At 41.8% G+C, this 58,481-nt stretch overlaps 1 protein-coding gene across 1 annotated transcript; it reads right to left on the bottom strand.

Annotated features, from left to right (window-relative positions):
- Positions 1-3,151: 3,151 nt before the first annotated feature.
- Positions 3,152-41,551, bottom strand: TGM6 (transglutaminase 6). Its single transcript, XM_067708498.1, is given in 12 exon segments — positions 3,152-3,410; positions 4,594-4,715; positions 4,994-5,150; positions 19,569-19,893; positions 32,061-32,309; positions 32,388-32,491; positions 36,354-36,507; positions 37,044-37,221; positions 38,695-38,826; positions 40,332-40,403; positions 40,405-40,452; positions 41,243-41,551. Coding segments are annotated over 12 exon segments (2,109 nt in total).
- Between the last annotated feature and the right edge of the window lie 16,930 nt (positions 41,552-58,481).

A 58,481-nucleotide genomic window follows, 5' to 3' on the forward strand; every position in this document is an offset into this window, starting at 1 on the left:
AGTGCAGACTCTCACAGCATGACACAGATGTGAGGATCCAGTGGCTCACCATGCTTCTCAAATATTTCTGCCCAAGTACCTCAAAGGGAAAGGAAGGTGAGTTCAGATCCCTGGTGCAAGAAGACAGGTCATGTTTGCCCAGTGACATCAAATATCCTGGAGGGGTGTGTGGGCCCCCATTTGAGAAACTCAGATCTGCATGAGAAATCCAAGGCATAGAGCTCAATCTGGCTGGGGTCTGATTGAGATCAGGACTTGGAATGAGACTGGATCAGGGCTCAGGGTGGGGTCAGAGCTCAGTCCGGTACCAGAGTTCTGTTTGGGACCAGGGTTCAACCTGGGTTCAGGGCTCAATCAGATATCAGGATTGAAGCTCAGTCTGGGGCCAGGAATGTCTGGGGCTGGGTCAGGGCTTGATCTAGGGCCAGTCAAGTCATGGGTTAGCTGTGGTAGGAGCCAGGACTTAGTGTGAGGTCAAGGTATAGGACTTATTCTAGCATCATGGTCATGACTAAGTCTAGGCAGTCATGGATAGTGATGGCTCTATCTAAGGTCATGAGCACAAGCTGGAACCTCATCTGAGTTTCCTTGTGGGGTTTGCTCAGGGCTTGGCCTCAGTTCAAGCCTGGGCTTGATCCTAGGCTTGGTATACCCTGGCATCAGGACTCAGTCCTGGAGCAAGCAGCTGAACCAACATGTTGTTCTGCAGCAGGGTCAGCAAAGCCCAACCTGTGGGCCAAACCTGGCCTGTTGCCTGTTTTTGTAAATAAAGTTTTATTGCAACACATCCACACTCATTTGTCTACCCCTAGTCTATGGCTGCTTGCACACCATGACAGCAGAGTGGAGTAGTTGGAACAGAGACCATATGGTCTGCAAAGCCCCAGATATTTACTATCTGGTCCTTGACAGTAAAAGCTAGCCAACTGCTGTTCTAAAGGCTTCTCTGGCATGTGAAAGCCAGATTATGACCTAACTCAGTGTCAAGAGCTTCCCTGAAGGCAGCATTTAAGAGACCAAGGGGACTTAAAGGAAGCAGGGGGGGGGGCCTGAGTCTCAGGTTGCTGGTGTCGTTCTGGGTCCCCATGGCCAGCTGACTCTAAGGTTTTGCAGTCTTAAACTATGTGTTCTGCCTTCCTCCATGAAGGGCACTATCAAGGTGTTGCCCTATCAACTGACAGGTAATCCCTACCTGCACATTTTTCTTTGCAGCTTCAAAAGTAGCATTTCCATCCACAGTCCCCCTTGGGCTATCTTCGCTCAACGTCCCCACCTATCCCAGTCCTGACCAGGGTATTCTCACTGGCTGCTGCAGTGGCTTCTGCTTTCAGCTGGAGCTAGAAGGACCTGTGAGGCCAGTTTGGTCCCAGTGAAGTGCTACCTCAGCCCAGCTGAGAGGTGTGAGGGCAAGGGGGCTGAACTGGAGCTGCAGCTACCCGGCAGGTGACCCCATCACCTTCAGCTACTTTCCCTTATTCAAATACACACACTCTGACAGGCCATACAAGCTTCAGAGCTGCCCGTGGGGTGCACCCAGGCTTCACTGGGCCTGAATCATGGGCCGATTTCTCCTCTGGTTCCTTCCTCCTTCTTCCTCCCCCTCCCTTCCATGGGGGTTGATCCCAATGTCATCCCTCAGTCAACACCCTGCACCCTAAGCTCCATCTCAGACTCAGCTTCCTTGGAACTCAGCCTATGACAGCCGAGCTTAAGGAAGACGGGCAGTTGGTGTTTGTGGGGAGAGTGAGGTGTCTGGGGCCCCCCCAAGGGGAGACCATCTCGGTCTCCCTCCTGACAGGTGTGTCCTTTGTACTAAGAGTGGGAGATGGCCTCCTGTTGACTTCAGCCCCCAAGGCTCCTTCCTGTTGCTCAAATTTGAGGAAATGGCTGCCTGCTCTGAACCTCCAGCTGCCCTTTTTATACAGGATCAGCAACCAAAACATTTGGATGGTTTGGAGAGGAGTCCTGGAGCTGAGGGCCTGACTCATTAAATGCATCCACTCATCTGGATTCTCCAAGCTGTCCCCATGCTGTGTAGAATCATCACAGAAATGTCTTCATTAAGGCTTAGGTCACAAAGGTCATGCAAAAGTCTGTGTGTTTGCCTGACCCCCTTCATGAATTGTTCTCACCTGAGTCATGACCAGGAGACGTCTCACTGCAGATGTGCCTGTTTTGTTGTCGTTCAGATTATTTAAATTGCATGCTTAGTTATAATTCCTTGGCTATCTAGAGCATTTCGGAGCTGATTTCTATGTCTGATGCAGTTATCTTCAGGGCCTGATGGTCTCCACTCTTGTCCTCATCCTAGTAGTCTCTGTTCTGCCTTGATGCTAAGAGAGTGATTGTGTGTAGGGTAAGCTGCTGGGGATGTTTTTCAAAGGCAATACTGTTCTGGTTCCAAAGAAGTAAATGAACATTGGGTGTAGCTGGGTTGGTTGTACGAGATCCCTGATGACCATAGCTAGATCAGATTTGGGGCTCTATCCCCAAACTCAGCTGGGCTTGATGGTCCTTCCTCTTTCTTCAGCTTCTTTCAGGCAGCAGTAACCACTCCCTTCCCCACGCGTTCCCCCTCCCCATCTCCAGTTGCTGGGCCTGTGTCTTCATTGAGGGAAATTCTCCCATCACTTTAAACCCAATGCTTTTCAGGAACATGACTTTGGGGTAAAACTTTGCTGATGTAAATGGCATGCACAAGGGCCCCAGCTCTGTCTCTAGCTTACCCCGTGGCCATAGGCTAGACTGTCCCCTCTGTGTAAGACAGGAGCGTTGAGGGATATTTAGGTGTCAGTGCCAAAACTTTTGGGTTCTCTGTCAGAGCTTGGAGAATATTCTTGATCTTGCTGTGGTCAGAGCATTGAAGAGTTGAGAGACAAGCAAGGATAGTGCAGGGGTCAGCCAGGGTGACGGTGAACTGGCTGGCAGGAGGTGGCACAGCCGGGTGGGCCAAGGTTACTGTGACTCTCAGTCCATTAGTCCATCAGCAATGAGGGTGATGAGATGAAGGTGGTAGTGGCTCCTTATATCATCCATCATTGTCCAAAAGTTTAAGGGTTACTGAGTCTAACACCTCATTTTACATATAGGGACACTGAGGCCCAGGAGGGGAAGGACTTGCCCAAGTTCACAGAGTAGGGCAGAAGCTGAATCAGGACTGGAACCCAGACCTCCTGGCTCCCATATGGGAAGGGTAGAGAGGTGGACAGGAGGAGAACAGGGGACATCTCCTCCACTCTTGGCCCCCCATGGCCCATAATTTGGCTGTGGCCACGTGGATGATCACAAAGACCTTGATGTCTGGGAAGTGGGAGCTGACAAGGTCCACCTGCAGCTGCCGTGGGCCACTCTTGGAGGGGATGATGTTGAATTGGACTGAGGCCCTCTCTTGGGGCTGCAGGCTGGGCACACTGGGGAGATGGGAGAAAGGCAGACCTTCAGCTCTGTCTCCTTCCTGAACCTGGTCTGCCAGTCCACAGCTCTCCAGAGCACTTAGGATCAAGGTCACACCTTGTGGCTTGACATTCAAGCCTTTCAATATGCTTCAGCTTAGTTATCCCTTCTACCAGTTCTTGCTTCTTTCAACCAGTCAGGCTAGTCTCCTCCCTGTGCCCTGAACATACCTTACACTTCCCCTCCTCTGGGCTTTTGTCTGGTCTGTTCGTCCTACCTAGAGTGCCCTTCCCATTCCAATTACATCTGAGGCCCAGATTAGTTTTTCTTCTTCCAGGAGACCTTCCCTGACTATACCAGCCATGGAGACCTCTGACTGGGAAGTTCTCCAACCTTCTTGATCCCTGAAAATCTCCTCAATTCATCACTTAAGCCCCAGCTTAAATACCAGCTCCATTGGGGCTTTCCCCTGGTCCCACCCAATCCCAACTCAAGGGCTATCTCTGAGCTTTTGGACCTTGAGGGTCCATCCCTTTGTACAAATCACACTGTTTTCATTTGAAGAGCCATATATTGCTGAGAGTCCTTCTTCAGGCAGAACCGCATCTGTTCATCTTGGTGTTCCCAACAGTTGACAGGTAGGTCAGAGCACAGGCCAATATGATGAAGGACCAGATGAGTGTGAGTGAGTGAATGAATGAATAAATGAGTGAATGATTGAGAATAAGTAAATAAATGAGTACACTGATAAATAGAATATGTGTGAATGAATGCATACATGAATGAATGAGTGAATGAATAGGTAAATGAGTGAGCAAATTAAAGAAAGAATGAGTGGATGAATGAACCAGTCAAAACTGAGCTGAGTAGATAAATACATGAATGAATGAGTGAAAACATGAAAAAAAGTGTGAATGAATGAGTGAAGGAGAGAGTAAATGAATAAGAGTGAGCGAATGAATAAGTAAATGGATAAATGAAAGAAAATATGAATGTGAATGAGTGGACAAGTTATATGACCAAATAAGTTAATTATTAAATAAAGAAATGAATAAATGAAGAAAGGCTGATGTGTCTAGGCAGTGGGCTGGTTCCTGGGGATCCAGAATCTCTCCCTCCTCCCCCTGCTGGCAGTGTCTTTATGGCCCATTTTATAAGGAAGGGCTATAAGCAGCCCTCCCACCCCAGGCTGACACTTACTCGATGCTGAGCTGTCCCTGGAGAAGGCCACTGCCCTCCACCATCAGCATACAGTCCTGCACTCTCTCCGAGAGGGGGTTGACCACCATCACTTCCACCCCCACCGTGGCTGGGCCAAGCACCTGGAGGGGCAGTACCCATAAGTCAACTCCCATCCTCCCCATTCTCCCAGGAAACCCATGATCTTGGCTGGGTCAGAGGATGGGGAGTTAAACTTGTCTACCCCTTGCTTCCACCTACCCCATTACTGAGATCTATCATTATATCCATACTCCTGCATCCACACCACTTATTCCAACCTTTGAGAGCTGAAGCCAGAGCTAAAAGTACAAACCCCCAGCCTCTGATGCCCTCCCCCAGCTCTGACGGAGGCCTGCCAGGAACAGCTTACAGGAGTCACCTTAATAATGATGAAGTCCTCCAGAGTAATGTCCTTCTCCACCAGGAGCTTCTCTCCCTTGGTGACAAGGTACATGGCAGCCAAAAGCATCTTCTTGTCCTCTGTCAGGTCTTCCTTATATTGAGAGTAAGATATTGCAATTGGGATCTTTTTCTCTGGAAGGGAAAGCAGAGGTGGGAACTGGGAGTCTGATGTTCTTTTTCAAAGAACCTAGAAAAGGAAGGGAAGGCTAAATTCATAGTTATACCCTCTATGATCCTTGCAACCAATCTGAGATAGTAATTACTATCATCAGTTCACAGATTAAGAAAGCTAAGGCTCAGAGAAGGTAATTTCTTGTCCAGTGTCACATAGCAAGTAAATCAAGGCTCCAAGATAAGGTCGGATTCAAATTCAGGCCAGTCAGCTATGATGACAGCAGACTGTCTCTCTAAGAGCTTCTGGAGATGTGTTTAAAATCCCCCCAATCATTCCAAAAGGAAATCTCTCACTCCATCAACAATTTATCCCATCAGGAATTCACTCACTGCTTAATGAGCACCTACTATGTGCTAGTGCAGAGAAGAGGGAGGCCAAAGGCCTACCTCAAGCTTCCAACTCAGTGAGGAGGCCAACTTCCTCACAGCTTCTCCAAATCCTCTCTCCCCATTAAGGCGCAGTTCCAGTCAGGCTCCCCAACTGTGGAAAGGCTTCACTGATGCCCTTACTCAATCATCTTGTGCCCTTTGCCTACTGAGCTCCTGTGGTTCTGGCCATTTCCATCTCTCTCTCATCAGCCACAAACAACCTGCCTATGCAGTCCCTTCTTTTTATTTTTAAAAAAAAATTTATTTATTTACTTGTATATACATTTTTATTTTTGGCTGCTTTGGGTCTTTGTTGCTGCATGCGAGCTTTCTCTAGTTGTGGCAAGCGGGGCTACTCTTCATTGTGATGTGCAAGCTTCTCACTGCGGTGGCTTCTCTTGTTCCAGAGCACGGGCTCTAGGTGTGTTGGCTTCAATAGTTGCAGCATGGGGGCCCTAGAGCGCGTGGGCTTCAGTAGTTGTGGCACACAGGCTTAGTTGCTCCGCAGCATGTGGGATCTTCTCGGACCAGAGCTCAAACCCATGTCCCCTGCATTGGCAGGCAGATTCTTAACCACTGCACCACCAGGGAAGTCGCATGCAGTCTCTTCTTTTGAGCATGGGTCACCACAGGCCATAGGTGATTGTTAGTCACATATATATATTTGACCACTATACATTTTTTTCTTTTAGGTACAACATGTCATTTCCAGTTTGCCCAGGTTCTACCATCCCCTACTGCCTTATCGCTACTGCTTCCTTTATTTCTGTTTCCTTCCTGCCTCCAAAGGCATCTGAGTTTTCAATCTGTGGGAAAGGTCCTTAAAGGATTCAAACTCTCTGTTCCCCAAGAGCTTTGCATATAGTCGATGCTTCTTGAATGCCCATAGCTGATCCATGTGTCAAAGTTCTACCATGTTTTTATGGGTTCCCTTAGTCCAGCAGGCCATTACTAGGAGAACCCTTACTACAGTACTAGTAATAATTAATCATTTTAAAAGCTGACTTTTACTGAGGGATTAAAGTGTCTGGGGCACTTGGAAGCACATTCATGGATTAACTCATTTAATCCTTACAACAATCCCACGAGCAAGTGTTATTATCCCCAGCTTATAATAATACCAACAATACTGACAATCACTACCATAAATTTAATGTTCATTAGTGGTAGGAATTATACCAAATATTTTATATATGTTATATCATTTACTTCTTGCATGGTGGGAGATGAGTGGTTCTCAAAGTGTGGTCCTGGGACCAGTAGCATCAGCATCTCCTGGGAACTTATTAGAAGTGCAAATTTTAAGGCTCCAGAGTGAAGAACCACCAGATGCTCCCAATTATGCACATGGACAGAGCTTTGGACATTAGTTCAGACCACGGGAGAAGGGAGGAGAAAGACTACTCCTTACAATATTCAGAACAGAGCTCCTTGAAGTTCTGTAGGTCATGGACTCCACCAACAATCTAATAAAAACTGAGACCCTTTTCTTAGAATAAATGTTCTCAACAGCACCATCAACCACTAGATATAACTGAAAACTATAGACTACTTCATCCAACAAGAGCAGAATACACATTCTTCTCAAGCTCATATGGAATATTTCCCAAGAAAGACCGCATTCTGGGCCATGAATAACACATTAACAAATTTAAAAGAATAAAAATTATACAATGTATGCTCTCAGACCACAAGAGAATTAATCTAGATATCAGTAACAGAAAGATAACTGGAAGACTCCAAAATATTTGGCGATTAAACCACACACTTGTAAATAACACTTAGGCTAAAGAAGATATCTTGAAAGAAATTTAAAAATATTTTGAACTAAATGAAAATATAACTTAAAATTTGTGGGATGCAGCAAAGCAGTGCTTAGGTAGAAATTTATAGCACTGAATGCATATATTAGAAAAGAAGAAAGATCTAAAAGCAATAAATCTTAAATTTCCATCTTAAGAAACTAGAAAAAGAACAAATTAAATCCAAAGTAAGCAAAAGGAGAGAAATAAAATTTAGAAAAAAGCTAGATGAGAAATCAATAAAATTGAAAACAAGAAATCTAAAGAGAAAGTCACCAAAACCAAAAGCTGTTTTTTTTTTCGAGATCAATAAAACTGATAAGCCTCCAGCCAGGCTAAATAAGAAAAAAAGAGAGAAGACACAAATTCCTAATATCAGAAATGAAAGAGGGACATCACTATAGATCCCATGGACATTAAAAGGATAATAAAGGAATATTTTGAACAACCTTATGCCCACAAATTTTATAACCTAGATGAAATGTACCAATTCCTTGAAGACAAAATCTGCTAAAAGTCACAGAATAAGAAACACACAATCAGAACAGGTCTATATCTATTAAAGAAATCAATAGTAAATCAAAGAATCAATAGTGAATAACCTTTCAAAACAGAAAACACTGTGCCCAGATGAGTTCAGTGGTGAATTCTACCAAGCATTTAAGGAAAAAATGACATCAATTCTCTACAATCTCTTCCAGAAGATGGAAGTAGAGGGAATACTTCCTAAACCATTTCATGAGGGCAGCATAACTCTAATACCAAAACCAGACAAAGACATTACAGGAAAAGGAAATTACATACCGATATCGCTCATGAACATTGATGCAAAAATCCTCAACAAAATATTAGCAAATTTAATCCAACAATGTATAAAAAGAATTCTATACCTCGATCAAGTGGGATTTATTCAGGTATACAAGGTTGCCTCAAAATTCAAAAATCAATTAATGTAACCCATTACATCAATAAGCTAAAGAAGAAAAGTCACATGATCATATCAGTAGATGCAGAAAAAGCATTTGACAAAATCCAATACCTATTCATGATTAAAATTCTCAGCAAACTAGGAATAGCTGAGGAATTTCCTCAACTTGACAAAGAACATCTACAAAAAACTGATAGCTAACAACATACTTAACAGTGAGAAACTCAAAGCTTTCCCACTAAGAACAGGAAAAAGGCAAGGATGTCTCCCTCACCACTACTTGTCAACACTGGACTGGAAGTCCCAGCTAAGGCAAAAAGACAAAAAAGGAAATAAAAGGTATACATATTTGGAAGGAAGAAATAAAACTGTCTTTGTTCACAGATGACATGATTATCTATGTAGAAAATCTGAAAGAATCAATAATAAAAAACTCCTGGAAGTAATCATACTAATTACTAATTATAGCAAAGTCACAGGATATAAAGTTAATTTACAAAATTCAATCACTTTTTAAAATATACCAGCACTAAACAAGTGGAATTTGAAATTTAAAATACCATTTATATTAGCACCCCCACAGTGAACAACTCAGGCATTAATCTAACAAAATATGTAGAAGATATGTATATACATGAGAAAAACTATAAAAAACTCTGATGAAAGAAATAAAAAAGTAACTAAATTAACACAGAGATATTCCATGTTCATGGATAGGAAGACTTGATATTGTCAAGATGTCAGTTCTTCCCAACTTGATCTATAGTCAAGGCAATTCCATCAAAATCCCAGAAAGTTATTTAATGGATATCAACAAATTGATTCTAAACTGATTTATGAAAAGAGGCAAAAGACCCAGAAGAGCCAACAAGCCAACACAATATTAAAGGAAAAGAACATCAGAGGATTAACACTCCCTGACTTTGACTTACTATAAAACTACAGTAATCAAAAGAGTGTAGTATTGATGAAAGAATAGACAAATCAGTGGAACAAAATAGAGCCCAGAAGTAGATCCACACAAATATAGTCAACTGATCTTTGATAAAGGAGCAATGGAGAAAAGATTGTCCTTTTAATAAGTGGTGCTGGAACAACTGGATATCCACACTAAAAAAAAGATTCTAGACACATATGTTATACCCTTTACAAAAATGAAATTAAAATGGATCATAAGCCTAAATGTAAAGTGTGAAACTATAAAACATCTAGACAATAACATAGGAGAAAACCTAGATAATATTGGGTATGATGATGACTGAATTTTTAGGTACAATACCAAAGGTATGATCCGTGAAATAAAAAATTGATAAATTGCACTTTATTAAAATTAAAAACTTCTGCTCTGTGAAAGAACTGTCAAGAGAATGAGCAGGTGAGCCACAAACTGGGAGAAAATATTTGCAAAAGACACATCTGATAAAAGACAATTATACAAAATATACAAAGAACTCTTAAAATTCAACAATAAGAAAATGAACAACATGATTAAAAAATGGGCAAAAGATCTATACAGACACCTCACCAAAGAAGATGTACAGATGCATATGAAAAGATGCTCACATCATACATCATTATGAAATTTCAAATTAAAACGAGATACAACCACATACCTATTAGAATTACAAGAATCCAAAACACTGACAACACAAAATGTTGGAGAGGATGTGGAGCAACAGGAACTCTCATTCATTGATGGTGGGAATGCAAAGTGTTACAGCCATTTTGGGATACTTTGACAGTTTCTTAGAAAACTAAACATATTCTTATCACACCATTAGCAATCATGCTGCTTAGTATTTACCCATATAAATTGAAAACATGTTCACAAAAAAACCTGTACATGGATGTTTATACCAGCTTTATTCATAATTGCCAACACTTGGAAGCAATTAAGGTATTCTTCAGTAGGTGAATGAATCAATCAACTGTGGTATATCCATATAAAGGAATACTATTCAGTGATAACAAAAAATGAGCTATCAAGCTATGAAAAAATCATGAAGAATCTTAAGTACTTATTTCTAAGTGAAAGACACCAATCTGAAAAGGCTACACACTGTATGATTTCAACTCTATGATATTTAGGGAAAGGCAAAACTTTGGCGACAGTAAAAGGATCAGTGGTTGCTAGGGGTTTGAGATGAGGGAGGGAGAAGTGAATAGGTGAAGAACAGGGAATTTTAGGGCAGTGAAACTATTCTGTATGATACTCTAATGATGGATACATGTCATACATTTGTCAAAACCCACAGAATGTACAATATGGAGTGAACCCTAATGTAGACTATGGACTTTAGTTAAGAATAACATGTACCAGTATTAGCTTGTCAACTGTAACAAATGTACCACACTAATGCAAGATGCTAATAATAGGGAAATATGGGAGGTGGTGAGGGGTATATGGGAACCCTCTGGACTTTCTGCTCATTTTTTCTGAAACCAAAACTGCTAAAAAAAAGCCTACTAATTTAAAAAATTATACATTTTAATAAATTATTTATATTTAATAGCTATACAATTTGTCTTAGTAATTCCATTTTTGTGAATGTATTCTAACAAAACAGTCCAAAATCTAGATCAAAAAAGGGGAATTTTTTTCACGAAGATGTTTACTTTAGTGCTTTTTAGAAATAGCAATAGCTGATAACTACCCAAAAGAAGGGAAAAGATGAAATAAATCACCATATATTTGTTTACAGATTATACATCCATTCAAATGATGTGAATGAAGAGCTTATAAAAATACTTAAATTATAATGTAATATGAAAGGAGCAGGGCACTAATGAGTGTTTGTGATATCATTAGAACTGTTTTTCTTTTTTCTTTTTTTGGCAGGCTTTTACAAACTGCCAACAAACACATGAAAGAATGCTCAACATCATTAATCATTAGAGAAACGCAAATCAAATCTACAATGAGATATCATCTCACACCAGTCAGAATGGCCATCATCAAAAAATCTAGAAACAATAAGTGCTGGAGAGGGTGTGGAGAAAAGGGAACACTCTTGCACTGCTGGTGGGAATGTGAATTGGTTCAGCCACTATGGAGAACAGTATGGAGGTTCCTTAAAAAACTACAAATAGAACTACCATATGACCCAGCAATCCCACTACTGGGCATATACCCTGAGAAAACCATAATTCAAAAAGGGTCATGTACCAAAATGTTCATTGCAGCTCTATTTACAATAGCCCGGAGATGGAAACAACCTAAATGCCCATCTTCAGATGAATGGATAAAGAAGATGTGGCACATATATACAATGGAATATTACTCAGCCATAAAAAGAAATGAAATTGAGCTGTTTGTAATGAGGTGGATAGACCTAGAGTCTGTCATACAGAGTGAAGTAAGTCAGAAAGAGAAAGACAAATACCAGATGCTAACACATATATATGGAATTTAAGAAAAAAAAATGTCGAAGAACCTAGGGGTAAGACAGGAATAAAGGCACAGACCTACTAGAGAACGGACTTGAGGATATGGGGAGGGGGAAGGGTGAGCTGTGACAAAGCAAGAGAGAGAGGCATGGACATATATACACTACCAAATGTAAGGTAGATAGCTAGTGGGAAGCAGCCGCATAGCACAGGGAGATCAGCTCGGTGCTTTGTGACCGCTTGGAGGGGTGGGATAGGGAGAGTGGGAGGGAGGCAGACGCAAGAGGGAAGAGATATGGGAACATACGTATATGTATCACTGATTCACTTTGTTATAAAGCAGAAACTAACACACCATTGTAAAGCAATTATACCCCAAAAAAGATGTTAAAAAAAACCTAATTCATTGATTAATCAACTCCTTAATATTTGTTTGATAATTTCTGAGTGCTAGAAAATGCGTGCAAATTTTGCATTCTATTCCATAATAACTTCGTGTTAATATAAATAGTGCATTAATTTATATAACATGGAATGATACAGCACCATATATCCAAGACAATAGGAAGCCCAGTTTGAGAAGCATACACAAATATATTTTGATGTTCCTAATATCTTAAACATTATATAGAATGTGTATGTGTGTGTGTGTATTTACTGTGTCTATGTCTCTATCTGTGTGTATATTTGACTGAAAGCAAATTGATTATAGATTTTGGTGACCATACATAGAACCAAACATTTTAACAGATTCTTTTCTTTTGTTTAATTTTCCTTTTTTAATTAAAAAAAAGGAAATTTTACTGGACTTATATTCTGTAATATCTTTTATTTTAATAAAAATATAAAGACCCTATTTTGGAACCAAAAAAAATTATTTATTTTGCTGCACTGGATCTTAGTTGCGACACATGGGATCTTTGTTGCCACGTGCAGAATCTTTAATTGTGGCATGTGGAATCTTTAGTTGCAGCATGCAAACTCTTGGTTGTGGCATGTGGGATCTAGTTCCCTGACCAGGGCTCAAACCCGGGCCCCCTGCATTGGGAGCACAGAGTCTTAGTCACTGGACCACCAGGGAAGCCCCAGAACTGTTTTTAAAAAAGCAACAGGCATTAAAAATTTGGAAGGAAAACGTTAACAATTTGTAGGTGGGTGGCAGGATCATAGGTGATCTTTCCCTTCTGCTCTCTAAATCTTTAATGAATATGTATTATATTTTTTTTGAATTTTATTTTATTTTTTTATACAACAGGTTCTTATTAGTTGTCCATTTTATACATATTAGTGTATATATGTCAATCCCAATCTCGCAATTCATCACACCACAGCCCACACCCCCGTCACTTTCCCCACTTGGTGTCCATACGTTTGTTCTCTACATCTGTGTCTCTATTTCTGCCCTGCAAACTGGTTCATCTGTACCCTTTTTCTCAGTTCCACGTATATGGGTTAATATACGATATTTGTTTTTCTCTTTCTGACTTCACTCTGTGTGACAGTCCCTAGATCCATCCACATCTCTACAAATGACCCAATTTCGTTCCTTTTTATGGATAATATTCCATTGTATATATGTACCACATCTTCATTATCCAATCAGCGGTTGATGGGGATTTAAATTGCTTCCATGACCTGGCTATTGTAAATAGTGGTGCAAATGGACATTGGGGTGCATGTGTCTTTTTGAATTATGGTTTCATCTGGGTATATGCCCAGTAGTGGGATTGCTGGGTCATATGGTAATTCTATTTTTAGTTTTTTAAAGAACCTCCATACAGTTCTCCATAGTGGCTGCATCAATTTACATTCCCACCAACAGTGCAAGAGGATTGCCTTTCCCTACACCATCTCCAGCATTTGTTGTTTGTAGATTATCTGATGATGCCCATTCTAACTAGTGTGACGTGATAATCATTATAGTTTTGATTTACATTTCTCTGATAATTAGTGATGTTGAGCAGCTTTTCATGTGCTTCTTGGCCATCTGTATGTCTTCTTTGGAGAAATGTCTATTTAGGTCTTCAGACCATATTTGGATTGGGTTGTTTGTTTTTTTAATATTCAGCTGCATGAGCTGTTTATATATTTTGGAGATTAGTCCTTTGTCCATTGATTCGTTTGCAAATATTTTCTCCCATTCTGAGAGTTGTCTTTTCGTCTTGTTTGTAGTTTCTGTTGCTTTGTAAAAGTTTTTAAGTTTCATTAGGTCCCATTTGTTTATTTTTGTTTTTATTTCCATTATCCTAGGAGGTGGATCAAAAAAGATTTTGCTGTGATTTATGTCAAAGAGTGTTCTTCCTATGTTTTCCTCTAAGGATTTATAGCGTCCAGTCTTATATTAGGTCTCTGATCAATTTTGAGTTTATTTTTGCGCATCATGTTAGGGAGTGTTCTAATATCATTCTTTTAAATGTAGCTGTCCAGTTTTCCCAGCACCACTATTGAAGAGACTGTCTTTTCTCCATTGTACTTCCTTGCCTCCTTTGTCACAGATTAGTTGACCATAGGTGTGTGGGTTTATCTCTGGGGTTTCTATCCTGTTCCATTGATCTATATTTCTGTTTTTGTGCCAGTACAATATCATCTTGATTACTGTAGCTTTGAAGCATAGTCTGAAGTCAGGGAATCTGATTCCTCCAGCTCCGAATTTTTCCCTCAGGACTGCTTTGGCAATGCGGGGTCTTTTGTGTCTCCGTAGAAATTTTAAGATTTTTTGTTTTAGTTCTGTAAAAAGTGCCATTGGTAATTTGATAGGGATTGCATTGAATCTGTAGATTGCTTTAGGTAGCATAGTCCTTTTCACAATATTGATTCTTACAATCCAAGAACATGGTATATCTCTCAATCTGTTTGTTTCATCTTTAATTTCTTTCATCAGTGTCTTATAGTTTTCTGCATACAGGTCTTTTGTCTCTCTAGGCAGGTTTATGCCTAGGTATTTTATTCTTTTTGTTGCATTGGTAAATGGGAGTGTTTCCTTAATTTATCTTTCAGATTTTTCATCATTAGTGTACAGGAATGCCAGAGATTTCTGTGCATTAATTTTGTATCCTGCAACTTTACCAAATTCATTGATTAGCTCTAGTAGTTTTCTGGTGGCATCTTTAGGATTCTCTATGTATAGTATCATGTCATTTGCAAACAGGGACAGTTTTACTTCTTCTTTTCCAATTTGTATTCCTTTTATTTCATTTTCTTCTCTGGTTGCCATGGCTAGGACTACCAAAACTATGTTGAATAATAGTGGTGAGAGTGGGCATCCTTGTCTTGTTCCTCATCTTAGAGGAAATGCTTTCAGTTTTTCACCATTGAGAATGATGTTTCCTGTGGGTTTGTCATATATGGCCTTTATTATGTTGAGGTAGGTTCCCTCTATGCCCACTTTCTGGAGAGTTTTTATCATAAATGGGTGTTGAATTTTGTCAAAAGCTTTTTCTGCATGTGTTGAGATGATCATATGGTTTTTATTCTTCAATTTCTTAATATGGTGTATCACATTGATTGATTTGCATATATTGAAGAATCCTTGCATTCCTGGGATAAACCCCACTTGATCATGGTGTATGATCCTTTCAATGTGTTGTTGGATTCTGTTTGCTAGTATTTTGTTGAGGATTTTTGCATATATATTCATCAGTGATATTGGTCTGTAATTTTCTTTTTTTGTAGTATCTTTGTCTGGTTTTGGTATCAGGGTGATGGTGGCCTCATAGAATGAGTTTGGGAGTGTTCCCTCCTCTGCAATATTTTGGAAGAGTTTGAGAAGGTTGGGTGTTAGCTCTCTTCTAAATGATTGATAGAATTCACCTGTGAAGCCATCTGGTCCTGGACTTTTGCTTGTTGGAAGATTTTTACTCAGAGTTTCAATTTCCTTACTTGTGATTGGTCTGTTCATATTTTCTATTTCTTCCTGGTTCACTCTTGGAAGGTTATACCTTTCTAAGAATTTGTCCATTTCTTCCAGGTTGTCCATTTTATTGGCATAGTGTTGCTTGTAGTAGTCTCTTAGGATGATTTGTATTTCTGCAGTGTCTGTTGTAACTTCTCCATTTTCATTTCTAATTTTATTTATTTCAGTCCTCTGCCTCTTTTTCTTGATGAGTCTGGCTAATGGTTTATCAATTTTGTTTATCTTCTCAAAGAACCAACTTTTAGTTTTATTGATGTTTGCTTTTGTTTCCTTTGTTTCTATTTCATCTATTTCTGCTTTAATCTTTATGATTTCTTTCCTTTTACTAACTTTGGGTTTTGTTTGTTCTTCTTTCTCTAGTTCCTTTAGGTGTAAGGTTAGATTGTTTATTTGAGGTTTTTCTTGTTTCTTGAGGTAGGCTTGTATAGCTATAAACTTCCCTCCTAGAACTGCTTTTGCTGCATTCCATAGGTTTTGGATCGTCGTGTTTTCATTGTCATTTGTCTCTAGGTATTTTTTGATTTCTTCAGTGGTCTCTTGGTTATTTAGTAACGTATTGTTTAGCCTCCATGTGTTTGTGTTTTTTACCTTTTTCCCCTGTAACTGATTTCTCATCTCATAGCATTGTGGTCAGAAAAGCTGTTTGGTATGATTTCAATATTCTTAAATTTACTGAGGCTTGATTTGTCACCCAAGATGTGATCTATCCTGGAGAATGTTCTGTGCGCACTTCAGAAGTAAGTGTAATCTGCTGTTTTTGGATGGAATGTCCTATAAATATCAACTAAATCTATGTGCTCTATTATATCATTTAAAGCTTGTGTTTCCTTATTTTCTGTTTGTATGATCTGTCCATTGGTGTAAGTGAAGTGTTAAAAGTCCCCCACTATTATTGTATAACTGTCGATTTCCTCTTTTATAGCTGTTAGCAGTTGCCTTATGTATTGAGGTGCCCCTATGTTGGGTGCATATATATTTATAATTGTTATATCTTTTTCTTGGATTGATCCCTTGATCATTATGTAGTGTCCTTCCTTGCCTCTTGTCACATTCTTTATTTTAAAGTCTATTTTATCTGGTATGGGTATTGTTACTCCAGCTTTCTTTTGATTTCATTTGCATGGAATATCTTTTTCCATTCCCTCACTTACAGTCTGTATATGTCCCAAGGTCTGAAGTGGGTCTCTTGTACACAGCATATATATGGGTCTTGTTTTTGTAACCATTCAGCGAGCCTGTGTCTTTTAGTTGGAGCATTTAATCCATTCACATTTAAGGTAATTATTGATATGTATGTTCCTATGACCATTTTCTTAATTGTTATGGGTTTGTTTTTGTAGGTCTTTTTCTTCTCTTGTGTTTCTCACTTGGAGAAGTTCCTTTAGCGTTTGTTGTAGAGCTGGTTTGGTGGTGCTGAATTCTCTTAGCTTTTGATTGTCTGTAAAGCTTTTGATTTCTCTGTCGAATCTGAATGAGATCCTTGTTGGGACAGTAATCTTGGTTGTAGGTTCTTCCCTTTCATCACTTTAAATATATCATGTCACTCCCTTCTGGCTTGTAGAGTTTCTGGTGAGGATTCAGCTGTTCATCTCATGGGAGTTCCCTTGTATGTTACTTGTCATTTTTCCCTCGTTTTCAACAATTTTTCTTTGTCTTTAATTTTTGCGAATTTGATTACTATGTGTCTTGGCATGTTTCTCCTGGGGTTTTCCTGCCTGGTACTCTCTGTGCTTCCTGGACTTGAGTGGCTATTTCCTTTCCCATGTTAGGGAAGTGTTTGACTATAATCTCTTCAAATATCTTTTTGGGTCCTTTCTCTCCCTTCTCCTTCTGGGACCCCTATAATGCAAATGTTGTTGCATTTAATGTTGCCTCAGAGGTCTCTTAGGCTGTCTTCATTTGTTTTCATTCTTTTTTCTTTATTCTGCTCCATGGCAGTGTACTCCACCAGTCTGTCTTCCAGGTCACTTATCCGTTCTTCTGCCTCAGTTATTCTGCTATTGTTTCCTTCTAGTGTATTTTTCATTTCAGTTATTGTATTGTTCATCTCTGTTTGTTTGTTCTTTAATTATTCTAGGTATTTGTTATTTAATTCTTCTAGGTCTTTGTTAAACTCTTCTTGCATCTTCTCGATCTTTGCCTCCATTCTTTTTCTGAGGTCCTTGATCATCTTCACTACCATTATTCTGAATTCTTTTTCTGGAAGGTTGCCTATCTCTACCTTATTGAGTTGTTTTTCTGGGGTTTTATCTTCTTCCTTCATCTGGTACATAGCCCTCTGCCTTTTCATCTTGTCTGTCTTTCTGTGAATGTGGTTTTTTTCCCACAGGCTGCAGGATTGTAGTTCTTCTTGCTTCTGCTGTCTGCCCTCTGGTGGATGAGGCTATCTAAGAGGCTTGTGCAAGTTTCCTGATGGGAGGGACTGGTGGTGGATAGAGCTGGGTGTTACTCTTGTGGGCAGAACTCAGGAAAACCTTAATCTGCTTGTCTGCTGATGGGTGGGGCTGGGCTCCTTCCCTGTTGGTTGTTTGGCTGGAGGCAACCCAACACAGGAGACTACCTGGCTCTTTGGTGGGGCTGATGGCGGACTCTGGGAGGGCTTACTCCAAGGAGTACTTCCCAGATGTTCTTCTGCCTGTGTCCTTGTCCTCACGGTGAGCCACAGCCATCCCCTGCCCCTGCAGGATACCCTCCAACACTAGCAGGTAGGTCTGGTTCAGTCTCCTATGGGGTCACTGCTCCTTTCCCTGCGTCCTGATGCGACCACTACTTTGTGTGTGCCCTCCAAGAGTGGAGTCTCTGTTTCCCCTAGTCCTGTCAAAATCCTGCAATCAAATCTCGCTAGCCTTCACCGTCTGATTCTCTAGTATTTCCTCCTCCCATTGCCGGACCCTCAGGTTGGAAAGTCTGATGTTGGGCTCAGAACCTTCACTTCCGTGAGTGGACTTCTGTGGTATAAGCGTTCTCCAGCTTGTGTGTCACCCACCCAGCAGTTACGGGATTTGATTTTATTGTGATTGCTCCCCTCCTACTGTCTCACTGTGGCTTCTCCTTTGTCTTTGGATGTGGGGTATGTTTTTTTGGTGAGTTTCAGTGTCTTCCTGTCTATGATTGTTCAGCAGTTAGTTGTGATTCACGTGCTCTCACAAGAAGGAATGAGCGCACGTCCATCTACTCTGCCATCTTGCTCCTGCTTTCCCCTACGTAGCTGTATTACTTTTAATATGAAAAAAACCAGGAGAAAGTGTATGTTAATTAACATTTCCTTGTGAAGTGTTATTTTGTGATTTAGACTGTGTGAAAAATAAGTGACAGAAAAGCAAAAAGTATGTGACACCTCCTTCACATACTTTCACATCCTGTCAAAACACACAAGGTTTCACTTAGCTGAAACTGGTTCAGAGGAACAATGTCTTTATTTAATCAAATCCTTCAGAATGTATGTGCTGGTGGGGCAGGGGAGAGAGAAAGACAGGGACAGAGGAAGAATATGGGAGGAAAGGGGAAGGGAGAGGACTGAGGGTGGTTGTGGGTTGTAGCTAATGCCTGCAGAATTCTTGGGACAGGGCCTGGCACATGTAGGCACTTAATAAACATCTCTTACTGGTCCATTCCTCTCACACCAAACACCTGGAGCCAGAAGAGCTCTGAAATTTGTTGGATTTTAGAAAGGTAACACAGGGCATATTCCACATACTATGAAATGCTCCCAGCAGGTATTTATTCAGTGTGTGAATATTCATACTAAGTGGGATCACCTGAGCATTATATGTTTGCCACTAGATGATTGTGTACTTTTATTATTATCTTCATTATTCAGCCCCTCTGAACCTCAGTTTTCTCATCTGCAAATGCTCAGAAATATCCCTTTCTTTCCTGGGAATGAATGTAGGATGCCGTGAAGTCTGCCCCCAACCCCAACCCTCCTGGAAAAGGAGCTGGGCCAACCAGGTCCCACCCAGCTGTGGTGTTCTTATCCTCTTCTGGCCCCAGCTTCACTGCATGGGATTCGTGCAGGATCTCTGCCACCGGCTTGTGGGTGTAAAGTATGGTGACTTGGACCCATTGGACCCAGGATGTGAGGTTAGCCAAGCAAAGGACCAGCCTCAGGTCATGGCCCAGCACGGGCAGCTCCAGCACCTTGAACTTTCCAGTGATGCTGGGCTTATTGGCATGCTCCAGGAGGTCTTCATGCCAGAGACCATGGCTGCCCACACTGTGGACCTGGGCCCTCCTTCCAGAGGCTTCCACTCTTAACAGCTTCTTCATGGTCTTGCTGTACATCTATCTCTCCTTCTGGGATCCTGCAGGGCATCGGACATCATGAGACAGGCATTCTCTCCTCTGCCACCTGTCCCAGGGCCAACTCTTCTTATTTTCCCTTTTCTCTAGGTAAAACCACCACTCGATCCCCACTTTAACTTACCATGGCTGTCAGAGGTCTCAAATTGGAAGCTCAAGAGCCATATGCAGACCTCATCCATATGCATTGTGTTTGATTCTGGACTATTTAAATAAAATTTTAATCAGTTGCCAACAACTTCAGGTTAGTAAATTTCACATAACATTATAGATGTGTAGCCCCTCTGACAGCTGGATCTGAAGTCTCATATGATAATGATAGCTGACACTTTTGTAGACTTGCTATATGCCATACACACATATGTATATACACACACACACACACACACACACACACATATATATATATATATATTTTTTTTTTCCTAGGAGGAAGGTACTATATTATCATCCCCATTTTACAGATAAAGAACCCAAGGCACAGAGAAGTAAAGCAACTTGTAAGGGAGCTTGAATTTGAACCCAGGCAGTCTGGCTCCAACTTCCATGTTCTTAATCATGCTCCCTTCCCACTCTCTACATGGCAGTTATAGTCTAGAGCTGAGTAAGGGGTGCTCTCTCTGGAAGGGAGTGTACTTGCTTGTTCTCCATGGTCTCCACCTGTAATTCTCCCACTGGCCTGCTGCACTCATGGCTTGCCATCTGCAAGCTCCTGAAGACATGTGAATTTAGGAACCCTGATCATCCACTTACCCTGTTGCTAGCACAGACTTCTCTCTCTCTTTTTTGATCTCCAGATCAATACACAACCTGACAACCCCCACCTCACCCCCAGGATGTGCCACAGGTGCCTCCAACCCAACCAAGCATGCCATCTTCTGCCTGGCAGTATTCCCCATTTCAGCAAACAGCTCCATCATTCACCCAATATACAAACTGGAAACTGGATGTGTCCTTGACTCTTCCCTCATCTTTACCGCTCACAGCTGATGAGACAGCAAGTTCTGCCAGCATCCTCATTGATCTCTGGAATCTTCCCCCTTCTCCCATCATTCTTTTCCCCTCATACCACTGTACAAAACGTCTCACCATCAGATCAATTTGCCACCAGGTGACTGTGGACTTTTTCTTACTATTATCATTACCCAGTCCGTCCCAGTCTCAGTTTCCCATCTATGAAGTGAGGACAAGAGGTGCAAAGGCTAGGCCCCAAGCACAGTGCTCAAGAATGCCCCTCCCTTCCTGAGGACATGGGCTGTATGCCCACTCTAGTCCTTTTTCCACCCTGATCCTTCCAAGATCCAACTCTGATAGTTCTGATTCCCTCCTTGAACCCTGTGCTGTGCTGCTTCTCAAACGTTCTCCCAAGTACCTCTCTACTGTGTGACCTGGGCTTGAAGGGACACATGTGGACCTAAAGGTTCTTTAACATATCATGTTTTATTATTAAAATGTATGTGAATTGTTCATTCTATTCCATAATGTACTCATAATATATTTTTACTAAGAAAATGTTTCATTTCCCTGCCAAAACTTCTAAAGTCAGTTTCTCAGGGAGGGCTTCTCTGGCCACCTGATTTTTTAAAACAGCTTTATTCAGATATACGATAATTCCATAACAAGCAATCCACCAGTTTAAAGGTTACAAGCCAGTGTTTTTTAGTACATTCATAGAGTCGTGCACTCATCACCACAATCTAATTTCAGAACAATTTCTGTCACCCCAAAGAAACTCTGTAACCATTAGCAGTCACTTCCTGTTCCTCCCTGCCCCACCCATAGCCCTAGGCAACTGTTAATTTAATTTCTAACTTGCCTATTCTGGGCATTTCATATAAAGAGAATCATACAATGTGTGGTCCTTTGCGACTGGCTTTTTTTTCACTTAACATAATATTTTTAGGGTTCATTCATGTTGTAGCCTACATCAGTACTTGATTCCTTTTTATTGCTAAATAATACTCCATTGTATGGACAGACCACATTTTATTTATCCACTGACAGATGTTAGGGTTGTTTCCACTCTAGCTATTTTGAATAATGTTGCTATGAAGGTTCATGTACAAGTTTTTGGGTGGATTTTTTTTTTCATTTCTTTTGGGTGTATACCTAGAAGTGCATCTGCTAGGTTGTTATGTTAACTCTGTGTTTAATATTGTGAGGAAGTGTCAAAGTGCTTGCACCATTTTACATTCCCACCAGCAATGTACGAGTGTTCCAATTGCTCCACAATCTCACCAACTCTTATTGTCTGTCTTTTTGCTTATAGCAGTTCTAGTGGATATGAAGTGGTATGTTGTTGTGGTTTTGATTTGCATTTCCCTGATGATTAATGATGCTAAGCACCTTTTCTGTTTATTGGTCATTTGTATATTGTCCTGGGAGAAAGGTCTTTCAAATCCTTTGCCCATTTAAAAATTGGGTTATTTATCTATTTATTACTGAGCTATAAGAATTATTTGTATATTATGGATACAAGTCCCTTATTAGATACATGATTTGCAAATATTTTCTGTTCTGTGGGCTTTTCTTCTTTCTTGATGGTGTCATTTGTAGTACAAGTTTTTTAATTTTGATGAAGTCCGATTTATCAATTTTTTCTTCTTTCATTTATGCTCTTGATGTCATATCCAAAAACGTTCTGTTTAACTCAAGCTCATGAAGATTAACTCCTGTTTTCTTCTAAAAGTTTGTAATTTTAGCTCTTCGATATAGGTCAATGATCCATTTGAGTTAATTTTTGTGTACTGTGTGAATGTAGGAGGCCCATTTTATTCTGTGCATGGGGATAATTAGTGGTCCCAGCACCATCTGTTGAAAAGACTGTTCTCATTCTTTCCCCACTGAATTGTCTTGGCACTCTTGTCAAAATCAATTAAACATAATTTTAAGAGTTTATTTCTGGATTCTATTTCATTGATCTATATGTCCATTCTTATGCCAGTATCACACTATCTGGGTTATTGTATATTTATAGTAAGTTTTGAATTTGGGAAGTTTGAGCCCTCCAACTTTGTTCTTCTTTTCCAAGATTGTTTTGGCTATTCTGGTTCCCTTGAATTTCCAAGTGAATTTTAGGAACAGCTTGTCAATTTTGGAAAAAACTTAGCTGGAACTTTGATAGAGGTTTCATGGATTCTGTAGGTCAATTTTGGGGCATTGCCACCTTAAAAAAATAAAGTCTTTCAATCCATGAAAATGGGATGTCTTTCCATTTACTGAAGTCTTTAATTTCTTTCAACAATGTTTTGTAGTTTTCAGTGTACTAGACTTGCTCTTTTTTTTGTTAAATTTATTGTTAAGTATTTTATTATTTTTGATGCTATTGTAAATGGATTTGTTTTCTTAATTTTATTTTCAGATTATACATTGCTAGTGTCCTGAAATACAATTTATTTTTAAAAATTGATCTTGTGTTCTACAATTTTTCTGAACTCATTTATTGGCTCTAATAACTTTTAGTGGATTCCTTAGGATTTTATATATACAAGATCATATCATGTGCAAATAGAGATAGTTTTACCTCTTCCTTGCAAATCTGGAAATTCTTCTATTTCTTTACTTTCCCTCCCACCTTACCCTCCTACCTTCCTTCCTTTTCTTTCTTTTACTTTATTTTTTCTTCTTTCTTTTTATTTTTTAAAAAATTATGGTAAAATATACATAATATAAAATTTACCATCTTAACCATTTTTAAGTGTGCACTTCAGTGGCATTAGGTACATTCCTATTGTTGTGCTATCTTCACCATCATCCATTTCCAGAACTCTTTTCATCTTGCAAAACTGAAACTCCGTGTTCATTAAACAATAACTTCCCATCCCTCCTCTCCCAGCCACTGGCATCCACCATTCTACTTCTTGTCTTTAAGAATTTCACTACTCTAGATACCTCATACAAGTGGAATTGTATGGCATTTGTCCACGTGGAACTGGCTTATTTCATTAGCATCATGCCTTCAAGGCTTCATCCATTTGTAGCATGTGTTAGAATTTCCTTCCTTTTTAAGGTTGAATAATATTCCGTTGTATGTATATACCGCGTTTTGTTTATTCATTCATCTCTTGATGGACACTTGGGTTGCTTCCATGTTTTTTTAGCTATTGTGAATAATGCTGCTATGAACATGGGTGTAATATCTCTTCAAGTCCCTGTTTTCAGTTCTTTTGGATATATATTCAGAAGTGGAATTGCTGGATTATCTGATAATTATATTTTTAATATTATGAAGAACTTCAATACTGTTTTCCACAGTGGCTGCACCATATAAAAATCCCAGCAACAGTGCACGTGTTCTAATTTCTCCACATCCTTATCAACACTTGTGCTTTTCTTACTTTCTTCTTCCCTCTCCTCCTCCATCCCTTTATTCCTTTCTTCTTTCCTTCCTTCCTGACTTCTTTCCTTCTGTGATAGTAGCCACCCTAATTGTTATGAGGTGGTATCTCATTGTGGTTTTCATTTTCATTTCCATAATGATCAGTGATGTGAGCATATTTTCATGTGCTTATTGGCCATTCGTATACCCTCTTTGGAGAAATGTCTATTCAATCCTTTGCCCATTTTATTTTTTTTGCGCTGTCGAGTGTTTAGAGTTGTCTATATATTCTGGATATTAACCTCTTTTCAGATACATGACTTGAAAATATTTCCTCCTATTCTACAGGTTTCCTCTGTTGATAATGTCACAAAAGTTTGATGAGGTCCAATTTGTCTTTCTTTTTTTACCTTTGCCTTTGGTATCATGTCCAAGAAATCACTGCCAAATTCAATGTCATGAAGTTTTTTCCTATGTTTCCTGTTAAGAGTTTTATAGTTTTAGGTCTTACATTTAGGTCTTTGATCCACTTTGAGTTAATTTTTGTGTATGGTGTAAGGTAAGGGTCCAAATTCATTCTTTTACATGTTGATATCCAGTTTTCCCAACACTGTTGAAAAGATCTCTATTTTTTTCTTGACTAATTTCCTTGGCTAATACTTCCATCACAATGTTGAACAAAATGGCAATGGTGTACAACATTGTATTTTCCTCATCTTAGGGGGAAAGCATTCAATCTTTTACCATTAGATATGATGTTAACCTGTAGAAGACTTTTATCAGGCTAAGTTCACTTCTATCCTTAATTTGTTGAGAACTTTTTATCATGAAGGTGTGTTGGATTTTGTTAAATATTTTTCTGCATCTATTGAGATGATCACGTGGTTTTTGTCCAGTTTTTTTATTGATATGGTATATTACATTAATTAGTTTTCAATGTTAAACCCATCTTGCATTCCTGTAATAAACCCTTGGTCATGGCATATAATCTTTTTTATGTGTTGTTGGATTCACTTTGCTAGTATTTTTGTTGACAATTTTTGCTTCTATGTTCATAAGGGATATTGATCTCTAGTTTTCTTTTCTTGTGATGTCATTATCTGGTTTTGCTATCAGGATAATACTAACCTCATAGAAAGAATTGGGAAATGTTCCCTCCTATTTTTTTGGGAGGAGTTTGTGAAGAATTGGTATTAATTCTTCTTTTAATGTTTGGTAGAATTCACCAGTGACATCATATGGGCCTGGTCTTTTCTTTGTGGGAAGTTTTAAATTACTACTCCAATCTCTTTACTTATTATAAATCTATTCAGATTTTCTAATTCTTCCTGAGGCAGTTTTGGTAATTCTTAGAGGAATTTGTCCATTTTATCTAAAGTTATCTAATATGTTGGTAAATAGTTGTTCATTCTGTCTCCTAATGAACTGTTTTATTCACAACTCTTCTGACACAAAATGTGTGGGAGTTTTCCACACCAACCAACTCTCCAACTCTCTGGTCACCACCTGGCTGTCCTGCATTTGAATTCAATCCAGACCCTAACTACCTGGAGTTAGTGTCAGATTCCACAGATTTAAAGGCTCAGTCCAAGACTGCCCGCAATTTAGATACCAGTCACAAGTATTGGGTGCCCAAGTTACCTACACTTCTGTTTGACTTGGTTACAAATTGGGGGTTACCATGACTGTGACGGCCCCAGGTTCAGTAATTTGCTAGAGCAGTTCACAGAACAGAAAAACAGTTTAGTTACTATTACCAATTTATATTAAAGGATATAACTTAGGAATAGGCAAATAGAAGAGATAAACAGAAGAAACATAGGGCAAGGTAGAAGGAGCAGGGAGGTAGCATGGAGCTTCCATGCCCTTTTTGGGAGGGTAACCCTCTTAGTTCCTGGATGTGTTCACCAACCTGGTAGCTCTCTGTACCCTGTGTTTAGGGGTTTTTATGACAGTTTAATTATATAGGCATGATTGATTAAATTATTGGCCATTGGCATTTAACTCAATCTCCTGTCCCTTTCCCATCCCCAGAGGTTCAGGTGAAGTGTAAAGTTCTAATCTTCTAAGCATGGTTTTGGCCTTTTTGGTAACCAGCCCCATCCTGAGCTACCTGGGGACTCCCAGCCACCTGTCATCTCATTTCCATACAAAAGACACTCTTATCACTCCAGAGATTTCAAGGGTTTTTAGGAGCCATGTCCAGGAACTGGGGACAAAGACCAATTAGTTATTTTTTTTACCACACCCTTTATAATTTTTTTGTAAGTTTAGTAGTGATGTCCTCTCTGACTTTAGTTATATGAGTCTTCTCTCTGTCTAGCTAAAGATTTGTCAGTTTTGTTGATCTTTAAAAAAAATCAACTTTTGGTTTTATTGATTTTCTTCATTGTTTTTTATTTATTTCTCCTCTAATCTTTCTTATTTCCTCTTTCTGCTTTCTTTGGGTTTTCTTTGCTCTACTTTTTCTAGTTTCTACTTTTTCTAGTTTCTTAAGGTGGAAGGTTAGGTTATTTACTTGAGATCGCTCTTCTTTAATATAGGTATTTACAGCTATAAAGTTCCCTCTAGGTACTGCTTTATCTCGCCTCATAAATTTTGGCATGTTGTGTTTTCATTTACTTTCATCTCAAAATATTTTCTAATTTCACTTGTGATTTCTTCTTTGACCCACTGATTATTTAGGTGTATGTATTGCTTCATTTCCACATATTTGTGCATTCCCCAAATTCCTTTCTGATTTTGATTTCTAATCTTATTCCATTGTGATCAGAGAATATACTTTGTATGATTTCAATCCTTTAAAATTTCTGAGGTTTGTTTTATGGATGAGCATATGGTCAATTCTGGATTATGTTCTATTTGGACTTGCCAGGAATGTGTATTCTGCTGCTACTGGGTGGGCCTTCTATAGATATCTGTTAGTGATCACCTGATTTTAATGACAAATGTTCACTTCCTCCCAATCTGTTCCTAAAATCCTTCTCTGCTTTATTTTCCACCAGAATACTTATCACCATCTGAGATACTATTTATTTTACTTTTTCCTAACTTCTAACTGCCCCACTAGAATGTTAGCCCCTTTAAGGCAAGGGTCATACATGTTTTGTTCTCTGGGCACCTGGCACACAGCAGATGTTCAATAAACATATATCAATACAGAGAAATGTGAAAATGTGCCTCATGTATCTCATAACATAAGCCAGTCTTACAATCAATAAAGCAAGGCCCTCCGACATATGGATCACAGTCCTTAGGCATTCAAAGCCCATTATGTGCTATCAGCCTGCATTCATTCATTCATACGAATCCATATTGAGCATCACTATGTGGTAGATGCTGAAACAGGAGCTGGAGATACAGCAGAAGACAAAATAGTCAGGTTTCCAGCCATACCAGAACTCACAGTCTAGTTGGTGGGGAAAGAATAAAGATTAAAGCAAATATCAGATTGTGATATGTACTTAGAAGGAAGCCAGTAGGGTCCTGAGACCCCTGGTCAGGCAGACTTGGGATGAAGTCAGCAGGACCTTCCCAGGCAGAGAAAGCATCCTGTGCAAAGTCCTTTAGGTATAAAAGAGCCTCCAATGACCCTTTCACACTTGCTATTGCCTGAGCAAGCTGTGCCTTCCCCCATGCTGTTCCCTTGGCCATTTTGTACTTTGGCAGGCGGACAGCAACACGCTGTGCTGTGATTGTCTGCTTTCCTGTTCATCTTGCCCACTCTCCTACCTGACACTTGGGGGACCCACTAAATGCAAGAAGGAAGGGCACAGCAGAAAAGTGTAGAAAGAGACAGACAGCAGAGTAACAGAGAGGGAGAGAGAGGGTGGAAGGGGAGTTCCCTGGGGTCTGGTCACTGAGTCTCTGTGGATCAGCCTCTGAGCTCCAGCCCCACAGCCACTGGATGTGCTGGCTGGCCAGGCCCTGATCAACAGGTGCATGGTCTTCCCCGCTCACAGGCTGTAGTGGGCAGAATAGTGTCCCCCTAAATGGTATGTCCAAGTCCTAACCCCTGGTACCTGTGAATATAACCTTATTTGGAAAAAGGGCCTTTGCAGATTAATTAAGTATCCTGGGATAAGATCACCCTGGATTTACGGTGGGACCTAAAGTCAATGATTGATGTCATTGTAAGAGAAAGGAAATGGAGATTTGAGACACATAGGAGGAAAGAAGGCCACGTGGAGGCAGAAATTGGAGTGATGCAGCCACAAGCCAAAGAATGCAGGGGCCATCATCAGCTGGAAGAATCAAGGAAAGATTCTCCCCTAGAGCCTTTGGAGGGAGTATGGCCCTGCTAAACCTTGATTTTGAACTTCTGGCCTCTAGAACTATGAGAGAATAACTTTCTGATGGTTTAAGCTGCTACATTTGTGGTAATTTGTTATGGAAGCCCTAAGAAGCTAACAGGCAGGGCCAGAGGCAGATGGCTGAACTGCCAACCTGGCTCCCCTGCAAACCCCTGGCACCAGCCTCTGACTAAAATCTTGCCTCTGTGTTTAGTGCCTCTGTCTGAAGGTTAGCGGGGGAAGCTGCCTTCCTCCACTCTACTCTGAAGCCTGTTGCAGAAAGCCCACCTGAATCTGAGGACGGCCAGTGCGTTTTTTGTACACAGTTTCCTTTGCTTGGAAGGCTGGTTCCTCTTTGCTCAGCATCCAGGCTGACTCAGTGGCAGGGGCAAAGCACATTGTCCCCAAGGACTCTGAATCTGCTCTATCATGTATCCTCCTTCAGTGGACGGAGCAAGCAGACAGGCCCTGCCATTTCATCCACAGAATGGGATGCCCATGGTTTGGATGAACAGCACTGCTTACAGTGAATCTGGAATCAAGATGCATAGGGTCCTCTCCTGGAATGCCTTCCCAACCCTTCATCTCCTGGCTAAATCTACTCCCTTCAGGATCCCTTCCCATGGATGTTCTTCTTGCCCTTTCCTCCCTGGCTGGTTAGCAACCTGTCCTCTGGGCTTCCTCAGCCTTCTGGCCTCCCCAACACAGTACAGCTGATCACCCTGTACTGTCCTGATGCTGTCCGCTCACCAGATGGTGAATCCTCTGGGCACTTCTCTTTCTCCCCTGCCTCTAAATCATGCCTGACACTTAGGGGTGCTTTATTTCTTGAGCACATAAAAGAACCTGGCACGGTACATGGCACATTGTGGGCACTCATGGAAGAGAGGAGCAGTCTAGCAGAGTGGAGAGGCAGAGGCTCTGAGATTACACAGAGGCTCTGGTTAGCATTCCAGCTCTTCTAGGTTTTGGAAACTTGGGGAAGTTACTTAACCTTCCTATGCTTCAACTTGCTTATGTAAGATGGGGTTTTTATGAATATTAAATGAAATAATGTGCAGACATTGCTTATCACCATGCTTAACAATATTTAGATGCTATTATTATTATTAACCTAGATGTAAAATCACTTGCCCCACAGTGGGCAATCAACAGTAGATAATATTATAATTAGATAGCGCAGCCAAGCGTAAAGGAATAGCATGGGCTCCAGAGCCAGACTCGCTACTCACTGGCTGTGTCCCTTCACTGAGTCCACTTCCCTCTGTGCACCTCTGCTTTTTCCTCTATCAAATAAATGTTATACCAGCATCTACCTTACAAGCTTGTGGGAACTGCTTTGTAAGCATTTGTTAAATAATAGAATTAAATAACATGTGAATATGGCCAGCCCACAGTGGGACTCAGCAGTGGTGACTACTGTTATTCGCATCTTGTAACAGGATGTTGATTTCTCATGTGGCCATGGCTAAAGCTTAGGATAAGAGATACCAAAGACCCTGTATTCTAAGTTTTAGAAACTCCCAGCAGATGGGACCAGGCATCAACCTGAAGGACTTATGAGAGAAGTAGTAGTTTGGAAGAGGCCTTACCACCTACCGTCCCTCACTGCCCACCCTGAGACAGTGAAGAAGAGAAGGTCATCAACATCAAGGGCCATGTTCCTAGAGAAGGAACTGGGGGAACGTGTGTGTGTGTGTTGGGGGGTGTTTAAAAGAATCAATGTTAAAGTTTAGGGGTGCCTGCAGGAAGGAGCTGGCCGGTAAAGACTGGCAGAGTGCCTACAGGAAGGGGAAGCTGGCATTTCATCCTTGTGGGAGGTCTGCTTATTGAGCCGTGTGTTCCCTGAGCACAGAGGAGAGAACTGAAGGGAGATGGCAGGTGGGTAACAGCCCATCAAGAACTCTCCCCACCAGGTTTGGAGGTGGTCACAGCATCTAGATGAGTGTGGGGGCCACAGCCTTGCAAACCCCCTCCAGAATCTGGGGACAAAAACTTCCATGCATCAGAGGGAAGCTGTGTGACTGCCAGTGGGGTGGGAGGGGCTCCACTGCAAGAGGGGGCAATGTCTCAAGAAATCAGCAGTGCCTGGGGACAGCACAGGAGTGAGTCCCAAGGCAGCAGGCTGTAACGGAGCCACCACCTGTCCTCCCTGAGCTACGGAGTAAGTAGGGCAGCAGCACCCGCCTGCCTTAGGGCACTGAATCCTCGCTCCCTGAAGTCAAAGGCATTTCCATTCTTCTGTCCTCCTCCTTCTTGGCCTAACACACCAGAAGACTTAGACCGGTGTTCTCAACATTGGCTGCAAGTTCGAATCGCCTGGGGAGCTTTTATAAGTCCTGATGGCTGGGCCACACCCTCTAGAGACTGCAATTCACTTAGGGTGCAGTCAGGGCTGCTGTGGTAGATTAAAATGGCCATAATACTTTCTTTGCAACTCTTCCTATTAAGATGTAGAGTGTGCTTCCTGCCCCTTCAATCTGGGGTGGTGTTTGTTGCTTGACCAACAGAATGTGGCAAAGGTGACATAGTAAGTTCTGAGTGAGGCCTTGAGAGACCTTGCAGCTTTCATTCTGACCTGCTGAGCACGTTGCTGCCATGTGGACAAGCCGGGGCTAGCTACTGGAGCATGAGAGGCTCCAGTAGCCAGCCCAGCAGTCCCATCTGAGGCCCCAGATAAATTTGAGATACCAGCAGACACCACGTGCGAACCATTGCAGCTGAGCACAGCCCACACAGCTGACCCACAGAATCCTGAGCAAAAAGTAATTGTTGTTCAATCTGTGCCCCAGGTGACTCCAGTGCATTGCAAACCACCACCCTAGAGGGTAAACTGCAGGGGCTGGAGGAAGCCAGAGCTGGTGCCCCTCGATTACAGCAAACTTCTGGGGTCACCGCTCCAGTTTGTGCTCAGAGGAGGGGAGGAGACTAGCTCTGATTCAAGTTTGAACTTGAAGTCTTGATTACCCAAATAACATTCCTTTAACAAGCAGGAGTAGCTGAAAGTGTGTGATCAGATCACAGCACTGCTAAGGGACCTGTTATTTAGGGGGAGGGGAAAAGGGTGACTTTTTATAGCTAGAGGCAGTGACCAGAAAAAATACATGTTTTGTTTTTGTACCCCCGACAAGTACAGGCTCTTCAGTAAACCAGTGACCATTAATTAGTGACCATGGCTTAGCTGCTATATTATTATTATTTTGCGTGGGGCCTATTGTTGTGTATCCTAGGTGTTCAATAAATAATACCTGCTACTAACATCACTATTATTAGTAATTATTGTTATCACATGTGAGCATACCTGATACAGTACCTGGAACATATATGTTAAAGGAAATGTAGCTATTGATATTGTTAGATGTGGAAAATCTACTTGCAAACAGAGGAAGCTGTTAATATAAGCTAAAAGTACTTGGCTCAATCTCAGAGGCAGTACTGAAGGAGGCTATCACCACCACATCACATGGGAAAGGGGCCTGGCGCCGGGGCGGCCCGTGGTTGTCCCTCTGCAGCAGCCGGGTCACTGGGGAGGCTGATGGAGGCCGCTATACGCCCTTACCTTCCGGATACTTGTAGAGGCTGGTGATGTCCACGTGGGAGTCGCTGCCCACTGCCTTGGTGCTGAGGCACCTCCCGATCTTCTTAGTACTTAGTGTCTGAGGACACACGCTCCCGGCTTCATTCTCATTCCAGAGCCAGGTGATGTAGTCCACGTTGACCTCCGCAAACACAGAAGGACTGTCGTGGGCCAAGTGCGCGTCGCCCTTGCGGATGGCGGTGACCGAGGCCGGGCCGCACTGGAACACACCTGCGCAGGAGGGATGGGCGTGAGCAGCTCCAGGGGAGCAAAAGCGGGGGTCTGGGACCTGCCCCCCTAAGCCTGTACTTTCACTCTCCTCCCTGGGGGTGGCATCCAGATCCTGCCAACCATTGTAAGCGGGGCCCAGGTCCTGCCGGACAAACCAGCTCTCATTCCAGACATGGGAATTCCTCCCACAGAGAGAGGATGGGGCAGGGTGGCCTCCGGTGAGCAGAGAGGAGCCCTCGGAGAGGGAAAGTTCCTGTTGCCAGCTAGACCCTGGGCCCTGTTCTGTGGCTGAATTTTTTTTTTTTTTTTTTGCGGGACGCGGGCCTCTCACTGTTGTGGCCTCTCCCGTTGCGGAGCACAGGCTCCGGACGCGCAGGCTCAGCGGCCATGGCTCACGGGCCCAGCCGCTCCGCGGTGGGATCTTCCCGGACCGGGGCACGAGCCCGTGTCCCCTGCATCGGCAGGTGGACTCTCAACCACTGCGCCACCAGGGAAGCCCTGGCTGAATTTTTTGAACCGTTCATCTACTGTAATGATAGAGCACCTAGCATTCATATACCTACAGGCAGACTTTTTTAAATTGCACTTCACTTATTGCACTTTATAGATATTACATTTTTTACAAATTGAGAGTTTATGGCAACCCTTCCTTAAGTAAGTCTATCTGCCCTGTTTTCCCAATAGCACTTGCTCACTTCATGTCTCTCTGTGTCACATTTTGGTAACTCTTGCAATATTTCAAACGTTTTCATTATTATTGTATTTATTTTAGTGATCTGTGATGAGTGATATTTGATGTTACTAGTACAACATGCTGAAGGCTCAAATGATAGTTAGCATTTAGCAATGAAGTATTTAAAAATTAAGGTATGTAGATTGTTTTTTAGACATAATGCTATAGCACGCTTAATAGACTATAGTATAATATAAACATAACTTTTATATGCTCTTTTGGATTAAAAAATTCATGTGACTCACTTTACTGTGATATTTGCTTTATTGAAGTGGTCTGGAACTGAACTGGCACTATCTCCGAGGCCTGCCTGTATGTATAAATATACGTGTGTATATCTATATCTATATATCTATATCTATATATCTAGAACCTGTTGTTCAAGGTCCAGAAATACAACAGCAAATAAGACGGAAGATCCTTGTTCTCGTGCAGCTTACATTCTAACAAAGGAGACAGATAGGGAGACAGGCAAAAGTAAGTAAGCAGATAAATAAAACAATAAAGTAACAATAAATAAACAAATAAATAAAACAATAAAGTAATAATAAATGCTGTGAAGAAAGAGAGGAGCTTTAGTTAGGGAATAACTGCAGGAGACCTACTCTAGGTAAATGACATCTAAGATGAGACTTAAAGTGAAAAGAATTAGCCATAGGAAGAGTGAAGGGAACAGTGTTTCAGACAGAAGGAACAGCATGTGCAAAGGCTCTTGAGACAAGAAAAAACTTAGTGTGTTCAAGGAACAGAAAGTATATCTCTGGGCTACGGCAAGCACGGGGGTAGGTAGGTTTCATATTATGCAGAGTTCTGTAGGCCTTCGTTTAGGCTTTAAGTCTCTTATGTTAAAGATGAGAACATGAGATTAGGAAAAGTGACATCATTTGCACAAGGTCACACAGTAAGGAAGCAGCACAGAGAAACGCTTCTTGGCCTGGGTTGGCGTCTTTACTCTGACCTCCAAACTCTTCTTTGGGAAAATATTGTGAAAAGCATTTGGGGTTGAAAGGGAGAACATGGACAACCTGTATGGTGACAGAGATCCCCAAAACAAAAAGAAGGGTCTGTCTGTTCTGCATAAAGAGAAGAATGCAATTTTTTTTGGAGTTCCTGTATCTACAAGGCTTCCATGAATAACCTTGTCTGAATGTCTGCTTATACATGTGCAAGTTGCCAAGAAAAGCCGACTTTCTAAAGAGCAGGGGAACAGTGAAGAGCACATAGTACAGAAGGAAACACAGCCAGCCTCAGCAGCCCTCTTCTTAAAATGTCCTTCAGCCATGCCCAGGGGAATGAGCCCAGGACTCCTTCCTCCCAAGTTGGTGTCCAGCCTCAGACCATCTCTCTGTCTCTCTTCTCCCCTTTCCTTCTCCTCTTTTTGGTTTTCCAAAAGCCTTGTTTGTAAAGGCAAATATTTGGTCCAGCCATGTGAGGTGGTTAGATAAACAATGGTTTTGCTGTACAATTGAAAGGCAGGACAGGTTTGTAACTTCTCATCCACTCACTAGCTGTGGAGCCTTAGACAAGTTACTTAACCTCTCTGTTTCCTCATCTGCAAAATAGAGATAACAATACTAGCTTGCTTACAAGGTTGTTTGGAGGAATGAATTAGTACACAGGTACACCTTGGAGATATTGTGGATTAGGTTCCAGACCACTACATGTGGATAAAATGTGGATACAGCAATAAAGCAAGTCACACAAACTTTTTTGGTTTCCCAGTGCATATAAAAGTTATGCTTACAGTATGCTGTAATCTATTAAGTATGCAATAACATTACGTCTAATAAAACAATGTACATACTTTAATGAAGCTGTTGGAAAAATGATGCCAATAGACTTGCTTGCCACAAGATTGCCACAAACCTTCAATTTGTAAAAAAATGCAATGTCTGGGGCTTCCCTGGTGGCGCAGTGGTTGAGAGTCCGCCTGCCGATGCAGGGGACGCGGGTTCGTGCCCTGGTCCGGGAGGATCTCACATGCCGCGGAGCGGCTGGGCCCGTGAGCCATGGCCGCTGAGCCTGCGCGTCTGGAGCCTGTGCTCCGCAACGGGAGAGGCCACAACAGTGAGAGGCCCGCGTACCGCAAAAAAAAAAAAAAAAAAAAGAAAGAAATAAAAATGCAATGTCTGTGAAGCACAATAAAAAGAAGAGTAATAAAATGAGGTCAGCCTGCATGTGCAGCACAACTGGGTCTGGCATAGACGAGGTGCTCACTGGGCACGGTGTTACTACTTTTTAAACACTATAAAAAATAAGGGGACTTCCCTGGTGATGCATTGATTAAGAATCCACCTGCCAATGCAGGGGACACAGGTTCGAGCCCTGGTGGAGGAAGATCCCATATGCCGTGGAGCAGCTAAGTCCGTGCGCCACAACTATTGAGCCTGCGCTCTACAGCCCGCGAGCCACAACTACTGAGCCCGTGCGCCACAACTACTGAAGCCCGCGTGTCTACAGCCCGTGCTCTGCAAAAAGAGAAGCCAGCTCAATGAGAAGCCCGCACACCGCAACGGAGTAGCCCCCGCTCGCCGCAACTAGAGAAAGCCCGCGTGCAGCAACGAAGACCCAACGCAGCCAAAAATAAATAAATAAATAAGAAAAAAAAAAGAAAGGAAACCTTGTATGTACCAATATGGAATTGTTTCATGCAGAGAAAAATGAACAGTTTACATTATGCTGTCGATATTAAGTGAGGGGAAGTGGGGGTGGGTGGGGATTGTGCATATGTGTGCCCCTGTAGCTGCAGGGCTTCTCTCTGATGTTGTGTCCAGAAGGAGGAGGGGGAGGCTGGCAATGGAGAGAGGGAGACTTACACTGTAGCCCATTCTGTACCTTTTGAATATTAAAGCACATGAATGTACCTCCTACTTTAAAAAATCAAATCAAAATGAATTTTGTAAAGCTTTGTGCAAAGAGTTTTGCTTGAGCTGAGAAAGGAGCTTGTTTCCCACCTGAGACACAGCTCAGTGCACAGGCAGCTGACAGACAGCAGGAGCGGGATACAGAGGTGACTCTGCAGGGGCGGGACTTGGCCCCACCTGCAAGTCACAGGTGTCTAGGGGAGGGCTCATAGCCCTGCAGAGCGGAGAGCCAGGGGTACAAGGCTGTCAAATCCTGAGCCCACCTCTTGGCTTCTGAGTCATGTGTCCAAAGACCCCTGTATCTCAGAAGAGGAGTCACCCTGCCAGGGACCACCCCCTCTGCTGGGCACCTGTCACCCCTTCCAGAACTGGCTCAGACTCAGTGGAGCTGAGCTCCATCTGGGAGGGCCTCAGGGTGCCCCTGGGAGCCAGCGGCTGAGGACCCACCACATGCTGTCCTCCATCAAGTCCTCCAGTGTCCACCCGAAGGAGTCCATGTACTTGTCCACACTAAGGTTCCTGCCCGTGTCATGTGCCAAGTTAAATTTGGACACAATCCGTGTCGAAATCCCCAAGCACCCAAGGAGTGAAGAGCAGGATGCTTGCAAGATTCCAGGACAGGCCAGGACCCCAGACTCAGGGAGGAGTGGTGTGGCCTCCCCTAGCAGGCCGCCTGCCTCAGGTCTGGCCACAGCCCCCTCCCTATCTTTGCCAGGGCCGACTCTCGTCTCCACTCTGAGAAACACCTCCATCTCCTGTACATTCTCTCAGGGGACTTCTAGAGTCACCACCACCCCCCCCCCCATTTGAATAGATGGGCTCTGAGGCTGGCAGGACCTTGGAAGCCGTATAATAACCCTATAATAGCCATAACAGCCTGTAGGGACTGAGGACCCAGGACCACAAGACTCACTCAAGGGCACTCAGTGGGCTTGAGAGGTGGGACTCCTTTAAAATAAAAGACCAAAAGTCACATAAATGAGGGATCTGGTTTCTCTCTTCATTACCCAGACTTCTATTTCCCCATCACTAATAAAGAAAGATTTTTTTTGTTGGGGGAGGAATGCCTATGCAAATATATGGAAACAAATGCAAACTGAGCTGACTAGGGGTTGGGGAACTTTTTTCCCAGGGTACCTGTACACATGACTCCAGCAAAGACCCAGCACTGGCCGTATCTGACTGGCTTGAACCTGCCCTTGAACGACTTGTGCAGAATGGCCACGCTGCCACGTCAGTGCAGTGGGCTGGTGCTGCCACCGTACTTGCCCTGCCACTGGCCTTGTACCATGCCCTGGTCGTTGTTGCTGTTCACCTGGGTAGAGGAGGCCAAAAATCCACCACCAGGCAGGGCTTCCCTCTTCAGGAACATTGCCATCGTAAAATCATCTCCAACTTTGGGCCACCCATTTATTTGGGGCCACTGCTTGTTTTTAAATTGTCTGAAAATTGGGGCCATCTGCTGTTTTAAAATACCTACTTTTTGGTACCATTTATCATTTTCAGTTACCTTCCATTGGGATGCTCTATTGCTGAAAATCGTATTCAGTTTTAGAGCATTTCCTGTTTTAAGTAATCTGTTTTTTTGGGACTGTTGGTGGTAATGATAGTTATAGAGATGCTTAACATTCATTAAATGTTTACCGTGTGCCAGACACTATTCTAAGGGTTTAGCACACATTATATTAATCTATGTTAGTCTATGATGTAGGTTCTATTACTTCCTTTTTTTTTCAGATGAGGAAACTGAGATTCATAGAGGTTAGGGCACTTGCTCAAATCGCACAGCAAGTTAGCAAAAGGGGTTCAGGAGTTCAGGACTTTGACTTGGGAGCCTGTACCGCTATCCTACAGGGTTGTACCACTCTACTGTTCGGGACTGGTCACTGCTTTTGATTCTCTGTGCTCCAACATGTCTCTGAAGTCTTGAGGAATTGAGAGTATCAAATATGAGAAAAACAGCTTTGCCCATTTTTGGAATCACAGTTACCCACCCACTGATCTTAACACCTACTTGCTATAGAGAGAGCTAGTAGGCCCTCTGGCTACCTTCCAAGGAGGAAGCACTGGCATGTAATAGATTAAAGATGGTACTCCTCTCACAGCGAGGTGGTTCTGTGTACCCTTTCCCTGAATCTGGGTTGGCCTGTGACTACTTTGATTAATGACATGGTGGAAGTGATGTTGTGCCTGTTTCCAGGCCCAGGCTTTATGAGACTGGCAGTTTCCACTTAATTTTAGAATAATCGCTTGGGGAGAAGCCAGCTGCCTTATCTGATTACCCTGAGACTGCCATGCTTTGAGGAAGCCCAACCTAGCCATGTGGAAAGGCTGCATGGAGACACAGAGCAATGACTGGCCAGACCCAGCTCTTCCAACCATCCCAGCCCAGGGGCCAGACATGAGAGTGAGCAAGCCACCTGGGCATTCCAGTTCCAGCAGACACAGCATGGAAGAGAACCAAGGAAACATTGACTGTTGGAACAAATGCCCTAGATATATGGTCCCGTCAAACCATCACAGACATCTGCAGCCATTCAGACACACCCAGCTGAAGCAGCTTGGAACAGAGGTGTTCTGTCCTCACGTTGCCCTGACCAAGTCCCTGATTTGCAAAGTTGTCAACATAGTAAATGGCTGTTTTATACCACTGAGTTTTGGGGTGATTTGTTATGCAGCAGTAGAGAATTAAAACAAGAGGTGATGGGAAAAATCTTAGGGTGTGGCCCTGGAGTTGGCCCGGGGACCCACGAGGGAGTGAGCATGCAGGGATAGCTGGGCTCCTTACCATGGCGCTGATGGCTCCAGTGACGTAGATGGGGTCGTAGTGGTGGGACGCTTTGGTGGTGGCTGGGTCATCTTGGTGACTAGGGCTTCGGTCCAGGATGCAGAAGCAGATGTCCAGGATGTCCTCCTCAAACTGTCCCCAGAGAGGCTGCTCTTAGAGGCCAGAGCCACACCTACACTTCAGACCCTCTCACAACCCTCCCCTAGTCAGTCACTGTATTGTGCAGGGAGTTTGCCTACCCCACTGCCCACCCGTCCACCCCCTCCAGGGACACAACAGAGCACACCCAAGTCTCAAAAACCCTCTTTCAAAGAGTCACTGGGAACCAGAAGCTCAGCCTTAATCACCTCCCTTCCCTGTTCAGTAGGCCCATGGCTCCCCACGAACCACAGTAAAGTTCATGATAAACTGGGACTCTGGAGCCACATCGATCCCACTGGTTTACATAATGTTTTCAAATGACTTAGTTGACAACATTTAAAAACTGGGGGATTTTCACATACAAATTAAGATTTCTGGTCTTTGAAAATTGGGAAGGTCTGGGAACCCTGGGCTCACTTTCCTATGTGGCAATAAGAAGTGGATGCTGGGTTTCCCTGGTGGTGCAGTGATTGAGAGTCCGCCTGCCGAGGCAGGGGACACGGGTTCGTGCCCTGGTCCGGGAAGATCCCAGATGCTGCGGAGCGGCTGGGCCTGTGAGCCATGGCCACTGAGCCTGCTCATCCGGAGCCTGTGCTCCGCAGCGGGAGAGGCCACAGCAGTGCGAGGCCCGCATACCACACACACACACACACACAAAACAAACAAAAAAAACGAAGTGGATGCTGAGATGGGGTTACCCTTAGATGGACCGTAAACTCTCTGGTATATCATCCCTGCCCAGCCCCTGAGCCCCAGATGCTTTCAAACCCCAGCTCCTCAGTCTGACAGTCAAGGCTCTCGACTTGCCCGGAGCCCGGGCAGACAGAGCTCCTCTACAGAACCTCCGCTACTCTCTGGCTCCCCTCCTCCACTGCTCTGTCTGCTCTTCCCTCTGCCTGTCCAGATCCTGCCCGACTTTGGGGGCTCCACCCCAATATCATGAAGCCTTCTGCAATCCCTGAGATGGAGTTTCCCTTCATGACCTTCTGAACTCCCTCTGCTCCCATCTCTACCTTTCCAACCGCCTCCGCCCCCTCCCACAACATCTCACCTTGTATTGTAGCTATTTATCTAAGTCAGGGGTTCTCAAAATGTGGTTCCAGGCCAGCGACGGCAGCAGCACCTGGTAACTTGCTAGAAATACAGACTCTCATGCCCCACCTCAGACCTAGTGAATCAGCAACTTGGGGAGTTGTGGCCCAGCCACCTGTGTGTTTTAACGAGCCCTCGGTGGCCTTCTGGTGCACACTCAAGATTGAGAGCCCCTGATCTAAGCTATTTATTTGTACCCAATGTACCACCCCTTCCCAAGGACCCAGCACAACTAGTAGTAGAGACTGGAGAAGTGGACTTGGTCTAAGAGTCAGCCCAGCTTGTCCCTCCTGGGAAGAAGAGGGCAGACATAATGGCTCCTGCACTGACTTTTCCCATCTCCCCAGCCCCCCTTCTGTCTCTTATGACTCTCAGTCCCCCTTCTGGCCTGGGTCCCTGGAGACCTTCCTGAAGTTCCAGCCTTGGGCTCAGATGTGCTTCTCCACTCCTCGGAAGATGATCCCGCTGTCATTGAGCATGTATGTACTCCTGTCTCTCTTCCTCTGTGGCCAGAAACACATCATCCTCTGAAAGGCAGTGGTTGGGTCTGGCGTGGGCAGGGAGTCTGGCCTCACTGGCCTGGGGAAAGGGCTACAGCAGGGCTCAGCTGCAGGATGGCGCCTAGAGGCTGCTGGGGCAGGAGAGGTCAAGAGGGGCTTGCTGGCTCCCAGGCTGCCTCCCGGCCAAGCCCTACTCTACCTGGCCGGTCTTTCCCCAGGCAGGGACCACCCCCAACCCAGCCCCAGATGGAAGGAATTTAGAAGTCCTGATGCTTTCGAGTGACCTGATTTAATGACAATGGCAGGTTCATATTTCTTAAACATTAATAAGAATACTGATCCAGGCTACTGCTTACTGACTTACCCCTTAATAAGAATACTTACCCCAGTACTCCTTAAGATGTGCCTTGCATATTACAAACATTAGTTCTATGGTTTCTCACCATAACACTAAGAGGTAGGCACTGTTATTCCCATATTACAGGTGAGGAAACTGAGACTCAGAGGGAAGAAACTTAGCAAAGCTGGGACTAAACCAAGGCTGTCTGGTGGCTGAAACCTGGCTCTTACCCAATCCTAGGCCTCTCCTGCCATTAGGCCCCCTCCTTGCCCACTGGCCTCCATACACCAGAACCCACTAATACCTGCCCCTCTGTCGCGGCAGGTTTGGAACATCTGCTACCAGCTTCCTCTGTCCTGTGCCTGTCTCCTCCTGGGCCCACTCTTGCCAAGCTCTTGGCATTCATCTCCCTGTCCCTAACTTGCCTCCCAGGACTTCCTGAAGGACAGCTTCCAGGAAAACCTCAGCCTTGGACTCAGGAGCTCGTATCTGGGCACCATGGGTTGAAAAGCAGAACAAACTCGCCCAGCTTCCTGTTACTGTGTTTGCAGCGAGAGGAAACCTTGGTGCTCAGCTGGTAGCAGGCAATGACAGCATCTGGAGGGTTGGTGAGGCTGATGGTCATGGTGTTCTCCATATGAGCCTCCTTCACTGCCATCCAGGCATTGCTCTCCTCCAGCTCCGATGTCTGGAACACAGCTTTGGTGCGGAGGGCTTCAGAAGCCTGGGGTCCTGGCAGAGAGGAGAGGGAATCAGGAGACCCAGCCACCCACAGGAAGCTCATCTCTGGAGAAAGGGAAAAGCTACAGACCTGGAAGACCAACCATCAGGCCCTGAGCTGCTGGGACACTGCTGTGGGGAAGGGCCTGACCAAGATGCAAGAGGGCCAGCTGTAGGGAGGGGTCCACTTTAGCTGTTCTGACTTCCACCCACTTCCTGGATCAAGGAGGAAGTGAAAGCACTCTTTGAAACCAAAGTGTGCCTTCTGTCTGATCAGCAAAGGAAAGCATGGACTCCAAAAATGCCTGATGAACTTCCATACCCTTCCAGAGCTCTGGATTTCTTGGTGTGCCTAGGATTCCAGAGTTGTCATCTCATCTGTCCCACTGCCTGCTGGCAGCACCTTCCAACCATCCCCAGAAAGCTGTCATCAAAAGCCTCCAGGAGCCTGAACAAAGATGGCAGAGTAGAAAGACATGCTCTCACTGCCTCTAGTGAGAACACCAGAATCACAGCTAGCGGCTGGACAATTATCGACAGGAAGACACTGGAAGTCACCAAAAAAGATACCCCACAACCAAAGACAAATGAGAAGCCATAATTTGATGGTAGGAAGGGCACAATCACAACAAAATCTAAGACCATAACTGCTGGGTGGGTGACTCACAGACTGGAGAACACTTATACCACAGAAGTCCACCCACTGGAGTGAAGGTTCTGAGCCCCATGTCAGGCTTACTAACCTGGGGTCTGAAAACAGAAGGAGGAATTCCTAGAGAATCAGACTTTGAAGGGTAGCAGGATTCGACTGCAGGACTTCGACAGGACTGCATGAAACAGAGACTCCACTCTTGGAGGGAACACACAAAATAGTGTGTGCATCAGGATCCAGGGGAAGGCCAGTGAACCCAGGGGAGACCGAACCAGACCTACCGGCTAGTGTTGGAGGGTCTCCTGCAGAGGCAGGGGATGGCTGTGGCTCACCGTGAGGACAAGGACACTGGCAGCAGAAATTCTGGGAAGTACTCCTTGGCATGAGCCCTCCCAGAGGCTGCCATTAGCCCCATCAAAGAACCCAGGGAGGCTCCAGTGTTGGGTTGCCTCAGGCCAAACAACCAACAAGAGGGAACATCAGCAGTCAAGCGGATTAAAGTTTTACTGAGCTCTGCCCACCAGAGCAACAGTCAGCTCCACCCACCACCAGTCCCTCCCATCAGGAGACCTGCACAAGCCTCTTAGGTAGCCTCATCTACCAGACAACAGACAGCAGAAGCAAGAAGAACTACAATCCTGCAGCCTGTGGAACAAAAACCACATTCACAGAAATATAGACAAGATGAAAAGGCAGAGGGCTATGTACCAGATGAAGTAACAAGATAAAACCCCAGAAAAACAACTCAATGAGATAGAGATAGGCAAACTTCCAGAAAAAGAATTCAGAATAATGATAGTGAAGATGAAACAGGACATTGGAAAAACAATGGAGGCAAAGATGGAGAAGATGCAATAACTGTTTAACAAAGACCTAGAAGAATTAAAGAACAAACAAACAGAGATGAACAATACAGTAACTGAAATGAAAACTACACTAGAAGGAATCAATAGCAGAAAAACTGAGGCAGAAGAACGGACAAGTGACCTGGAAGACAGAATGGAGGAATTCACGGCTGCAGAACAGAATAAAGAAAAAAGAATGAAAAGAAATGAAGACAGCCTAAGAGACCTCTTGAAAAGCATTAAATGCAACAACGTTCGCATTATAGGGGTCCCAGAAGGAGAAGGGAGAGAGAAAGGAGGCGAGAAAATATTTGAAGAGATTATAGTCGAAAATTTCACTAACATGGGAAAGGAAATAGCCACTCAAGTCCAGGAAATGCAGCAAGTCCCAACAGGATAAACCCAAGGAGAAACACGCCGAGACACATAGTAATCAAATTGGCAAAAATTAAAGACAAAGAAAAATTATTGAAAGCAGCAAGGGAAAAATGACAAATAACATGCAAGGGAACTCTCATAAGGTTAACAGCTGATTTCTCAGCAGAAACTCTACAAGCCAGAAAGGAGTGGCAGGTTTACCTAAAGTGATGAAAGGGAAGAAACTACAACCAAGATTACTCTACCCGGCAAGGAATTCATTCAGATTTGATGGAGAAATCAAAAGCTTTACAGACAAGCAAAATCTAAGAGAATTCAGCACCACCAAACCAGCTCTACAACAAATGCTAAAGGATCTTCTCTAAGTGGGAAACACAAGAGAAGAAAAGGACCTACAGAAACAAACCCAAAACAATTAAGAAAATGGTCATAGGAACATACATATTGATGGATTAAATGCTCCAACCAAAACACAGTCTTGCTGAATGGACACAAAAACAAGACCCATATATATGCTGTCTACAAGAGACCCACTTCAGATCTAGGGACACATACAGATCGAAAGAGAGGGGATGGAAGAAGATATTCCATGCAAATGGAAATCAAAAGAAAGCTGGAGTAGCAACACTCATATCAGATAAAATAGACGTTAAAATTAAAAATGTTACAAGAAGCAAGGAAGGACACTACATAATGATCAAGGGGTCAATCGAAGAAGAAGCTATGACAATTATAAATATATATGCACCCAACATAAGAGCACATCAATACATAAGGCAACTGCTAACAGCTATAAAAGAGGAAATTGACAGTAACCCAATAATAGGGGGGGACATTAACATCTCACTTACACCAATGGACAGATTATCCAAAATAAAAAAGGAAACAGAAGCTTTAAATAACACAATAGACCAGATAGATTTAATTGATATTTATAGGACATTCCATCCAAAAACAACAGATTACACTTTCTTCTCAAGTGTGCATGGAACATTCTCCAGGATAGATCATACCTTGGGTCACAAATCAAGCCTCAGTAAATTTAAGAAAATTGAAATCATATCAAGCATCTTTTCTGACCACAACGCTATGAGATTAGAAATAAATTACAGGGAAAAAAAAACGTAGAAAACACTAACACACAGAAGTTAAACAATATGTTACTAAATAACCAAGAGATCACTGAAGAAGTCAAAAAGGAAATCAAAAAATGCCTACAGACAAATGACAATGAAAACACAATGATCCAAAACCTATGGGATGCAGCAAAAGCAGTTCTAAGAGGGAAGTTTATAGCTATACAAGCCTACCTCAAGAAACAAGAAATATCTCAAATAAACAATCTACCTTACACCTAAAGGAACTAGAGAAATAAGAACAAATGAAACCCAAAGTTAGCAGAAGGAAAGAAATCATAAAAATCAGAGCAGAAATAAATGAAATAGAAACAAAGAAAACAATAGCAAAGATCAATAAAACTAAAAGCTGGTTCTTTGAGAAGATAAAGAAAATGGATAAACCATTAGCCAGACTCATCAGGAAAAAGAGGACACAAATCAATAAGATTAGAAATGAAAAAGGAGAAGTTACAACAGACACCACAGAAATACAAAGCATCCTAAGAGAGTACTACAAGTAACTATATGCCAATAAAATGGACAACCTGGAAGAAATGGACAAATTCTTAGAAAGGTATAACCTTCCAAGACTGAACCAGGAAAAAATAGAAAATATGAACAGACCAATCACAAGTAAGGAAATTGAAACTGTGATTAAAAAACTTCCAACAAAAAAAAAGTCCAGGACCAGATGGCTTCACAGGTGAATTCTATCAAACATTTCGAGAAGAGCTAACAGCCAACCTTCTCAAACTCTTCCAAAAAACTGCAGAGGAAGGAACACTCCCAAACTCATTCTATGAGGCCAGCATCACCCTGATACCAAAACCAGAAAAAGATACTACAACAAAAAGAAAATTACAGACCAAAATCACTGATGTATATAGATGCAAAAACCCTCAAAAAATACTAGCAAACAGAATCCAACAACCCATTAAAAGGATCATACAGCATGATCAAGTGGGATTTATCCCAGGGAGGCAAGGATTCTTCAATATACGCAAATGAATCAGTGTGATACACCATATTAACAAATTGAAGAATAAAAACCATATGATCATCTCAATAGAAGCAGAAAAAGCTTTTGACAAATTTCAACACCCATTTATGATAAAAACTCTCCAGAAAGTGGGCATAGAGGGAACCTACCTCAACATAATAAAGGGCATATACGACAAAGCCACAGCAAACATCGTTCTCAATGGTGAAAAACTGAAAGCATTTCCTCTAAGATCAGGAAAAAAGGCAAGGATGTCCACTCTCACCACTATTTTTCAACATAGTTTTGGAAGTCCTAGCCACAGCAGAGAAGAAAAAGAAATAAAAGGAATACAAATTGGAAAAGAAGAAGTAAAACTGTCACTCTTTGCAGATGACATGATACTATACATAGACAATCCTAAAGATCCCACCAGAAAACTACTGGAGCTAATCAATGAATTTGGTAAAGTTTCAGGGTACAAAATTAATGCACAGAAATCTCTTGCATTCCTATACACTAATGATGAAATATCTTTTTTTTAACATCTTTATTGGAGTATAATTTCTTTACAATGGTGTGTTAGTTTCTGCCCCATAACAAAATGAATCAGTTATACATATACATATGTTCCCATATCTCTTCCCTCTTGCGTCTGCCTCCCTCTCACCCTCCCTATCCCACCCCTCCAGGTGGTCACAAAGCACTGAGCTGATATCCCTGTGCTATGCGGCTGCTTCCAATTAGCTATCTACCTTACGTTTCTTAGTGTATATATGTCCATGCCTCTCTCTCGCCCTGTCACAGCTCACCCTTCCCCCTCCCCATATCCTGAAGTCCATTCTCTAGTAGGTCTGTGTCTTTTTTCCTGTCTTACCCCTAGGTTCTTCATGACATTTTTTCCCCTTAAATTCCATATATATGTGTTAGCATATGGTATTTGTCTTTTTCTTTCTGACTTACTTCACTCTGTATGACAGACTCTAGGTCTATCCACCTCATTACAAATAGCTCAATTTCGTTTCTTTTTATGGCTGAGTAATATTCCATTGTATATATGTGCCAATTTTCTTTATCCATTCATCTGATGATGGGCACTTAGGTTGTTTCCATTGCCAGGCTATTGTAAATAGAGCTGCAATGAACATTTTGGTACATGACTCTTTTTGAATTTTGGTTTTCTCAGGGTATATGCCCAGTAGTGGGATTGTTGGGTCATATGGTAGTTCTATTTGTAGTTTTTTAAGGAACCTCCATACTGTTCTCCATGGTGGCAGAACCAATTCACATTCCCACCAGCAGTGCAAGAGTGTTCCCTTTTCTCCACACCCTCTCCAGCATTTATTGTTTCTAGATTTTTTGATGATGGCCATTCTGACTGGTGTGAGATGATATCTCACTGTAGTCTTGATTTGCATTTCTCTAATGATTAATGATGTTGAGCATTCTTTCATGTGTTTGATGGCAGTCTGTATATCTTCTTTGGAGAAATGTCTATTTAGGTCTTCTGCCCATTTTTGGATTGGGTTGTTTGTTTTTTTGTTATTGAGCTGCATGAGCTGCTTGTAAATTTTGGAGATTAATCCTTTGTCAGTTGTTTCATTTGCAAATATTTTCTCCCATTCTGAGTGTTGTCTTTTGGTCTTATTTATGGTTTCCTTTGCTGTGCAAAAGATTTGAAGTTTCATTAGGTCCCATTTGTTTATTTTTGTTTTTATTGCCATTACTCTAGGAGGTGGGTCAGAAAGGCTCTTGCTGTGATTTATGTCATAGAGTGTTCTGCCTATGTTTTCCTCTAAGAGTTTGATAGTTTCTGGCCTTACATTTAGGTCTTTAATCTATTTTGAGCTTATTTTTGTGTATGGTGTTAGGGAGTGATCTAATCTCATACTTTTATATGTACCTGTCCAGTTTTCCCAGCACCACTTATTGAAGAGGCTGTCCTTTCTCCACTGTACATTCCTGCCTCCTTTATCAAAGATAAGGTGTCCATATGTGCGTGGGTTTATCTCTGGGCTTTCTATCCTGTTCCATTGATCTATATTTCTGTTTTTGTGCCAGTACCATACTGTCTTGATTACTGTAGCTTTGTAGTATAGTCTGAAATCAGGGAGCCTGATTCCTCCAGCTCCTTTTTTCGTTCTCAAGATTGCTTTGGCTATTCGGGGTCTTTTGTGTTTCCATACAAATTGCGAAATTTTTTGTTCTAGTTCTGTGAAAAATGCCAGTGGTAGTTTGATAGGGATTGCATTGAATATATAGATTGCTTTGGGTAGTAGAGTCATTTTCACAATGTTGATTCTTCCAATCCAAGAACATGGTATACCTCTTCATCTATTTGTATCATCTTTAATTTCTTTCATCAGTGTCTTATAATTTTCTGCATACAGGTCTTTTGTCTCCTTAGGTAGGTTTATTCCTAGATATTTTATTCTTTTTGTTGCAATGGTAAATGGGAGTGTTTTCTTGATTTCACTTTCAAATTTTTCATCATTAGTATATAGGAATGCCAGAGATTTCTGTGCATTAATTTTGTATCCTGCTATTTTACCAAATTCATTGATTAGCTCTAGTAGTTTTCTGGTAGCATCTTTAGGATTCTCTATGTATAGGATCATGTCATCTGCAAACAGTGACAGCTTTACTTCTTCTTTTCCGATTTGGATTCCTTTTCTTCTCTGATTGCTGTGGCTAAAACTTCCAAAACTATGTTGAATAAGAGTGGTGAGAGTGGGCAATCTTGTCTTGTTCCTGATCTTAGTGGAAATGCTTTCAGTTTTTCACCATTGAAGATGATGTTGGCTGTGGGCTTGTCATATATGGCCTTTATTATGTTGAGGAAAGTTCCCTCTATGCCTACTTTCTTCAGGGTTTTTATCATAAATGGGTGTTGAATTTTGTCAAAAGCTTTCTCTGCATTTATTGAGATGATCATATGGTTTTTCTCCTTCAATTTGTTAATATGGTTTATCACATTGATAGATTTGCGTATATTGAAGAATCCTTGCATTCCTGGAGTAAACCCCACTTGATCATGTTGTATGATCCTTTTAATGGGCTGTTGGATTCTGTTTGCTAGTATTTTGTTGAGGATTTTTGCATCTATGTTCATGAGTGATATTGGCCTGTAGTTTTCTTTCTTTGTGACATCCTTGTCTGGTTTTGGTATCAAGGTGATGTGGCCTCATAGAAGGAATTTGGGAGTGTTCCTCCCTCTGCTATATTTTGGAAGAGTTTGAGAAGGATAGGTGTTATCTCTTCTCTAAATGTTTGATAGAATTCGCCTGTGAAACCATCTGGTCCTGGGCTTTTGTTTGTTGGAAGATTTTTAATCACAGTTTCAATTTCAGTGCTTGTGATTGGTCTGTTCATATTTTCTATTTCTTCCTGATTCAGTCTTGGCAGGTTGTGCATTTCTAAGAATTTGTCCATTTCTTCCAGATTGTCCATTTTATTGGCATAGAGTTGCTTGTAGTAATCTCTCATGATCTTTTTTATTTCTGCCGTGTCAGTTGTTACTTCTCCTTTTTCATTGCTAATTCTATTGATTTGAGTCTTCTCCCTTTTTTTTCTTGATGAGTCTGGCTAATGGTTTATCTATTTTGTTTATCTTCTCAAAGAACCAGCTTTTAGTTTTATTGATCTTTGCTATTGTTTACTTCATTTCTTTTTCATTTATTTCTGATCTGATTTTTATGATTTCTTTCCTTCTGCTAGCCCTGGGGTTTTTTTGTTCTTCTTTCTCTAATTGCTTGAGGTGCAATGTTAGGTTGTTTATTCGAGATGCTTCCTGCTTCTTAAGGTGGGCTTGTATTGCTATAAACTTCCCCCTTAGAACTGCTTTTGCTGCATCCCATAGGTTTTGGGTCATTGTGTGTTCATTGTCATTTGTTTCTAGGTATTTTTTTATTTCCTCTTTGATTTCTAAAGTGATCACTTCGTTATAAGTAGTGTATTGTTTAGCCTCCATGTGTTTGTATTTTTTACAGATCTGTTCCTGTAGTTGATATCTAGTCTCATGGTGTTGTGGTCGGAAAAGATACTTGATACAATTTCGATTTTCTTAAATTTACCAAGGCTTGATTTGTGACCCAAGATATGATCTATCCTGGAGAATGTTCCATGAGCACTTGAGAAAAATGTGTATTCTGTTGTTTTTGGATGGAGTGTCCTATAAGTATCAATTAAGTCCATCTTGTTTAATGTATCATTTAAAGCTTGTGTTTCCTTATTTATTTTCATTTTGGATGATCTGTCCATGGGTGAAAGTGGGGTGTTAAAGTCCCCTACTATGAATGTGTTACTGTCAATTTCCCCTTTTATGGCTGTTAGTATTTGCCTTATTATTGAGGTGCTGCTATGTTGGGTGCAAAAATATTTACAATTGTTATATCTTCTTCTTGGATCGATCCCTTGATCATTATGTAGTGTCCTTCTTTGTCTCTTCTAATAATCCTTATTTTAAAGTCTATTTTGTCTGATATGAGAATTGCTACTCCAGCTTTCTTTTGGTTTCCATTTGCATGGAATATCTTTTTCCATCCCCTTACTTTCAGTCTGTATGTGTCTCTAGGTCTGAAGTGGGTCTCTTGTAGACAGCATATATAAGGGTCTTGTTTTTGTATCCATTCAGCCAATCTGTGTCTTTTGGTGGGAGCCTTTAGTCCATTTACATTTAAGGTAATTATCAATATGTATGTTCCTATTCCCATTTTCTAAATTTTTTGGGGTTCGTTATTATAGGTCTTTTCCTTCTCTTGTGTTTCTTGTCTAGAGAAGTTCCTTTAGCATTTGTTGTAAAGCTGGTTTGGTGGTGCTGAACTCTCTCAGCTTTTGCTTGTCTGTAAAGGTTTTAATTTCGCCATCAAATCTGAATGAGATCCTTGCTGGGTAGAGTAATGTTTGTTGCAGGTTTTTCTCCTTCATCACTTTCAGTATGTCCTGCCACTCCCTTCTGGCTTGTAGGGTTTCTGCTGAGAGATCAGCTGTTAACCTTATGGGGATTCCCCTGTGTGTAATTTGTTGTTTTTCCCTTGCAGCTTTTAATATGCTTTCTTTGTATTTAATTTTTGACAGTTTGATTAATATGTGTCTTGGCATATTTCTCCTTGGATTTATCCTGTATGGGACTCTCTGTGCATCCTGGACTTGATTAACTATTTCCTTTCCCATATTAGGGAAGTTTTCAACTATAATCTCTTCAAATATTTTCTCAGTCCCTTTCTTTTTCTCTTCTTCTTCTGGAACCCCTATAATTCGAATGTTGGTTCGTTTAATGTTGTCCCAGAGGTCTCTGAGACTGTCCTCAGTTCTTTTCATTCTTTTTTCTTTATTCTGCTCTGCAGTAGTTATTTCCACTATTTTATCTTCCAGGTCACTTATCCGTTCTTCTGCCTCAGTTATTCTGCTATTGATCCCATCTAGAGTACTTTTAATTTCATTTGTTGTGTTGTTCTTCGTTGCTTGTTTCATCTTTATTTCTTCTAGGTCCTTGTTAACGGTTTTTTCATTTTGTCCATTCTATTTCCAAGATTTTTGATCATCCTTACTATCATTATTCTGAATTCTTTTTCAGGTAGACTGCCTATTTCCTCTTCATTTGTTAGATCTGGTGCATTTTTATCTTGCTCCTTTATCTGCTGTGTGTTTTTCTGTCTTCTCATTTTGCTTATCTTACTGTGTTTGGGGTCTCCTTTTTGCAGGCTGCAGGTTCGTAGTTCCCGCTGTTTTTGATGTCTGTCTCCAGTGGCTAAGGTTGGTTCAGTGGGTTGTGTAGGCTTCCTGGTGGAGGGGACTAGTGCCTGTGTTGTGGTGGATGAGGTTGGATCTTGTCTCTCTAGTGGGCAGGTCCACGTCTGGTGGTGTGTTTTGGGTTTCTGTGGAGTTATTATGATTTTAGGCAGCCTCTCTACTAATGGATGGGGTTGTGTTCCTGTTTTGCTAGTTGTTTGGCATAGGTTGTCCAGAACCATAGCTTGCTGGTCGTTGAGTGAAGCTGGGTGCTGGTGTTAAAATGGAGGTCTTTGGGGGATTTTCGCCGTTTGATATTATATTTGATATTATATGGTCTCTTGTGGACCAGTGTCCTGAAGTTTGCTGTCCCACCTCAGAGGCAGAGCCCTGACTCCTGGCTGGAGCACCAAGAGCCTTTCATCCACACGGCTCAGAATAAAAGGGAGAAAAAGTAGAGAGAATTAGTAGAAGTATGAAGAAAGAAAGAAAGAAAGAAAGAAAGAAAGAAAGAAAGAAAGAAAGAAAGAAAGAAAGAAAGAAAGAAAGAAAGAAGAAAGGAGGGAAGGATGGAGGAAGGAAGGAAGGAAGGAGGGAAGGAAGGAAAAAAGAAAGAAAGAAGATACAGTAAAATATAATATAGTAAAGTATAATAAAGTTATTGAATTAAAAAATATTATTTAGAAAAAAAAAGGGACGGATAGAACCTTAGGACAATTGTTGGAAGCAAAGCTATACAGACAAAATCTTACACAGAAGCATACGCATACACCCTCACAAAAAGACGTAAAGGGGAAAAAATCATAAATCTTGCTCTCGAAGCCCACCTCCTCAATTTGGGATGATTCGTTGTCTAAAGGAGGGAAGGAAGGAAGGAAAGAAAGAAAGAAAGAAAGAAAGAAAGAAAGAAAGAAAGAAAGAAAGAAAGAAGGTAAAGTATAATAAAGTTATTATAATTAATTATTAAGAAAAAACTTTAAAAAAAAAAAGGACGGATAGAACCCTAGGACAAATGGTGGAAGCAAAGCTATACAGACAAGACCTCACACAGAAGCATACACATACACATTCACAAAAAGAGGAAAAGGGGAAAAAAATCATAGATCTTGCTCTCGAAGTCCACCTCCTCAATTTGGGATGATTCGTTGACTATTCAGGTATTCCACAGATGCAAGGTACATCAAGTTGATTGTGGAGATTTAATCCGCTGTTTCTGAGGCTGCTGGGAGAGATTTCCCTTTCTCTTCTTTGTTCTCACAGCTCACAGGGGCTCAGCTTTGGATTTGGCCCTGCCTCTGCGTGTAGGTCGCTGGAGGGCGTCTGTTTTTTGCTCAGACAGGACGGGGTTAAAGGAGCCGCTGTTTCGGGGGCTCTGGTGCACTCAGGCCAGGGGAAGGGAGGGGCACGGCGTGCGGGGCAGGCCTGCGGCGGCAGAGGCCGGCGTGAGGTTGCACCAGCCTGAGGCCCGCCGTGCGTTCTCCCGGGGAAGTTGTCCCTGGATCCCGGGAACCTGGCAGTGGCGGGCTGCACAGGCTCCCCGGAAGAGGGCTGTGGATAGTGACCTGTGTCGCACACAGGCCCCTTGGTGGCGGCAGCAGCAGCCTTAGCGTCTTCCGCCCGTCCCTGGGGTCCGCGCTTTTAGCCGCAGCTCGCGCCCGTCTCTGGAGTTCCTTTAAGCAGCGCTCTTAAACCCCTCTCCTCGCGCACCAGGAAACAAAGAGGGAAGAAAAAGTCTCTTGCTTCTTTGGCAGGTGCAGACTTTTCCCCGGACTCCCTCCCGGCTAGCCGTGGTGCACTAACCCCTTCAGGCTATGTTCAAGCCGCCAACACCTGTCCTCTCCCTGCGCTCCAACCGAAACCCGAGCCTCAGCTCGCAGCCCCGCCCGCCCTGGCGGGTGAGCAGACAAGCCTCTCGGGCTGGTGAGTGCCGGTCGGCACCGATCCTCTGTGCGGGAATCTCCCCGCTTTGCCCTACGCACCCCTGTTGCTGTGCTCTCCTCTGTGGCTCCGAAGCTCCCCCCTCCACCTCCCGCAGTCTATGCCCGCGAAGGGGCTTCCTAGGGTGTGGAAACTTTTCCTCCTTCACAGCTCCCTCCATTGTCCCTATTCTTTTGTCTCTGTTTTTTCTTTTTCCTTTTGCCCTACCCAGGTACGTGGGGAGTTTCTTGCCTTTTGGGAGGTCTGAGGTCTTCTGCCAGCCTTCAGTAGGTGTTCTGTAGGAGTTGTTCCACGTGTAGATGTATTTCTGGTGTATCTGTGGGGAGGAAGGTGATCTCCACGTCTTACTCTTCCACCATCTTCCCAGCCTCTTGATGAAATATCTGAAAGAGAAATTAAGGAAACACTCCCATTTACCATTGCAACAAAAAGAATAGAATACCTAGGCATAAACCTTCCTAGGGAGAAGAAAGACCTGTATGCAGAAAACTGTAAGACACTGATGAAAGAAATTAAAGATGATACCAACAGATGGAGAGATATACCATGTTCTTGGATTGGAAGAATCAATATTGTGAAAAGGACTATAATACCCAAACCAATCTACAGATTCAATGCAATCCCTATCAAATTACCAGTGACATTTTACAGAACTACAACAAAAAATCTTAAAATTTGTATAGAGACACAAAAGACCCCACATAACCAAAGCAATCTTGAGGGAAAAAAAACAGAGCTGGAGGAATCAGACTCTCTGACTTCAGACTATGGTACAAAGCTACAGTAATCAAGACAATATGGTACTGGCACAAAAACAGAAACATCGATCAGTGGAACAAGATAGAAAGCCCAGAGGTAAACCCATGCACCTATGATCAACTAATCTATGACAAAGGAGACAAGGATATACAATGGAGAAAAGACAGTCTCTTCAATAAGTGGTGCTGGGAAAATTGGACAGCTACATGTAAAAGAATGAAATTAGAACACTCCCTAACACCATACTCAAAAATAAACTCAAAATGGATTAGAGACCTAAATGTGAGACCGGACACTACAAAAATCTTAGAGGAAAACATAGGAAGAACACTCTTTGATATAAATCACAGCAAGATATTTTTTGATCCACCTCCTAGGGTAATGGAAATAAAAATAAACAAATGGGACCTAATGAAACTTCAAAGCTTTTGAACAGCAAAGGAAACCATCAACAAGATGAAAAGACAACCCTCAGAATGGGAGAAAATATTTGCAAACGAATCCACGGACAAAGGATTAATCTCCAAAATATAAAAAGAGCTCATGCAGCTTGATATTAAAAAAACAAACAACCCAATCCAAAAATGGGCAGAAGACCTAAATAGACTTTTCTCCAAAGAAGACATACAGATGGCCAAAAGCACATGAAAAGCTGCTCAACATCACTAATTATTAGAGAAATGCAAATCAAAACTACAATGAGGTTATCACCTCACACCAGTTAGAATGGGCTTCATCAGAGAATCTACAAACAATAAATGCTGAAGAGGGTGTGGAGAAAAGGGAACCCTCTTGCACTGTTGGTGGGAATGTAAACTGATATAGCCACTATGGAGAGCAGTATGGAGGTTCCTTAAAAGACTAAATATAGAATTACCATATGATCCAGCAATCCCAGTACTGGGCATATACCCAAGAAAACGGCATTTCAAAGAGACACATGCACCCCAACGTTCATTGCAGCACTATTTCCAATAGCCAGGTCATGGAAGCAACCTAAATGCCCATCAACAGACGAATGAATAAAGAAGATGTGGTAAATATTAACAATGGAATATTACTCAGCCATAAAATGAACGAAATTTGGTCTTTTGTTGAGACGTGGATGGATCTAAAGACTGTCATACAGAGTGAAGTAAGTCAGAAAGAGAAAAACAAATATCGTATATTAACGCTTATATATGGAACCTATAAAAATGGTATAGATGAACCGGTTGCAGGGCAGAAAGTGAGACAAAGATGTAGAGAACAAACGTGTGGACACCAAGGGGGAAAGCCGTGGTGGGGGGAGTGGAGGTGGTGGTGTGGAGTTGGGAGATTGGGATTGACATGTATACACTGATGTGTATAAAATTGATGACTAATGAGAACCTGCTCTATTAAAAAAGAAAAATGTTTGTACCAGAATGATTACTGTGTGTTGCAGGGAGAGTGGGCTACTTTATAACTTTATGTTGTTTTCCTTAATTCCTTGGAATTTTCTTTGTAAAATAGATGAATTTCTTTTAGGAATTCCAGAAAGCCTTTAGAGAAATATTCTTAAAATTGTTTGCTTTACAAATGTATGTTATTATTTTATTGAGAAATAAGATTAAAATCATCTTTCTGATTTTAAGATAAAAAAATAAAAATCATGAAAAAAATGAATATATGTGTATATATAACTGATTCACTTTGCTGTACACCTGAAACTCACACATTTACATAGTTGTAAATCAACTATACCCCAGTATAAAATAAAAATTAAATTTAGAAAAAAAAATAGAATAGTGGAAATAACTGCCACAGAGCAGACTAAAGGAAAAAGAATTAAAAGAATTGAGGAGAGTCTCAGAGACCTCTGCGACAACAGTAAACACAGCGACATTTGAATTATAGGGGTCCCAGGAGAAGAAGAGAAAAAGAAACGGTCTGAGAAAATATTTGAAGAGATTATAGTCAAAAACTTCCCTAACTTGGGAAAAGAAAGAGTCAAGGCCAGGAAGCACAAAGAGTTCCATACAGGATAAATCCAGAAAGAAACACTCCAATACACATATTAATCAAACTATCAAAAATTAAATACCAAGAAAAAATATTAAAAGCAACAAGGGAAAAGCACCAAATAACATACGAGGGAATCCCCATATGGTTAACAGCTGATCTTTCAGCAGAAACTCTGCAGGCCAGAAAGGAGTGGCAGGACGTATTTAAAGTGATGAAAGGGAAGAACCTCCAACCAAGATTATTGTACCCAGCCAGGATCTCATTCAGATTTGATGGAGAAATTAAAACCTTTACAGACAAGCAAAAGCTAAGAGAATTCAGCACCACCAAACCAGCTCTACAACAAATGCTAAAGGAACTTCTCTAGGCAGGAAACACAAAAGGAGAAAAAGACCTACCAAAACAAACTCGAAACTATTAAAAAATGGTAATAGGAGCATACATATCAGTAATTACCTTAAATGTAAATGGATTAAATGCTCCAACGAAAAGACACAGGCAGGCTGAATGGTTACAAAAACAAGACCCATATATATGTGCTGTCTACAAGAGACCCACTTCAGAGCTAGGGACACAAAAAACAAAGTGAGGGGATGGAAAAAGATATTCCATACAAACGGATATCAAAAGAAAGCTGGAGTAGAAATTCTCATATCACACAAAATAGACTTTAAAGTAAAGACTATTACAAGAGACAAAGAAGGACACTACATAATGATGAAGGGATCAATCCAAGAAGAAGATATAACAATCGTAAATATTTATGCACCCAACATAGGAGCACCTCAATACATAAGGCAAATACTAACAGCCATAAAAGGGGAAATCGACAGTAACACAATCATAGTAGGGGACTTTAACACCCCACTTTCACCAATGGACAGATCATCCAAAATGAAAATAAATAAGGAAACACAAGCTTTAAAGGACACATTAGGCAAGATGGACTTAATTGATATTTAGGGGACATTCCATCCAAAAACAACAGAATACACTTTCTTCTGAAGTGTACATGGAACATTCTCCAGGATAGATCATATCTTAGGTCACCAATCAAGCCTCAGTAAATTTAAGAAAATTGAAATTGTATCAAGTATCTATTCCTACCACAACACTATGAGACTGGATATCAATTACAGGAAAAAAACTGTAAAAAATACAAACACATGGAGGGTAAACAATATGCTACTAAGTAATCAAGAGTTAGCACTGTAGAAATCAAAGGGGAAATCAGAAAATACCTAGAAACAAATGACAATAAAAACTTGATGACCCAAAACATATGTGTTGCAGCAAGAGCAGTTCTAAGAGGAAAGTTTATAGCAATACAATCCTACCTCAAGAAATAAGAAAAATCTTAAATAAACAACCTAACCTTACACCTGAAACAATTAGAGAAAGAAGAAGAAGAACACCAACCGCCCAAAAAAAATTAGCAGAAGGAAAGAAATCATAAAGATCAGATAAGAAATAAATGAAAAAGAAATGAAGAAAACAGTAGCAAAGATCAAGAAGAATAAAAGCTGGTTCTTTGAGAAGATAAACAAAGTTGATAAACGATTAGCCAGACTCATCAAGAAAAAAAGGGAGAAGACTCAAATCAACAGAATTAGAAATGAAAAAGAAGTAACAACTGACACTGCAAAATACAAAGGATCATGAGAGACTACTACAAACAACTATATGCCAATAAAATGGACAACCTGGAAGAAATGGACAAATTTTTAGAAAAGCACAACGTTTCAATACTGAACCAGGAAGAAATAGAAAATATGAACAGACCAATCACAAGCACTGATATTGAAACTGTGATTAAAAATCTTCCAGCAAACAGAAGCCCAGGACCAGATGGCTTCACAGATGAGTTTTATTAAACATTTAGAGAAAAGCTAACACCTATCCTTCTCAAACTCTTCCAAATTATAGCAGAGGGAAGAACGCTCCGAAACTCATTCTACGAGGCCACCATAACCCTGATACCAAAAGCAGACAAAGATGTCACAAAAAAAGAATCACTGATGAACACAGATGCAAAAATCCTCAACAAAATACAAGCAAACAGAATCCAACAGCACATTAAAAGGATCATACACCATGATCAAGTAGGGTTTATCCCAGGAATGCAACGATTCTTTAATATATGCAAATCAATCAATGTGATACACCATATTAATAAATTGAAGGATAAAAACCATATGATAATCTCAAAAGATGCAGAAAAAGCTTTTGACAAAATTCAACACCCATTATTTTATTTCATTATTATTTTTTAACTTCTTTATTGGAATATAACTGCTTTATAATGGTGTGTTAATTTCTGCTTTATAACAAAGTGAATCTGCTATACACATACATATATCCCCTTATCTCCTCCCTCTTGCCTCTCCCTCCTACCCTCCCTATCCCATCCCTCTAGGTGGTCACAAAGCACCAAGCTGATCTCCCTGTGCTATGTGGCTGCTTCCCACTAGCTATCTATTTTACATTTGGTAGTGTATATATGTCCATGCCACTCTCTCACTTCATCTCAGCTTACCCTCCCCCGAGCCATGTCCTCAAGTCAACTCTCTATATCTGCGTCTTTATTCCTGTCTTACCCCTAAGTCCTT

Source organism: Pseudorca crassidens, chromosome 15 (genome assembly GCF_039906515.1).
Source record: "Pseudorca crassidens isolate mPseCra1 chromosome 15, mPseCra1.hap1, whole genome shotgun sequence".
Lineage (NCBI taxonomy): Eukaryota > Metazoa > Chordata > Mammalia > Artiodactyla > Delphinidae > Pseudorca > Pseudorca crassidens.